At 33.3% G+C, this 72,089-nt stretch overlaps 6 protein-coding genes across 9 annotated transcripts; 1 reads left to right on the top strand and 5 right to left on the bottom strand.

Annotated features, from left to right (window-relative positions):
* Positions 1–21,930: 21,930 nt before the first annotated feature.
* LOC136234940 (probable carboxylesterase 2) lies at positions 21,931–23,165 on the bottom strand. The gene has a single exon (XM_066024430.1). The coding sequence runs from the start codon at positions 22,940–22,942 to the stop codon at positions 21,971–21,973; it is 972 nt and encodes a 323-aa protein (XP_065880502.1). The 5' UTR covers positions 22,943–23,165; the 3' UTR covers positions 21,931–21,970.
* A 1,393-nt stretch (positions 23,166–24,558) lies between these two features.
* Positions 24,559–27,235, top strand: LOC136235443 (succinate dehydrogenase subunit 5, mitochondrial). The gene is made up of 4 exons (XM_066025114.1): positions 24,559–24,801; positions 25,286–25,596; positions 25,686–25,871; positions 27,005–27,235. The coding sequence occupies exons 1-4, from the start codon at positions 24,645–24,647 to the stop codon at positions 27,059–27,061; spliced, it is 711 nt and encodes a 236-aa protein (XP_065881186.1). The 5' UTR covers positions 24,559–24,644; the 3' UTR covers positions 27,062–27,235.
* Positions 27,236–27,478: 243 nt separating this feature from the next.
* Positions 27,479–31,831, bottom strand: LOC136235444 (uncharacterized). Of its 4 annotated transcripts, none has more exons than XM_066025116.1 (4): positions 31,598–31,822; positions 30,981–31,447; positions 28,254–29,092; positions 27,479–28,175 (listed from the first exon to the last, which is right to left on the bottom strand). In XM_066025116.1, the coding sequence occupies exons 3-4, from the start codon at positions 28,416–28,418 to the stop codon at positions 27,687–27,689; spliced, it is 654 nt and encodes a 217-aa protein (XP_065881188.1). In that variant the 5' UTR covers positions 28,419–29,092; positions 30,981–31,447; positions 31,598–31,822; the 3' UTR covers positions 27,479–27,686. The 4 variants fall into 4 exon arrangements, 3 of the variants coding, with proteins under 3 accessions (XP_065881188.1, XP_065881187.1, XP_065881189.1); XM_066025115.1 differs by having other exon boundaries at positions 30,981–31,427; XM_066025117.1 differs by having other exon boundaries at positions 28,254–28,919; positions 30,981–31,427.
* A 6,646-nt stretch (positions 31,832–38,477) lies between these two features.
* LOC136235396 (uncharacterized) lies at positions 38,478–43,794 on the bottom strand. Its single transcript, XM_066025049.1, has 11 exons — positions 43,266–43,794; positions 42,387–42,542; positions 42,217–42,273; positions 42,075–42,137; positions 41,930–41,998; positions 41,703–41,795; positions 40,176–40,280; positions 40,032–40,109; positions 39,525–39,653; positions 38,953–39,058; positions 38,478–38,856 (listed from the first exon to the last, which is right to left on the bottom strand). Exons 2-11 carry the CDS (start codon positions 42,504–42,506, stop codon positions 38,666–38,668), a joined length of 1,011 nt encoding a protein of 336 aa, XP_065881121.1. The 5' UTR covers positions 42,507–42,542; positions 43,266–43,794; the 3' UTR covers positions 38,478–38,665.
* Positions 43,795–44,993: 1,199 nt separating this feature from the next.
* On the bottom strand, positions 44,994–50,063 carry LOC136235397 (uncharacterized). Its single transcript, XM_066025050.1, has 3 exons — positions 49,738–50,063; positions 49,372–49,542; positions 44,994–45,763 (listed from the first exon to the last, which is right to left on the bottom strand). The coding sequence occupies exon 3, from the start codon at positions 45,729–45,731 to the stop codon at positions 45,186–45,188; it is 546 nt and encodes a 181-aa protein (XP_065881122.1). The 5' UTR covers positions 45,732–45,763; positions 49,372–49,542; positions 49,738–50,063; the 3' UTR covers positions 44,994–45,185.
* Positions 50,064–50,424: 361 nt separating this feature from the next.
* On the bottom strand, positions 50,425–55,533 carry LOC136235940 (uncharacterized). Its single transcript, XM_066026041.1, has 7 exons — positions 55,150–55,533; positions 54,976–55,064; positions 54,747–54,885; positions 51,789–51,884; positions 51,550–51,675; positions 51,105–51,367; positions 50,425–51,014 (listed from the first exon to the last, which is right to left on the bottom strand). Exons 1-7 carry the CDS (start codon positions 55,286–55,288, stop codon positions 50,904–50,906), a joined length of 963 nt encoding a protein of 320 aa, XP_065882113.1. The 5' UTR covers positions 55,289–55,533; the 3' UTR covers positions 50,425–50,903.
* Positions 55,534–72,089: the final 16,556 nt, after the last annotated feature.

The following is a 72,089-nucleotide window of genomic DNA, read 5'->3' as shown; positions in this document are numbered from 1 at the left end:
GCCAGAACACAAAGGCTGATGAGTTGGCAAAAGCAGCGGCGAGTAGAGACCCATGGAGTCAAAAAGCATGTAATTTGGAAATAAGGTCGTCACCAGCATTCGAAGCCGATCAGATTATGGTCATTGAAGAGCTAGAAGATGATGAAGATTGGCGGATGCCCATCCGCCAATATCTGGAACATGGAGATTTGCCGGTTGATAAAAGTTTAGCCAGAAAGCTAATCGGGCAGTCAGCGAGATACTTAATTCGGGATGGGACTTTATACAGGAAGTCATATACATGTCCATGGTTAAAATGTATTAGCCGCAATGAAGGAGATTACGTGCTGAGAGAACTCCATGAAGGAATTTATGGTGCGCATGAAGCATCCGCGGCGTTGGCAAGAAAAGTCAAGTTGATGGGATATTATTGGCCGAAGGTGGTGGAAGATTCCCAGAAAATGGTAGCGGAATGTCACAGCTGTCAAATCCATGCTAATGAAAAGCATGTCCCAGGAGCCGAACAAGTAACTATAATGACGGCGTGGCCATTCGCAACATGGGGGGATTGATATAGTGGGGCCATTCCCAGAAACAACAAGGAAGAGGAAGTACTTGGTAGTCGCAGTTGACCACTTCAGCAAATGGGTAGAAGCAGAGGCAATAACCGCTCAAACACCTGAGCGAATGATCGAGTTCTTACGAGAGAACATTATCATGCGGTTTGGAATCCCACAAACGCTTATAACCGATAATGGTACCCAGTTCAACTGTGTCAAATTCAAAGCATATTGCGAAAGCATGGGGATCAAGAATCATTTTTCCTCCGTAAATCATCCCCAATCGAATGGTATGACAGAGGTTACCAACATGGCCATGATTCAGGGAATCAAGAAGCGACTAGGTGATAAGAAAACAGGTTGGGCGGATGAGATACCTCATATGTTATGGGCATACAGAACTTCTGTAAAGGCAGCAACAGGCGAAACACCCTTCTCGCTGGTTTATGGAGCCGAAGCAGTCCTACCTGTTGAAATCCATTCGCCTACAGATCGGGTAATTTATTACTGCGACACCCAAAATCCTATCAACATTAGAGATGCATTGGATTCTGTTGAAGAACGAAGAGAAAAAGCTTACATGTGAATGGCAGTATATCGCAACAGAATCAAGAAGTATCATGACAGAAGGGTGCGAAAGGTGATAATCAATGAGAGCGACTTGGTCTTGAAAAAAGCAGATAAAATACAGTCCAGAGAAGGCAAAGGAAAATTAGGCGTCAACTGGATCGGACCTTACAGGGTATCCAAGAAGTTGGGACCATCAACTTTTGAAATAGAAGAGATGAGCGGCAAAAAGCTCCCGCGCACCTGGAATCTAGAGAATCTACGCCTATATAAACATGCCAAGTAGTTCAGGGAAATGACGAGTACTCTTTTTCCTTTTATGAGTTTTTTCCCACTGGGTTTTCTGATAAAAGGTTTTAATGAGGCTTGGATCCCACACAGTTTATGTATCCATGTAATGAAAAGTCTTTTTTCTTCAATAGCAAAATAAAGACATTACAACGGTTACAATTATTCAATATGTTACAATTGAATGCAGGTCCTTTTGAAACTGATAAACTTAAACACATAAATGTGTTGTCTACAACAGAAAGGCGGATGCATTATGCATCATTCGCAAAAAACCCTATGGTTAATCTTAAACACATAAATGTGTTGCCTACAAATGAAAGGCGGATGCATGATTACGCATCATTCGCAAAACCTTATGGTTAATCTTATGATTATTTGAAAGAAAAATTATAAGGCATAAAATTAAGCGAATAAACGAGTACTCAAAAATTGCAAAAAGGGTCTGGCCACCCTAATAAAAACAAAACTAACTACGAAAAATTACAAGTATGAAGTCGGCAAAAGGCAAGGGTCGCATACGAAAATAACCGGCATTAAGGCAACGAAGAATAAAACAGCAATTGCACATATAGGAAAAGCGGCAGGTGAAGAAAGCAAAGTCGCTCGATTAATATATATACTAGCAGTTTGTTACATACAACAGTTCGGATATAAATAAAATTATACTACAGTTTCTTCTCCTTCGCCTCTATTGCCCCCTTCGCCTTCAGCGGCTCCTTCATCTTCTCCAGTGGGGTGATCTGCTTCAAGCGAATCCCCAACAATCAGATCAGTAACCGCATCAGAGCGAGGTACCACTTGTTCAACGTGAGAAACATCTTGTGGTGCCCCTTCTTCTACATTCTGATTTGGGATCTCACGGTTATTGGAGAGTCATGAAAACTCTGCCAATCTAGGAGAAGTACCTCATCCATATCGGCATCCTCGGCCTCCAACTTGTCCCATTTTTCAGCTAAATCCTTTTCAGGAATGGGAACCTTGGGGCGATTAAGTACACGATCTGGATGTCCATGCTCATAAGCCGCGTGAATCCGCTCTCCATACCAATAGATGCGAGCACCATCTTCAGCTGTGATCTCCTCGGCCCTCCTCTTTTGCATCTCCAAAGCTTCATTGGATGAATTCAGATCGTCAATGGCCTTCTGAAGCTCATCGGACTTAGCCTGGAGGGATTTGAGAGCTTCCTCCTTCTCGCTGATGGCCTTCTGACAAGCGCCTTCAAGGACCTTTACTTTGCCTTGGACATCATCAAAAAGCGACTTCTGAGTCGCCAATTCAGTGCCAAGGCTTTCCAGCTCTCTAGCTCGTTTAGCATCCCTACAGAGGGCACCCTCCGCGAAATTGATAATCTGCATATAGGACGATACGTGTATAAAAAGAGCGAATGGAGACATGCATTTGAGGGATGGAACATGAGTAGAAAGCAATATACCTCTATAGCACGCTTCTCAATCCCCTCCATGGCAGTTGGAAGCGGCACTTGTTCGCGCACGCGAGAAGCAGAGGGGAGTCGCCCAAGGACATTGCATATGGAAGAAACAATGTCCTTACAGGAAAAGCTCACGGCTTTACCAAAGGTCCTAGTCCACCACCCGCTAATGTCAGGAATTGGCTGCGAATACATAAGGAGAGGGATCAGGAGAACAACAAATAACTGATAAAGGAAAATAAACAAAAAGAGTGAGTAAATCGTGATACCTCGTGAAATGGAGTACTGCCCTTTTCTTTGGATGGGGTGGATATGGGTGTACCACCAACAGTCAAGGATACAGAGGTATTTTTCTTCCTGGGGCGAGAAGACTCCGTATCCGCATTACTCTTCCGCTTCCTATTTAAGGGAAGGTCCTCAGAAGCAGAAGCAGGGCCTTGTGAAACGGAAGCAATTGTGGGGGAAGCCGCCTCAACAGAAGGAGTCGCCCCCACAGGAGAATTCGCCCCTGCAACAGAAGTTGTTCCCGCCAATCGCCTCTTCCTCCTCGCCAAGGCTTTCGCTTCCCGATCTGCAGCGAGTTGGGATAAAGGGTCACCCCTGCAAAGGGTTAAGAGAAATCATCAACTAGGAAATAAGCTAATAGTACCTTGTACGAAAACGAGATAAGGGATATAAACAACGCGATCTTCCTCGCGGTAGGCAATCGCTACTCGGCTCCTTAGCATATGGAATGCCTGATCATATGTCCATACAAAAGGAGGAGTACTCTTCAAGAATTTTACAATAGCGGATTCTTCCTTGCTTGGATAACCAAAGTTCAAACTCTTTACATTAGGTCGGCCCCAGCAACGAAGAAAGTTCGGATTCCCTTCATGGAACTTGATGAAGAAATAAGACATGTCCCACTCGCGGATTTTGTTCGACTTCTCATCAAAGCCGTAGTAACCGCTCTGTCGGATGAAAGTAAAATACTCCCCCGAACTTTTGAAATGATGAAGCCTGGAGAAAATCTTGAGCGAGAAGGGAACCTCCAGACAATCCGCCAAAAACTTGTCCAGAGTCAGGTCGGCCCATCCATTGGGGTGCAGTTGCCCGGGTGCGATTCCATAACCTCCAAGGATGGAAGCAATCTCATCTGCCAGCGGATACGTGAAACCGCAGATAATTTGAGCGACAAAAATGGTAAAATATCCCTTCGGGAAGTCGCCGGGTCCTCTATTTTCCCCGGGAATGCTTGTTTCCAGGCCTTGAAGCCAAGGATACTGCTCCCGCAAGTCGCCAATCGTCTCGCGGCAAACTAGGCTTCCTGACCTATCCTTCTTCGGTAATAAACGGGGAGTGGGGACAGGTGGTGGAATCAACTTCTTGGGGTCGAAACCTAGGCCCTCATCAATCGTATTCGCCAGATGGAGAAAATCGACAGGATGAGAATCAGACCTAGGAGAGCTAGTTGAAGCTTCATCAACCATCTCATCAACCTCGTGAGATACCTCGCGATCGTAATTTTCGTCGAAGGGTGCGAAATCAAGTTCAGGGTTCGACATATCGGTGAAGGAAACGAACAGAAATAAAAGAAAAAATGGTTGAACGAGTTACGAGTTACAGAAAGGGAAACTTACATGTGAGAAAGAATGCAGAGAAGAACGAACGCAAAAGGGATGATGCCGGAGAGGAAATGACAGAAAACGAACGAACTACTTTCGAATTTTGAATACCCAGATGAAGATGGAGAGTTGTCTAAGACATATGAAAAGACCCTAAAGGGCTCTTGCTAAACTAGAGGGGAGGCATGTGATGATTCGTGAAACCAACTGAGCTGAATCACAAGCACAGGCCCATCCCAAACTTAAGCCCACAGTTCAAGATTAAATGGGCTCCTAATAAGGGAAAGGGCTAACCGCCCCGAAATCCCAACAAGGCACTAAACCACCCACTCAGAGAAACGGGACCACGTTTGTGACTACATGGAGAACGTGGCACAGAAAGAGTAACCGCCCTCGGCGGTTACCTAGAAAGGCTTATAAAAGAAATAAGAAAGCCAAGGGAGGGGTAAGTTCACATTTTTCCTCAATACGATTATCAATCTACTAGAATTCCACATAAAACTGACTTGATCGTCGGAGAGTTTTCCCGGAGATCCTGTCTCCGGTTTTGTTTTGCAGGTAACTCCGACGAGAATCATCAAATCAAATCCGGCAAGTTATCAAAATTATATAGAAATAATTATAATTATAATAAATAATAATTACTGAAATTAAATTAATTGAACTTAACTTAATTTAACTGAACTGAACTGAATTCTGCTAAACTGAACTTAACTGAACTTACTTATGCTGAAATTAAGTCAAGAACAGGGCCTAACAACAATAACAAATAGCTTACTGAAACTCAGTGGCGAAGCCAGAAATTTAGAATTGGGGGGGCTAATTTTAACGTGCGATTGAGGATGATACATTTTTAAAGTCCAGCCAGTCAGGGCTGAGAATTGTTTTTTTAGCCTCCAACACGTTAAAATGTTATCATTTTTTTAAAAACTAGTATTAAACTAATAGAAAATTAAATATGTTTATTTTTTTTAATGGCAAAGACATAATAAAAATGAATTCAAAAGTATTATCAAAATTAAAGAGTCCATTTAAATTAATTAATAATGGTAACATATTTTTATAATTATTGAAAAATAAAATTAAAATAAATAAAAACTTTCTAAAAAAATGAGATTTGAGGGACTTAAACATATGACCTCTCAATTAAAAGCATGCATCCTTAACCATCTCATCTACCTTTCAACTTTGAAGTAGTGCTACATAGAGTCAATATATAATAATTTTAGGGGGGGCTACACGTGACAAATCAACCAGTATAAAAGGGCGGAGCCGGTGGCCGGGGGTCTCCGACCCCCCGAGCCCTGACCTGGCTCCGCCCCTGCTGAAACTGCAAACAGCTAACAGCAATAACAATAGCTATTAGCTAACATCTGAACCAAACAGCTTTACCAAAAGTGTTGGATCAAATTTAATAGAGAAGTAGTTTACTAGCAATAAGTGTAGAAATTGATGTCAAATTTATTAAAATAAACAGAACAATATCAAATTCATTTTCATGGTTGCATAACAAGTGAGATGTTTATATATATAAAATGGAAAATATATGCGAAGATATATAAATTGTGTCATCAAGAGACTTCTATTCGCTTTATTTTATTAGTGAAAGACTAATAAAGCTTTATGTTGTTTTTAAGAGTTTTTATATTAAATATCTGGTCTTTTATGTCACTCGGAGGATCCCAAATTCATATTTGGATACGTGTATTGTGATCCCATGTAATAATTAAAATAGTGGGATCTCTTATAATATGCGTGGGTTCATATTACACGTGTCAAAATATATATAGTTGACATGGAGAACCGAATGCTTCTAATAATTTATCTGTTTTTAATGTATATTTATTTATGGTGGATCTTCTAGAGGATTGCTATATACTACTTATTGAACTTCTTGTAAGCAAAGCAATGATCCAACATCATTTTGAATTAAGAAATTTTGTTTTATTTTAGAAAAGTAGTTCAATTAATTAATTAATTAATTTAAGAGGTTAAAAAGTTCTCCTAACAACGTTTTACTTCAAGCAGAAGACAATTCTCTAAAACAGAAAGTAGCTTTCATTTATTTTAATCAATAACTTTTCATAAATTAAACTCATCTTGCACAAAATGTAATTTTAGGTATCTCTCATTTTGATTTTCATATATAGAGTATTTAATTTTTGGGTTAAGGTGAAAAAATACCTAACATTTTTGGTAAAGAGCAATTTTACCTCTAATGTCTAAAATGGTATAATTTTATCCATAACGTTGGAAGCAAGAGCAATTTTATTCCTAACATTGATAAATTGGGTCAATTTGAGAAATAATTCATCAAACTGTCTTGTGGATCATGAATCTTGTCATCTACACTTCACACATGCATCGTTTTATTAGTAACAAATCACAAATATATGTTGAAATGCGAAAAAAATAAAATATATATATATATTGTCTTTTGTACGAATTGGATAAAAAATTTACCGAATTTATAAATATTAATCTCAAATTCTATCATTAAATTATAAAAAACATGAAATCTTTTTTTTAGAACTAACTAACTTTCACACCCGACCCTAGACGACCTCAATCGGCATCGGGCGTGAAATAAAAAGATCATAATCAATACTTAAGAGTCTCCAAATTATCCAACGCCATTATATTACAATTGAACTACCAAAGTTCTAACCATAATTCTCACAATAAGCAGCCAACTTCCAAACCCCGCTTAAACGGTCGGTAACCTTCTCTATATCCTGTACTTTCTCACCTAAAAACATTAAAACGTTTAAAAACGTGAGACAAAAATCTCAGTAAGAAACTATCAGCTACAAAAACCAACTTTATTTAACATAGCTACATATATACCTTTATAAAGGGATTTAATCAAAACCTTATAAAATATACTCAAAACTTAAGTTTATAATATAATCACCAAAACCTTATAAAATATACTCAAAACTTAAGTTCATAAAATCAAAGTTGTATATGTATCCATCCTCGAATTCCACCCGTGTAGATCATAACATCAATCATAACAATATCGAGATATCTCATTTATATCTCGTTCCTTGCCTAACAGTTAGGACTACCAGCCGTGCACTCTGACCATACCGCCATTAGGTATGGTCTTAAAATACAACTCATACCCCGGGCAATCCTAGATGGACAAAACCATTAAATCTTTCGAAATACCACAACTCATAAAAATCATATATGGATTTCAATCCAAAATAATAACAACAATAACCGCAATAGATTTCTCAATCCAAAACCAAAACATATATGTATATATATTAAATCAACCAAATGAAGCCTTAAATCAACATAATCAAGTAAAATTTAAAATTCACATAAAAGCATAGTCAATGACTTCATTTGAACCAGAATTTCACAATAAAAAGCAAAATCGTGAAAAACCTCAATTTTACAAAATACCCGTAGAAACCCTGAAATATCAATTTTTGTAAATCCTTTGATTATATATATATTTATATACATCAAACTCAAAATATAGTTGATAGGTACTTACCTTGGCTACTAATTGAAAACCACAAACCCGTTCAATTCGCCTTTAAACTCTGTCTAAGCCATTTTCCTCCAAACACTACCGAAACTCAAAAACTCTTCGGCTAGGACTTAGATCTATGTATAAGGATACTATGGTTCCAATTTCAAATGATTTGGATGGTCGAATCTCCGTAAATCAAAGAAACGGTGGAAAAACGGTTCAGGAACGGCAAAGAACACGAAGAGGCAGAGAATGAAAAAGAAAAAAGAAAAAGAAAATAAAGATGATGAGCATCATCTCTGAATCCGTTTTAACATATATCCAAATTTGGATAAAATCCCGTTTGATCCTCCATCTTTATATAATCTTTTAAAAATTATTCTAAACTTTTAATTTACACCTAAAATCCTCAAATTAACTCCAAACTTTTTCTATAGTACCAAATTAACTTCACACATCCAATAATTATAATATATATTAATATAAATTCTAGAAATTTAGTCACGGACGTGACAATTCTCCCCACCTTAAGAAATTTCGTCCTCGAAATTCACGTTCTCTAATCTAACTTTTCTTCCTCAAATAATCTCCAAGATCACAAAATTATTTCACATGATCAAGATTCCTCATAATCATCATAAGACCACAAATTCTAATGTTTCCTTCCATTAATGTCATCATTTATCAATATCGACATCTTTGTAATAATCATTTAAATATACTCTTAGTAACACTAAACTTCAACCTAGTCAATTCCATCACCAATAAATCCACAATAAAACTTCAAATATCATATATTCCACTTTATATAATATGATATACTTTATATTCATATCTTCCTAACATACACCAAATCCCACTTTAATAAATTTAAATCACAATTGATTTCATCAATTGCATATATATCAATTATATTTCACCTATCTCCAAATTCTACAGACTTCAAAAAAATATCACTTTTGAACCGCTAATATGTATGATATTATATTTTTCCTTAAACTTCAAATAATTCGAATAATGATTTGCCTCCATATATAATCTTACTTCATCATAATAACAATATTTGTATCTATAATTTTTCACTCCAATCATTATTTATATTATAATCTTCAATCATTAGCATCAACATCACTATCACTCTTATAAGAGTCATTTCATAAACACCAACATCAACATCGCCAATATAGACCTCATTATGATGATACAATTTCCTATCAATAAGAGTCATTTCGTAAACTCTTAACATCAACATCACTCTTAGACTTCTCTGTTTAACTCCTCAAAATCAATTAAGCTAACATATTATTTTGTTTCCAAACTCCAAATAATATCTTTACACCCATAAAAGTCAATAAATCTATAATATCATTCGATTTTCTTATTTGACCGATAAACACTCAATTTGATCCTTATATAAACTTAAACCGTAATCACACAAACTTCAACTAAAAATAACTTCTATTAACAATATATGTACTACAAAACTTCAATTCTCAACATATATATCCTCTTATATCATATTTATCACTTAATTTCCTACCTCAAAATGTGCTTAAAATCAGATAAATTTGTCTTCAAAATTCATATCTTAATTATTTCCTCAAACATCAAATATAGTCTCCCACTTTACTTCTCATTGATCACTAACATCGGTATCTCTCTAAACATCATTTATATAACTCTCAATAATTCTAAACCTCAACCCGATAAAGTTCAACAATAGATTTGCAATTTGAATTCGGATATCATTTATTCGAATTAAGATTTCATAACTTATTAAACTCCTATCATAATAATCTCCAATTAATCAACCTTCAAAACAATTAATTGACATCTCCACTTTTCTTCGCTTTCTTAATCACATATATATTATCTTCAAAACTCATCATATCATTTCAAAGTCTCCTAACCTTACTTCACATCTGAGATATATATATTTTTCAGCCAACTATTAAACTCTCAAATATCAATTCCAAGTCACACTAAGGAGAAAAATCAAACAAAAACCAAATTCTGGTTTAAAGCTAAAATGACCAACATATGCCGTTTTCAGCATAACTTTTTCATACGGAGTCCAATTAAGGCGATTCAAAAATCCCTGGAAACGTAAGATAATAATAAATAACTTTCATTTAGGACTCCATGACAGATTCAACCTCTACGTGGTCGAAAAATACATCATAAAATCAAATACGAATCTGATTCTCTCACAGCACCTATATAGACAATTCTTTATTATCTCTAGCTCAAAGTGATAATTTACTCCTATCTCATATATCTATGGTTGTAAGCTAACTATTAAACTCTCACATATCAACTCCAAGTGATACTTAATATCAAGTATGTAACCCATATCACCAAATATCAATAATTTGCAATTTTTCATACACCCAATATTTTACTAACCATCAAATCTCATTTCTATCCCTCATTTTCTCAATCCTCGAAAAATGTCAAAGTATTTCTTAGCTTTCACCATATATCCATATTCCTCAATTACTATTGACTATTTCTTAGCTATCACCAAATATTCATATTCCTCATTTACTAACAATTATTTCTTCGGTATTATCCAATATCGACATGCCTCAATTACTATCAACCTTAGGTCCGAAGAATTTAACCTAGAGCTCTGATACCAAACTTTCACACCCGACCCTAGACGACCTCAATCGGCATCGGGCGTGAAATAAAAAGATCATAATCAATACTTAAGAGTCTCCAAATTATCCAACGCCATTATATTACAATTGAACTACCAAAGTTCTAACCATAATTCTCACAATAAGCAGCCAACTTCCAAACCCCGCTTAAACGGTCGGTAACCTTCTCTATATCCTGTACTTTCTCACCTAAAAACATTAAAACGTTTAAAAACGTGAGACAAAAATCTCAGTAAGAAACTATCAGCTACAAAAACCAACTTTATTTAACATAGCTACATATATACCTTTATAAAGGGATTTAATCAAAACCTTATAAAATATACTCAAAACTTAAGTTTATAATATAATCACCAAAACCTTATAAAATATACTCAAAACTTAAGTTCATAAAATCAAAGTTGTATATGTATCCATCCTCGAATTCCACCCGTGTAGATCATAACATCAATCATAACAATATCGAGATATCTCATTTATATCTCGTTCCTTGCCTAACAGTTAGGACTACCAGCCGTGCACTCTGACCATACCGCCATTAGGTATGGTCTTAAAATACAACTCATACCCCGGGCAATCCTAGATGGACAAAACCATTAAATCTTTCGAAATACCACAACTCATAAAAATCATATATGGATTTCAATCCAAAATAATAACAACAATAACCGCAATAGATTTCTCAATCCAAAACCAAAACATATATGTATATATATTAAATCAACCAAATGAAGCCTTAAATCAACATAATCAAGTAAAATTTAAAATTCACATAAAAGCATAGTCAATGACTTCATTTGAACCAGAATTTCACAATAAAAAGCAAAATCGTGAAAAACCTCAATTTTACAAAATACCCGTAGAAACCCTGAAATATCAATTTTTGTAAATCCTTTGATTATATATATATTTATATACATCAAACTCAAAATATAGTTGATAGGTACTTACCTTGGCTACTAATTGAAAACCACAAACCCGTTCAATTCGCCTCTAAACTCTGTCTAAGCCATTTCCCTCCAAACACTACCGAAACTCAAAAACTCTTCGGCTAGGACTTAGATCTATGTATAAGGATACTATGGTTCCAATTTCAAATGATTTGGATGGTCGAATCTCCGTAAATCAAAGAAACGGTGGAAAAACGGTTCAGGAACGGCAAAGAACACGAAGAGGCAGAGAATGAAAAAGAAAAAAGAAAAAGAAAATAAAGATGATGAGCATCATCTCTGAATCCGTTTTAACATATATCCAAATTTGGATAAAATCCCGTTTGATCCTCCATCTTTATATAATCTTTTAAAAATTATTCTAAACTTTTAATTTACACATAAAATCCTCAAATTAACTTCAAACTTTTTCTATAGTACCAAATTAACTTCACACATCCAATAATTATAATATATATTAATATAAATTCTAGAAATTTAGTCACGGACGTGACACTAATACTAGTACTGTGTCTGCGTGTTACGAGAGGCAATAAATGGTTTATATAGAAATAAAAAAATTGTAATATTTTTTTTTAATTACATATCATTGAATACAATGATGTTAATATTTTATGTTAAACTGATTTAAAATGTTAGGGTGTCATCAATAATAATTGTTTTATAAAATTATATTGTTGGTTTTCAAGATTCATTAACGAAAGATTAGTTTTCTTTCTATATAATATTGTTTAACCAACTTATCTTTCTTTAAAATAAATTTATGATCAGATTTTAATACTTTAAACACACACAAAGAAATCATATCTATTCTATAACATCAAATTACCATTTGAATATCTCGTTATTTTCGTGTTCGTGACTTATGTTTTATTAATATTGATTCTGTCTTGTCATAACTTTCCAAAATGATAAATCAAATTTAGAAACAAGAATGTCAAAGATTTTTTAACAATTATAATTCAAATTTAATAATATTAAAAATAAAAACATATAAAAAAAATATGAAAATGAAAAAAGAAAAAAAATCGTTTGGGAAACTTAGCTTGCAAGATAAGGAGAAAATGGTTTTGTTTCTTCAACTATGAATTGTGATTTTTTTTTCCTTCTCCAAACTTGGTTACATAAAGCAAAATGCATGTACAAACGTGTGAAATATTCTATAACCAGTTGATAATTGAAAAAAAAAAATTAGGATTCATTATAATTTTCTCCATAAATTTTTTAAGCATGCCCTTAATTAATTAGAAAATTGAAGTAATTTATGAATTTAATTAGAAAGAGTATTGAGAAATAATTCTCTTGGAAGAGAACTTTTGATAATCCTATTTATGAATACTTAATTATTAAAACGTCTTTCATGAATTATATTTCATATTTTTCTTTTTCATCTCATTTAATTACTCTAGATAATGTGTTTCTAACTCTTAATAAATTTCTATCATTTTTTTTGGATTCTCTTGTTAGTTTCTAGTTTTTCAACTCTAACACATTTTTATATGTAAAATTTATATAATTAAATATTAGATTTAATTTTCACTAACTGCAATTCTGAATTCATTAAGTTGAACATATGTCCCATAAATTAATCAATTAAAACCAATAATTTTAGAGTTAATGTGCAAAAATACCCCTAACATTTTGGATCATGAGCAATTTTACTCCTAATGTCGAAAATGGTGCAATTTTACCCTTAACGTTTGTAGTCAATAGCAATTTTACCCCTAACGTTAATAAATTAGGTTAATTTCAGACACTATTATAAAACACATATTTTTTTATTCCTTATTTTGCACCAATTGCATATGAATTCGTTCTAAAGAAATGATTTCATATATTTTTTTTGTAATCTAATAATATAGTTGGAGATTAATATTTATAAATTCGATGAATTTTTTGATTTTTTTATCTAATTCGTACGAAAGACAGTATATTTTTTATTTTTTTTTTCACATCCCAACCTATGTTTGTGATTTGTTACTGATAAAATGACGCACATGTGAAGTGTAGATGACAATATTCATGACCGAGAAGACAGTTCAATGAATTATTTCTCAAATTGACCCAATTTATCAACGTTAGAGGTAAAATTGCTTTTGGCTAGAAACGTTACAGGTAAAATTACACTATTTTAGATATTAGGGGTAAAATTGCTCCTGACCCAAAACATTAGGGTATTTTTGCACCTTAACTCATTTTCTAAGATTAATTGTTTTTATCCGAAGCATAACGAGGGGGTACCTTCTAGTAAACTTTAAACGCTTAGCTCTATCGAACTCTGAATAAAACCCATGGTAAAAGCTTTCTGTCACTCACATCCATCTAGAGGTGGAAAAATTACAGACCATCCAATATCATGAAATTAATACACAATTTTAGTATTTATGGTTAACTTAATAGATAATGTGTCATTTTTGCATTGACATGAAATTGACACATATATTTTTAGGTTGAATTAGGACTGAGCTGCTAATTCAAAAATAACACGAAATAACAAAAATATTTAAAATTATTATCATATTCTCTAATGTTCATACATGTCATCTTAAATAATTAAGAAATGTAATAAAATTTCAGTTATTACATGCAAACGGTACTTGAACCTCTCATATTTTTACATGTAATTCAGAATAGAGATAGTAAAATTTGTGTGAGTTGGCCCCATTTGTTTGTTGGAAAATATTGTGTTTTGGAAAATATCGAGTAAAGAAAAAAATGTTGTTGGAAAATAAAATACTTTACGGTGTTTGGCAACAACACTAAACGCCATCAGAAAACGACCAGAAGTGGTGGGTATCTCATCTTTCAGAAGGGTAAGAAAAAATTGGGTAGCGTTCCAAAAAGTTTAAAAAAATGCTTTACTTTTTTTAAAAGGGTAAAACATTATTTTCACTTTCTTTATTTTGTTTGGTTGACTAGTTAAAATTTTCCGTTGAATTATTTTCCTAAGGAAATAAACACTGAAACATTAGAAAAATATTCTAACGCACAATAATTTCAAGCAAAAAAAAACGAAGCCTTATAAACACATTATATGAACCTAGAATGATATTAGTAGTTAAACTTTTGATGGTTAATGACTAAAACTATTTAGAAATATTATCATATTTTCATATATTTTAAATGTTATTATTAACATATAGATAAATTAGAAAAATTATATGTGATCAAATCGAATTAACTCCATCAGATCTATATGATCGTGGTACAATTTCTTTTTAATTAGATTAGGATTAACTTATTTAATACTAATTTAATAATTGACATGGCACTAATACAAACACGATAATTGTCAACCCATCATACATCTATTCATATTTAATGTATCTTTAAATATGTACTTACAACAACCAACCGGTTGGTTACCATGTGGGTTGCCACACCTTTTCCCAACGGGTTGACCCGTTGGTTATTGTTGTTGTTCGGTTAGTTAGGCAAATTAATAAAAGTAATTGACTTAAAACCATCTAACTTTATATGCGATTTTTATGTAATCTTTGAACCAAATTCCGATAATAATCACCGAAATTGATTCATAGATCATATGATCAACCAAAATTTTTAAGTGAATTAAAAATTAAAAAAAAAATAACATGTCACCAAATCCTTAACACCTTTATGTCAAAAAAAAAAAAAAAAAAAAGAGGCCTCTTCCCTTTTCAATCCAGATCAGATCGATTTAATTGGATTAAATTTGGTGACATGTGATTAAAAAAAAAATCCATTTGGCAAATTTATTTAGCAGTTTAGAATCATCTGCTATTTATAGAATTAATCCATTATTATCGGCAGAATTCAGTTAAAAAGACTACAACAGAAAGAGAAATTAGATATAAATTGGATGAGTTAAATGTTCAAAAATAAAGTTTCGTAACATTGTCGTTACATTTCTAATATTTAAAGGACCATAAATACAATTACCTCCGTAAAAATTATTGGCATCATGTTAGAAGACTTGGTTCGCGCAAGGATAATCAAAAGTAATATAGAAAGTGAAATAAGCAGAAAGAAAATGAATGACCATAAATTTTCACGTCTGTTTATTTCAGTTTCAGAAAGTGAATGATATACAACAGATTCTCTTTGTGTCTGTTTACTTCAAAAAAAATTAACGAGAGTCATGAATTCTTTCTAACAATACTTTTTTTTTTGTAGGATAGGAAAGGAAAAACAAAACACCATAAAAATAAAGACTTAGCCCGGGATCAGTCTAGGAAAACCGACCCCCACCATATCATCCATCAGAAGAGAAGAAAGGAAGTTAGGAGGATAAGAGAAGGTAGAAACTTTCAGAATCCTCATGTGGCCTTCTTCTGCAAGACGGTCCGCCACCCTGTTTTGCTCCCTGAAGATGTGACAGAAATTGATGGTCTCGAAGGACGAACAAAACCTTCTAATCCCTTTGATTAAGTTTTTGCTACTTAGACAAGTAGTATTCAAATCAGAGATCATTCTGATAGCTTCCATCAGTCTTGATCACATGCACCTTAATGAGCATGTAGAATTTACTCATTTACCGTTAGATCTAAGCTTATTAGAATCCTAATGTGGAGATTCAAAGCATCCTGAGGCTTAGATTTAATAAGCCTGGATCTAACAGTGAATGAGCAAATTCACTTGCACATTAAGGTGCATGTGAAAATTCCTGTAGCTTCCATATTGTCATATTCAACGATCAGCTTTTTCAAACCCAGATTAATAGCTAATCTGAGACCAGAATAATTCTCCCAGAGCTCCGCCGAAAAGGAAGACCCTTTTACCCAAATTTTGAGTAAACCCATACACTCAGTCACCTCCTGCATTTCTTAACACCCCTCCAGCAGAAATTTTACTATCTTTCAGGCAAGAGCCGTCAGTATTCAATTTCACTAATCCTTCACTAGGCCTACTCCAGCCAAAGAGATGGACCTCCCTCCTCTGAATAGACCCAGCTAAAGTGTCCTCTTTGAAGCTATCCACAATAGTCCAAATCTTTCTGGAGAAAAAATTAAACAGATTGGGAGTGACAACAGTTCCTCCTCCAAAAATCTCTTCATTTCTCCATTTCCATATCTGGTGACAAACTACTGCAAAAATGGTAACACCATGTTCAAGATCAGCCAGCAGCTTCCCACAAACACCATCAACAAACCAGTCGAGATCCGAATGGGATAAGAATGCAGGCAACAACACTACTTTTTATGAATTCCTAAATTAATTACATGCAAATGTATGAATTAAAATTAATTATTTCAACTTTAATAACGGTGGATTAAAGGAAATTGAAACAAAATTAATAAAAAAATGCGTTAAAATCATATTTTAAAATAAGTATTATACCTTAAATAATATGATAAAATAAAAAATTTGGTAAAAACTAATTTTCTGGGTAAAATAAATACTGATAAATGATTGAAATTTCCTTTTTCATTTACATTTTCTCGAAATTTCAAAACAAACAGCGCCCTAAATTTATAGTTCAAATGGATAACAGTTAACCAACTAAAATTGAGCAACGTTTCTAACAGGTTACTAAGCCAAATCTGACTACTAAAATATTTTCTTCCCTTTCTTATTATTCCTTTTATCTTTTGATTTTTTCTCGTCTTCCATTTCTATCTTTGTGAATCTCATGCCTTCCTTCCACCATCCATGGACTAAACCAAGGCCAAGAAGCCCAATTCTAGGCCCATAGTCAAAATCCCCTCCAACCGGTGTTAATGAGAAGTTCGGTCAAAGCTCGGTTCAATAAAATTGGATTAAAATTTGATCAAGATCGGCACGAGCACCAATGAGTCTAAACCTGGACTTCATATATTTTCTAAATTTCAAATTACATATCAAATCAATATAAAATGTGCAAATTCACAAAAATTTATGAAAACACCAAAATTCAACAGGAATTTTTTTTAGGAAAAATTCTAACAAGGTTTTCAACAAATACAATTGCGACCCGCTTCCAAAACTTGGTTAAATACATCATTTACCCCTTAATTTATTCAAAAAAGTTTTATTAGCTTTCCGAACTTTCAAAATGTTCTAATAGTCTCAATTTTGCTTAAAATATTTGATATTTTCTCAACTTCCTTAAAACGTAATCAAGTAATCAATCAGTTGTAAAAAAGTAAATTACACACGGAATATGTGTTGCACGCGTCTTGAAAAAATCAAACGATTATGGTCGGAGCATGATGTTTAATATTAGAGAGGATAGCTTTTCCATAACTATATATTTACATTCCAAGGCATGTGTAATATATCTTCTGCATACAACTTACTTCTTTGCAACCAAGCGATTAATTGATCATGTTTTAAACAAATTGAAGGGCTATCAGAATATTCTGCATTAATAATACATTCATTGTCATTAATCCTGCATTAATTTTCATTAGTCCTACATTAGTTACCATTAATCCTTCTTCTAGAAGGAATAACGGTTTGTCATTATTCCTCATTCTATAAAGAATTACGGTTGATGACATCATTTATAATCCGGATGTTATCAGGTCTTTTCCGCCTATTGGTTTTCGCCCTCCCATGGGCTTATAAGGGGTGGGGAACAACTCTGAACTAGTTTAGTGCCCAGATTGACACTCTAAGGCTGCAACTAAATAACGCATATTGTTAGTTAAAGTCGTTCCGCATTCCACATTCAAGTTTAACCATTAAGCATTCGCCTTATATGCGTATCACGACATTTGGACCATGACATTCTCCCCCACTTAATTCATGCAATGTCCTCGTGCATAAGGGTGAAGCCAGGAAGAGTCATGTACTGACCGACCCTCCAGGACACTAGAAAACTCTTGAGAAGAGTTGGCCACCGGACATTGCCCATATGTTGCCGAGAGCACCCATTTGTGATGTCACACCTTATCCCCCAACTGGGGCATATGTCGGGTCGCTCTACCTTTTGTTTCAATTTTGAGTCGCCACCAATGATTTCTTGGAATTGTGTGTGGGCATGATTGATCGTCTATTTATTCGGATTCACTCTGTATGATTTAATTTTGGTAAGGATAGTATGCAAAGAGATTTGAGTTTGTTTTCTGATTACGTGTAGAGAAGAAATGTAGTCTCATCTATCCCACCTTATAAATTTGTACTATCATAATATCACATGTTTGTTGTTTGTTATGCTTTTAAATTGTAGTTGTAAGCTGGATACTCGTGCGTTTTAGAATTCTAGGTTTAACTTTGCTTTAATTTGGGATTATCGTGTATAAAATACACGTAATCGTATTTATCGAATTAAAACTCACTTTTATTTTACGTATATCATATACAATAAATAAAATATGAATTTTAATAAAGAATATTTTTGATATATTATAAGTATGAATGACATTTTCTTGTTGATTCGAACTAGTTTGGTTAATTTTACTGACTCAAAATAACTTCTCGAATCGATTTATTTTGGTCTAAAACTCCGCGTATTACATTCACGTAATTATATTTTATTGAATTAAAACACAATCATGTCTCACATATATCACATATGCGATAAACAAGTATGAATTCTAATAAATAATATTTTTATGCATTTTATTAAATTCGAATGAAATTTTCACATCAATCTAAATTAATCTGACTGGTTTTATTTTCTCGAGTTGATTATTTTCATTGGGAATTACGTGTATAACATACACGTAATTATGTTTTATTAAATTAAAATCCAATTTTATTTTACATATATCACATATATGTTAAATAAAATATAATTTATAATGAAGAATATTTTAAATATTGTTAAATTCAAATGACATTTTCCTCTCAATTTGAATTAATTTGATTAATTTTATTGATTTGAAATAACATTTCGAATTGATTTGAAATTACATCTATAACATACACGTAATCATATTTTTATCAAATTAAAATTCCAACTTTTTTCTACATATATCACATATACGTTAAATAAAATTATGAATCTTAATAGAAAATATTTTGTTAAATTCAAATGATATTTTAATATCAATTTGAATTGACTTTCGTTAATTTGACAAGTTCATAATAACATCCCAAATTAATGGTGTTTTCCCTCTCATAGACTCATTAGGGGAAACACCTTCCAAACCAAGTTAGTGATTAGATGCACGTCCTAAGGCGAAATCTAAATAACACGTACAATTAATGATAGTCGTCTCGCATTCCACACTCAAGCTCAACCACCAAGCATTCGCCTTGTCTGTGTGTAAGGACATTTGGACCATGACATAGTCAAATGGCACAATTAAAAGCCCCATTAACAGAAATTGACAATAAGATGACACAACATTGTCAATTAGTAATATTGAAAGAGGAATGTGATATTGGAACTGAAATATGTGACGCCTATGTGTAGATGGGTTAATAGTATAGTCAAATTTTGTGCTAATTTATGTAGTAAGGACTTAAATTGTACTTTTAACAAACATTGGTAATGAAATTATGTTGTTTTGTACGTGAGGGATAAATTGGTTCTTTCCAAAAATCTTAAAGCCTATTTTTATATATTATCCCTTTAATAAATAGTTGATATCTAACCAATAAAGGACACGACAACAACCAAATGAGCATAACTCAATTGATACCTCTATTTTCAAAGGGGCAAGTTGCAAGTCCAAATCTATTCTCTTTTAAAAAAAACTATAACTAGAAAGAACTAAACAACATAATGAAGGATTTTGCATCTAAGTCGGGGACAATAACATGGGTGGACGAACAAGTCCACATCTCCACCCCAATCCATTTGCAACCTTATTTGTAAAGGTTGGATAAGACTTTTCTTATCCTAACTCATAACAAAATGTCTAGCTCGTTGATATCACACTAAGTCATGTCACACGTGTGACCTTATCACCATCCTCATTGCGGTCCAAGTCCAAATGTAATAAGGGCTCAAACAACGTTTGAGAGGGTCCATGACCCACTTCAATAGGGATGGCAACAGGTAGGGCACCCGCGGGTAGTGTCAATCACAAACCCTTACCCGTTTATTTTTTAATTACCCGTACCCGTCTCATTACCCTAACAGATATATTTTTGCATCACATACCCTTCCCATTTAATTCGCGGGTACCCACGGATACCCTTACCCGTTAAAAATCAATAAATAAAATAAAAAATATTACAAATTTAACAAAGTATAAATTTAATAAATCATTTATCTAAAAATTGAACCTTAATCAATAAGAATAAGTAGCTTAGTGGTATCACTCAATGATTGAAAAACAAAAGGTTGGGGTTTAAAATCTCAAATATTACACTTAAAAAACAATAATTTTTTTAATATATAAAAGAATTATGACAGGTAACGGGTACCCTGGGGGGTATTCCCATACCCGTCTCATTACCCTAACGGGTAATTATTTTGATTTCATACCCTTCCCATACCCTTTTATACAGGGAACGGGTAGTCCCATTAGGGTCGGGTAGTGCTAGGTACCCGCGGGTACACTACCTGTTGCCATCCCTACACTTCAACAACCTAGATATATCCGTCACGGTCCAAGCCCAACGAACGGTAGCCTATCGCAACTTACGAGGTTCTAACCTCCGGACATCAAAGGATCTTCTAGAATCCTATGAGACAAATGATTCCTCCTAGGGTTCAAACTTCTTAAGGGATTAGAAATCCTAGCTCTGTAAGGATTTCCAAGAAAGTAATAACTTTAAACCTAATCGAACACTATAAATAGACAAATATAGACACAAAGTTCAGTACGTTAACTACTACCTCAAAGTAGTTTATACCCTTCCATTCGATCCTAAATCAGAAACTGACTTAGGCGTCAGATCGGGTTTGCCGGACTCCGGCTCAATCTGACATGTATAATGTTTTGTAGGCTCATTACAACGTCGGATCATCAACACGACTTGAACACGTAATCAAGATCAGGTAACAAGTTATCACTCGTTAAGGCTGAACATTTCTTTTCTTTATTAGGGTGTATTCCTAACAGTGTCTTCCAATCTAAAATTGTAACGGAACACCACAATGATTCAAAATGATTCTCCATCCCCATCTTTAAATATTTAAAAAAATACTTATCTATGTCCCATATATAAATTAGAGGAAAAATCTCTCCTCATCCCTGCCCGTTTGAGTCCCTCGAAATCGAAATCCCTACGAGAATTTTATCCTTTTATTTTACTCCCTGTTTTAATTTTGGGGATAAAAAATTCTCAATTCCCAACTTATGGAAAATATTTTCCGAAGATCCATGTAAGCATGGATCCTCAGCAGGATTGGAGAATCCTTACTCGGTTGACAAACCTATCTACCATCCACCGTTAGCAGAAAGGATTGAACCAACTCTGCCGCCGGAACACCTTCGTCGTAACTAAATTAAGATCGGCAAAGAGCTCAAATGACTAAAAACAAATTCATCATTTCAGAGGGAGAAACTATAATTGCAAAATAAGCTTTACAAGAAACAAAAAGTTTTGAGGTCTCCATTGAATGAATTTTTTTTAAAAGGAAGGCATATCTCTATTAAAGAAAAAACACAAACTTTCAATTAAGTCCTTAGCTTTCTCACTCTCCAAATCATTCAAATGAAACCCATGTTCTTCTCCTTCTGTCTCACATATTTCAGCCACACCCATCCATCCACACCTACTTAACACATTATAATAAATCCACCCTCTATCTTTCAATATATCCTTTTCACTCACCGCAACAAACACTCTCTTGCATCCAAGTCCTACCAAACCCGCCCCACCCTCTACCACCGGGTTCACCCGCGGGTCATCATTATCCGGGTTTGACGGGCAAATCATTGGCCACAATCCATCTACTGCTGCTTTCCTATCCGGATCCATCCACTCGGATCCTACGCTTTCGGACCCCCAAAAAAACGGGTGCACTAAAGCAACCCCCAGAATCTCAATCCCGAGCCCGGAATCGGAAGCTCCAGCACTTATAGCCAAGTTATGAGCAATGTTACCGCCGGAAATTTCACCGGCCAAAAACAGTCTACCGAAATCTGCGTGGTCGTTTAGCCATGGCTCGGGTCCATTATTGTTACGATGGGAAGCTATCCACTGTAGTGCAGCCCATGAATCTTCAAAAGCAGCTGGAATTGGATGCTCCGGGGCTTTTCTGTAATTCACAGAAACTGCAACGATGTTAGCTTCAGCTACTAGTTTGGCTATGTAGTTGTGGTATTTGTTATTGAACGGCGATGAGAGGCAAAAGGCGCCGCCGTGGAAGTAAAGGAGGAGAGGGAATTTCTGGTTAGGATAATCGATTTTTGGAAGGTAGAGACGAGCTGTAATGTTGGGATCCGAGATTATAGTGACGTCTTTGGAAGAAAGGGAAGGAGGTAGATTGAAGGATGGGGGAACGAAATCAGTGTCGAGGAATCGTTCAACGGTGCCGTTTTTGTATACTCGGAGAGCGCCTTTGATCTCGTAGACTAGTTCGGTGGTGGTGGAGTCCATCGGAATGAGAAACAGAACAGTTGTGGAAGAAGAAGATGAGAAGATGGGTGATTTATGTTGTTAGAGAGAGTTTATTTCCTCCTCTCGTTCTAGATGACTTGGAATTTTGAATTGGCCCAATATGTTCTTCTATTCATCATTTTGGATTTTACTTTCTGCTTGTTTCATTTTGATTTTCAACATTGGGTCAGAAATAATTTTCAATGTTGAATTTCAACTATGTACATAAGGGTGCTAATGTAATCAGAAATAAAAATATAAAATCTATTTTTTTTTTTTTTTTTTTTTTGGAAGAATAATAAGTCTATACAAAAAGATTGATTTTACTTCTATATAACGTTTTTTTTTAATCATACTTCTATATAACGTTTGATCGTGATTAGATTGTCTTATCAAGCATTTCAAATAAATTTATCAATAAATTAGAGCATATACTTATATTAATAATATATTAAATATTTTAGATAATTTTTTTAGGATTAAAATATATATGTCAAACCTAATTATTGATATACTATCGAGTAATATTTTAGATATATTTGACGTTTGAAATTTCTGATGTGACAGTTAAATAATAGATCAAATAACGATAAATCAATTCCTTCAAAAATTCTATTAGGGATAAAATTGATTTTACTTAAAAACTTATGAATAAATTTTTAGTATTTTATATGTTAAAGGTAAATATGCACTTTCTAAAAAACAATAGGGAGAAATTTGGACATTATTCCTTAAAAAATCAAAATATGAAAAATATAATTTTGGTTAGTTAGGCCCCCGGAAGCGGCTTCCGTTTTTTCAGTAAATTCGATGATGAAATCAGGTGCATGGGCTTTTATTGCGTTTCTGGCTTCGAATCAAATATCGAACTGGGAAAGTTTGATGGACCAATCGGTGTACCTCCTGGATACCTCGGGCTTTTGTAGTGTCTTTTTGAGCGCATAGTTTGTTTTCACAACCACAGTGTGAGCTTGAAAATAGGATCACAAATGCTCTGTTGCAACCAAACACTCCCTTAGTGTTTAGGAATTCCCTTTACACTTTGAAGAGATACGAAAATTATACTAAGTTTATAGTCTTTATGCGAGCGAGCGAGCAAGAAAGCGAGCAGCAAGCTGAAAAAGCCTTTTTCTCCTTTCATAATAAAAATAATCTTCATAGCTTCCACTGAATTTTACTCATTTTAATATTGTGGCCACTTAACTTTAATTCTTAACGGTATCACCACTGAACTTTACACTTTTTAACACTAATGGCTACTCAAATTTAACTAATTCCTCAAAATAACCGTTAACGGCTTCAAAATGAAAATATTCAAGAATTAAAGTTCTTTAGAATATCATTTATTCTTCGAATTTTTTATTTTGAGGTCGTCAATGGACGTTTTAAGGCGTTAAGTGACCACCCGTGTGAAAAAGTGTAAAGTTTAATGTCCAAACCGTTAAGAATTGGAGTTAAGTAGCCACAATGTTAAAATGGATAATTTTAGTGGTCATGAGTGTAATTTACCCTATAAAAATGGGGAATTGGATGGAAATTGGAATAATTTAGGGACTAGGGAATGATCATTTGGCTTTTCTTTTTTTAATATAAAAATATTCTAAGCTTCCCATTAAGCTTCGGTGGATGCCTTTTGTTTATTTTGTGTTAGGTCTATTTTGCTATATAGACAGCAGTTACTGATCGAACAAGCAGAAATAAGATGGAAAAGATGGTATTACTTAGATCCGTGTGCCGAGCTGCGTCTTTCCGTTATTCGCGTTCCGCAGCTATTACCGGTCACCATCTCCGCCACCACTTGGCTTCCCGATCAATATTTACTCTCTCTGCTCCTGCCCCTCTCAATCGCATCACTTCTGGTACTTTTTCTCTCTCTCTCTATATCCTCTTGCATCTTTAGTTGCACTTAATGATTCCGATGCCGTTATTTCAATCCAATTCTATGATGTTACAATTTTTCTATAAAAGAATTAGGTTTTTGTTTTATTGTTGTTAGCATACGCTTCAGTAAAACTCAATTGAATTCCTTCCTGTCCTGTTAGCCGACAACTTTCAGCGACTTCGGAACTCCTGATACGCTTAAGTGTGCTAATTGTTAATGGTTGATTTTGGCAATGATTACTTTGTTCATCCTTTTGGCTGTTTAATTATCACGGTCTACACTTGCAAGGGGAAATAATTCTGCGGCTTATCAATGTGAATATTTATGTGTATTTGAAAATGAATGGTAACATACAAGTCTACAAGAACATCCAAAGATGTACTGAATCAGTTCGGTATACTGGTGGATATGGATGCTTTTTCATGTTCTTAGTATACTTCTTGTGGGGAATTCTTGCACAGGTTATGATTCTCGTTTCGTAATTGGGATTGGCAACAGACGGTATTTTAGTGAAGATGCAACGCACTTGCCTGCCATACAGGATTCTGACATTCATAATGTTTTCAAGGACTTGATGGCTGCAAGTTGGGATGAGATTTATGACACTGTCATCCATGATGTGAAGAAGGCATTGTCCAAAAGTACTGATGACAAAGCTGCTCAAGAAATCTTGAAGAATGTTTTCCGGGCAGCTGAAGCTGTTGAGGAATTTAGCGGCATGCTGATGTCTCTAAAAATGGAACTAGATGACAGCATTGGATTGAGTGGTGAGGTATCATTATTACTTTGGAGTTCATGGCCTGGTTCTCTGCTTGTTATTATGGCAATTCTTGCAATTTGATGGTTGCGGTTTTTCTGTAGGATGTAAAACCTTTGTCAGATGAATTTGCCAATGCGCTACGCACTGTTTTTCAACGATATTCTGCATATTTGGATGCATTTGGGCCTGATGAGACTTATTTGAGGAAGAAAGTAGAGACAGAGTTGGGTTCAAAGATGATATACTTGAAGATGAGATGCAGCGGGCTTGGTTCAGAGTGGGGAAAGGTACTACATTTTTATTTTTCTATTACAGCATCCACTACTTCATCTAGCTTATAGGTTATACTACTAAGATCTAGCTCTTGTTACGTTTGAAGAAGAAACACCATGTTAGGACCATGTACATTTTTATGGTAAACAAATTTCAGACAAGCAAAAAAGAGGTAGATATCTACTCTATTGTCAAAACAAATTTCAATACTAACTTATGTGAAAAGAAATTAGTTATCTGAAAACATATAACCAACAATATAGAGCAAAATCAAATAGAATATGAAATGCAAGGAGATTTAACCTGACTCCTTCCCTATCATGGCACCGAAGTTCCTCAAAGCATTAATAAAAGGATTATGATGTGCTAGATCAGTCTGTAAAAGCATTACGTTAGCAATTCTGGTTTCCTCAATGTAGTATATGCAAACATAACTTGTATATGCATCTAGATATACTCATTTAATTATAGTTTTGACCGAGTCTTATGCAAGCTTCCATCAGTTACATGATTCTCAATTTCTCGTCCAGTTTAATAAAATTACCTATGCACAAAAGAGCGGGTTTCTTGTTTCTAAAGTTTGGCTAAAACAATTTCATCAAGAATTTTTGACAATAGAGTAGATATTCTGACATTTAATGCTTCAACTTCGAGCGTTTTATTTCTTCATTAGGATAAAGACCGAATTTAACCCTAAAGTTTTAAGGGAAGTGCATATTTAGTCTTAACTTATGAAATGGTGCAGATTTAACCCTGACGTTTTCAAACAAGATCAATTTTAGCCTTATGTTATCGAAAATTAGAAAAAACTTGTTTGATTGGTATTTAACTATCACTGAAAACCTTCCAAATATCAATTATGTATAAGATATTTAGTGTATTACTAACTTGTTTTGAATGTTCAATGTGACAGTTAAATAACAATTAAACCAGTTTTTTCAAATTTTCAATAGCGTATGGTTAAAATTGATCTTGCTTGGAAACATTAGGGTTAAATTTACACAATTTCTTACGTTAGAGCTAAATCTGCGCTTCGCTTAAAACATTAGGGTTAAATTTGGCAATTATCCCTTCTTCATTTCACGTGATCCTGCTTTTGCGTATGATGGTAGTCATTCAGTTTTGATATTATTTGGTGTTTTTGCAGGTTACTGTGCTTGGCACCTCTGGACTTGCAGGTTCTTATGTGGAACACAGAGCTTAATGGAAGAGTATGATGTACCTGTTCATATCTTGTGTTCTGAATCATGTTCTTAATAGTTGGAGAGAGGTTGTATTCTCCCCAAGGAAAACTTTAAATTTCTACCCTGTAATAAAATTTAATTGTTCATCCAAAATAATGTGAAAGGAGCATGAAAAGTTTTCTCCATTATCAATTTTTTTTGGTTGATATTGAAATTAAGTTATTATTCATAAGATTATACTCTAATCCATTTTATATAAAAGAAGAGAAAGTAATGTTACATACAAGAAAACTTAAAGAAGCTTTAAGAAAGACAAAATTAAATAATGTGAGGGAGTTGTGGTGGTGGAGCCAGAAATAAATAATCGAGGGATCAATGGACAAAATTTTATTAAATATTACAAAAAAAAAAAAAAAAAAAACAAATAGGACTAAGCATTAGAAAAAAAATGATTTTTGTTCCGTATCACTAATGCCAAATCCGTTACAGAGATTTCGAATAAAGTGAAATTGCATAGCGAAATAAAGTGAAATTGCATACTGAAATTATACATTTAGGGGTGGAAATTTCAGTCTGCAATTCCTTTTTTTTCTCTCTCTAGAGTTGGGGTGGACGGACCATCCATGACCCCTTGTTCCTCTGCCCCTAACTGACTCCATTGTGGAGGGCAGTGTCAAATGAAGTGTGTAAAACTCTAGGCATTTTGACACTTCTAGTGCCTTTACGCCATGACCAAGATTCCGAAGGAGATTTAGGCAAAGGTGGAAGCAAAACACCCTTCCGGCAAAGACCAAATGGCCATCCTTCGCAGTGGCACAATTGCTGAAATATGGAAAGCCTTGAAAAATCCTGTAACTCTAAAACTTCACTGAAGCTTGAGCAACGAGATAAGTTTGTTTCCACAGAAATAAAACCACTTGAACAACACGAGAAACAACTTCCAACTGAAACAAATTCTTCTATCTCAATCTCCTCCTTTTCATCATCATTGTAATCCTTTTCTCGTGCAATTTTCGGAGCCAAGAACACTTCCCCAGTTCTTGGAGAGAACATCCATGAAAAGTTATCTGTTAGAACAAAGGATCTCTGCCTAGACCTCTCCATGGCACGGCTTCGAATCGTTGAAACAATGACCTGGAGAAAGAAAATCAAACAAATTCATATGCAACATTAGAACATAGGATATCAAAATCAAACATGTATGTAACTTACTTCTTGTTCATCATCAAAGTCACTTGTTGGTTTCTCCTCCTCTGGGCTGGAAGTAGAAACTTGCCTACAAGAACGGCAACTGGAAAATGCATCCTTCAAAGTGGATTTCAGGAACTTGCATTTCTTTGAAGAATTTGGCAGCTCTTCCTGATAAAAAACACCCATGTCCCAGAAAGAACAAATGTTTGATTTACAGATAAAAATACAAAATATATATGCTAAGTCACAGTTTGAGTTTATATGTAAATTGACCTTGTTTTTGTGACAGTGGCCTCACAGCTTATCGAATGAACTTTGGGGTCAAGACAAAGTTAAAATGGGGAACTTGGACAAGACACATAACCTAACAATGAATTTTAAGAAAAACACAACCGTGCACCGCCTTCTCATTTATTAAGGGTAAGAGAACAGTCCTATCAAATTGAAAGCAATCCCTAAATATGTAATTTAACCATCAAGCAATAATGGAAATTCTATTACACATATGATAAATCTGTTATCTCAAGACAACATGACAACAACTTTATGACAGAAAGCTACAACTCTCAGAAATTGACAAAAAAAGTCTGTTCACGACTTTTAAAGAAGATTTTTACAAATTAGTACTTCATTCAACTACTTCCATGTTTGGATCAGTATCCCATCCTCATGATCTTGATGCCCCAACTACCAAACCAAAAAAGCTAGTCAAAATCTGCACAGTAATGATTGCTCACAAGTCACAACTTTTGCTCTACCACCCATTTTTTTCCCTTTTAGGAACTCCCCATTAAAAGCCAAGTATAACAAACCATGGCATTAGGGCAAATAATAGGACAGCAAACTCTCAACTGCTGCAACTGCCAAATTCACAACGAAAAATGCAGTATTATAACCTAAACACATTCAATAAACCAGAGAAAGGAAATTACTTTTCATATTCAACAATTTACCCTTTAATCAAAAGTTAACATTTTTCACATGCTAATGAAAATATTTTCTTTTGCTACTGCTTTCCCATGTGTTTCAAGGGTAAGTTACACTCATGGCCCCTCAACTTAGGGCTTACTTTCTTTGTGATACCTTACCTTCAAAACTAGACATAAAAGTTTTTGAACTTTGCTATTTACAAACATAAAAGTCTCTTAACCTTTGACCAGTCCAATAGTAGATAAAGCTGATGGAAATGATATCCTAAGCAATTTTAATTCTTAAACTCTTTGGTTTTGAGATGTTTAGATGTTTGGTTAGGAGAGAAGAAGCTCGGAAAATGGTGATTTGGGAAATTGAAAAAAGTGGTTCCATTGGAAATGTGATTCTAAACAACTTTAATTCTTGGACTATTTTATTTTGAGGTCGTTAGCGGTCATTTTGATGTCGTTTACTTTTATAAGAGACTTATGTTAGTAAAAGGCAAAGTTCAAGAATTTTTATGTCTGTTTTGAAGTTAAGGGACTATAAAGGAAGTAGGGCCTAAGTTGAGGGAATTTACCCTGCATTTCAACTATAATTGAGGTTTTTTTCTTGTTATTACAATGTTCCACTCTTTTATCCATCATGCTGTTTTACTCTTTGCCTAAAATGCATTCCTACTGCCTTTGTATTTCTAATTTTCTACACTTTTGGAACCCTGCACTAAAAGGAGCCAGGATGGCTAGAGAAAAAGTGTTTGCACCATCTTCTCATTACATATGCATCTATATGTAAGAAGCTCAAAATGGCTTTTATTTTAGTTTTTCAAACACTGTATGAAATTACAGAAGTAAAATTCTAGCAAGCCTCAACCAGAATGGCTTCTCTATTTTCATTCAGAAAAAAACAAGATAGCAAACAAAAGGCATGTGAATACATTAGTTTGACATGCACATATCAACAGAACACACTCTTGAAATATAAATTGAGCAAGAGGATGACAAGAATGATGCCCATTAATCTAAAAGGAAAAACAAACAGTTGAAGAAAGAAAATATGAAGAAAGTAACCATATAGCAACAGCTAAGCAAGAGACTTCTTTTACCAGATTCTATTTGGTAAGGAACAGATGTGAAGATTGCCTTATCTAGTTTTCTTGGTGCTTTTTTTTCTCAAGAAACCGTTCATATTGACCAAGTCTGAAATTTTCTGAGCTAGATGTAACATTCACAACAATTTCTCAACATGTTTACTGTCAAGAAACCATTTGACCCAAAAGCTTAAGATGATAGGTAAGGCTCGAGAATAACTTTTATTATTATCTCTAACATTTACTCCTCCGAAAAGATAATTGGGAGGTTCTCAAAAAAATTCGCTAACTTATTTATCAATAATGCATGAACAACTAGTTCAGAACTTCAAGAAACCTATTAAACAAGGAGACATAAAGGGTAAATTGAATGTTCTTCTAGGGTAAACCTATAGTTAGTTTGCATTGCATCTATGGGCATTCTATTTTCTTTTTGATGGACATGTAAGGGCATTCTTAGTTCATAATGAATTTAATCCAATAAAACCTAGTTAGATTCGTTTCATGTGATTCTGGACCCTACACATTGGAAGATCAGATGAATTAGCACTCAGCTGAAGTAGGAAAAAATTGTGTTAATACCATTAAGGTTAGCATGATGATCGATAAATCTCCTACAACAAACTGAAGTATTAGAAACACATGTTATTAATTTCTTTGGTGTATATGGCTCAAAAAAGCACCTAAACTGATTAGGTAAACATCAATTAAAACAAAAAGATAAACAAGTGAAGGAAAGAGCATACCAAAATTAACTCTTGTGGAGTTGGTGTGATGTAAGAGAAATTAGAGAGTGGAGTTTTGCAACAGCAGAGGTCTTATCAGGAGGACATTTTGCGAGAGAAATATTCAAATAATGAAGAGCCTCATCAAGCTTCCCAGCAGCTAATGCAGCACATCCAGCCCTATAAGCCTCATCTGCCATTCGAACATCATACTGATGAGGAAGTGAACCCAAATTGGGGCTCTTAACATTTAATTGGGTTGGAGATGGAGTTGGAGGTTGCAGCATTGAAGTTGCACGAGCGTATTCTAATTTAGTAATGGCTGAGTCAATATCTGCCATTAGAGCTTCTGGATTTGATGGGATAGTTTTGATTTCATCATAAACACTCCAGATGCTACTTCTTTTTTCAGAGGCAGAACTCATCTTCCTCCCAAGTATATCGCTACCGTGATTATGAAATTAAGTTCTGTGGCATCAATGATTTTACTGTATAATAAGTGCCAGGTTCAATTCCAACAAAAAATCATTGGAAACACACTCTAAGACCATTGAAATCAAACGCGAGCAATAAAAAGAAAGAACGAAAAAGCATTTTAATAGCGCCTATATCTGGATTCTAATGGAAGAAAGGCATACCTGCAAGTAAAATCTTGATGTCATAGCCCAAGCTTTGTAGAAGGTCACTGATATTACGTGAATCGGAGTGATTCTAGAATTTCATGGATTTCAAGCTTCCCTCTCTGTCTCTGTTGACTAGATTGTGGCATTACCGCAGTTTCTTTGCAGCAATTTCTTTGGCGAAAAGCATCATCAGTCCTTCGTAATTCTGTTTTTTTTTTTAGCAACTAATCTTTCATTTTAACATATTGAACTCTTAATTATTTTTTTTTATCACATTAAATTCTCAATGATTAGAATAATCAATTTTAAAAATAGAATTAGAAGATGGTTAAAATTTTATGTAATAATTTTTTTATATATATTTAACTATAACTTTTTTTTTCGATAGTAAAAAAATGGCAAAAAAACATACTGAGATCCCTGATCTTTCATTGCTTGGTGCATTAAGCTCTCGATCTTTCATTTATACACATTGAGCCTCTGACCTTTTATTATTTGGTGTATTAAGCTTTCGATCTTTCATTTAGACACATTGAACCCTTGATCTTTCATATATGAGTATATTAGGTCATTCTATAAATCAATTCATATATGAGTGTATTAAGGGGTTGTTTGGTTCAACTGTTGATGTTGTTGGTTCATATATGAGTGTTTCTAATATGAACATGTTTTAAATTAATCTACAAATAAATTATAAAATAAAAAATATATTATACAAATTAATAAAGATAAATTATATAAAAAAATTATTGAACGCAACAAAACTTTGTTTTTCGATAATTTTGTTCTAGAAATAAAAATAATGTTAAAAAGGAAACGGATTTTATGGAAATAAGAAGGATAATTTTGTCAATAATAACGTAACTACAAACAACTGTCTATGAAAAGCTCTAAAAAAGAGCTTTTTGTGAAAAGCTCCAATATGCTGCAGTGTCCAGAGAAAATACTAAACGCTGCGGTTATATAAACCTAACCAAACGATATATTTCCCGCGGTTTGGAGTGAAACGCTAATAATTAAACAACTAATAACAAACAGCTTACTACAGCCGCAAATAGCTAACAGCAACATCAACATCTATTAGCTAACAGTTGAACCAAACAGACCCTTAATACACTCATATATGAATTGATTTACAAAAGGACCTAATACACCCATATATGAAAGATCAATGGCTCAATGTGTGTAAATGAAAGATCGATGGCTTAATGCACCAAACAATGAAAGATCAGTGGCTCAATGTGTCTAAATGAAAGATCGAGGGCTTAATGCACCAAAAAATAAAAGATAAGGGGCCTCAGGATACCTTTTGCCTAAAAAAATCTAGTGGGTTATTAATTGAAGGAAAACGTACAAAAATAAAGTTTGTGATTTAGTCGATTTGTAAAGACGGTTTTCGTGGTTTAAAAGTTCGTGAACATCGGTCACGACAATCATTTTTAAAGAAATGACTGAATTTATAAACGGTAAAAAAACAAAGATCTATATTTATAAACTTTTAAACCACAAAAATTGATCAAACCATAAAAGTTATTTTTATACTTTTCTCTTAATTAAACCAGATAAACTAGTTAGTCAAATAAGAGTATTGATACATTCACTAATAGATAGTTCAATATGTTAAAATAAGAATTAGAATGATTAGCAACATGACAGTGCTTTTTGGCAAGGGAAATTTATAAAACTAGATCTTTGAAAACTCATTTGTATTTCAATACATGCTACTAAATTATAAATTAGATATTTTCAATCTTATAATCAAAATATCTTACACTCTTCAACTTTCTTTTTCCTCAACTTTCCAAATCATTGAATACTATCATCAATTCCCAATTTAAATTGGACTCTTCAACTTCTTTATCTCCCCAACTTCTCCTTCTTTACTTATATCGTTACTTGAGGAATTACCAAGTTATGAACTTCTTTACTTATAACAATCGAATAAGAGAAGACGACAATATACGTGATAAATCAAATCTCAATAAGGGAAAAGGACAATAGATGTGAGAATCGAATCTCAATTTCTTTTTTTTTTCAGAATCTCAATTTCTTCTCTTTTTTCATATATTATTTATTCACAAATTATCATTTAGCTTCACAAATCACTAAATGTGTACGTAATTTATATGTGATAATAGTTTTACAAATCATAAAATATGAACCCATATAATAAAATGAGAAATAAATATAGTTTCACAAATCATAAAATATGAAGCAAAATCATAAAACAAGAAGTATCGCACATCAACTCAGAAACAAATACTTAGACTTCTAAAGCAATAAATCATACAAATACAACCCAAAAGAGTTCGAAATCATCGTTAGATCCATTAACATTAACTCTAACTAAACATAATACAATCAATCCATACTAAATCACTATAAAATCAAACGGAAATAGGAATGTGAAAGGTTTATGTAAATAAGGATATTCTTAGAAAAATGTATTGAAAGAATCTAATTTGGTAGTACAATGGTTAAATGAGTATAAAATAAATAAATGGCTCCATTGTACCAATTTTGTAAACTTCCCTTTTACCCATTCTCTAACATGTCCTAATCTTTTTCCGGTGATTGTTTAGTTAAACTACTCAATGATTTAAATGATTTTTAAACCAAAGTTAAAAAAATATGACCGTTATATTATAAAAATAAATATAATGATAGGTTAATGTTGGTAGATAATAAAAAACAATGAAGACTTAAATTTAGCCGTTAAGAAACTCTCTTCTTTTTCACTCAGGTTTTGGTGTTTTCTTTCGGCTTTTAGCCAGAAGATAAGCATTTTATTTACTTTATTTTGTTTTTTCTTTATTGAATAATTGTTTAATTGATCTATTATGGTAAATTTGTGGTATATTTCTCTATATGAATGTTTTTATGTTTTTCTCCATAGAAAAACAGAAGAGTTTTGTATATTATTATATAGATCTGACTCATTAAAAGATCGTGATTCATAAAGTCATTATTGGAGAAAAAGACTATGAAGTCGATTTTAAATGGAGTATATTTCTCGTCGTTGTGCCAAAAATATTTCAAGTATTGTCCACTATTATGATATGGAAAAATTACAAAACTAGGTCAAATTGGAGGCCCATTTACATATTTAACCCATTTGCTCAACCTACTACATATCTAGACTGGTTTTGTGTGACTTTCCCATAATACCCCTAACCTTCCCACTTCCCACCACTCGCGAACGGCCGCTCCCCCTATCTTCTTGGTTACGCGAAAAGTTGCTCCTGCATTAATGATTTGAAGACTTTTGATCTTCATTTCTTCCTTTAAATTGCACGAAATCTGCACCATTTTGCCAAAATCACAATGAATTTCTCTTTTTCCTCTCTTCGTCTCTTGATTCTGCAACTTCCTAACCCTAGAAAACGAAGCCATGGTTCTTCATCTTCCTGTTCGTTACTTGGTTTCTTTCTTCTTGTTACCATGTTAGAAATGGTTATTCTACGTTATTTCCTTCGTTTTTCCCATGTTATCATATTGTTATTGTCGCTTTTGGGGGTCAAAGGGGTGAAAAATGTAAGTATCTGTTGTTTTTTCTACATTTTTTCATGAATTCACTTCGCAATCGATGGTTTCGCGAAGCTTTGCGAAGAGAAATAGTCTGGAAATTGACGATCTACTTCGTGAATCGATGATTTCGTAAAGATCTGCGAAGAGAAAGAGTCTGAAACGTTTGGATCTACCTCACGAATCGATTAGTTCGCGAAGTCTGCAAATAGATCCTGACGTTTCAGTCCTCGCAGACTTCGCGAAAGCATCGATTCACGAAGTAGATCGTCACGTTTCAGACCTCGCATACCTTGCGAAAAAATCGATTAGCGAAGTAAAATCAACTCTTTTCCTGCACATTTACATTCGCATGCTTTGCTAATCTTCATTTCGCGAAGCCAAAATCGTCTTTTTTCTGCTTAACACGATTAATTTTTTCTGAAGGTGGTTGAATACGTAACATCCCTTTCTGGAAGGCGGCGTACTGGGCTTCAGGGGGGATGATTTTCCTTCCTGTATAGGGATGAACTTCCCTCAAGATTGACACATTCACTCCTGAAATGGTTCGTTAGGAGAGATTGTGCCAATCTTGGATGCACCATGGGACACGTCCATCCCATGGTACCAATCTTCAAAGTGAACCTAACTAATCCGGTACCAGTCCGGACCTTTTGGGATGGACGTGTCTCACGGTGCACACCAAGATTACTCATCCGATTCAAAATTGGTACCGGATTAGTTAGGTTCACTTTGAAGTGATTTGTTAGGAGTTTATTGTGGCAATCTTGTTGTAAATTTTGATAATGTTATGATTTTAATGTTGTTATTGTGGCAATCTTGTTGTAAATTTTGATAATGTTATGATTTTAATGTTAGAATCCGTTGTTGCTTGCCATTTTTTTTGTTATATACCACTTCGTGAATTAGCTTCAAAACATATCCAGGCTTCGCATATGCGAACAAAATTCATCAAGTAAACCGAACTTTAGCTTCACAAGCTTCGCATGCTTCGTATATAAACCCAAACATTAGCTTCGCAGGCTTCGCATAATATGGAATCTGCGAAGTCAGACGGGAAGGGCGCGAGACGCGCGTAAATATTGAGGGTATTATGGGAAAGTCACACAAAATCAGTCTAGATATGTAGTAGGTTGAGTAAATGAGTTAAATATGTAAATGGGCCTCCAATTTGACCTAGTTTTGTAATTTTCTCTTATGATATTGAAGATGCACATTCAAGCTTCTCTTACGTATTTCTGAATTGTATTTTTAATTACTTATATCGAGATGTACTATTTTTCCTATGGATGAAACAATTCTTCTTCTTCTAAAAATATGACCGTTGGAGATTCTATATAGCAATACTTTCGTATAGCAATTTAATATTTATTTCAATAATAAATAGTATTAATAAAAAAAATAGATTAAAGTAAAAATATGTTATTATGTGTGAGACTCATTCAAATAAAATAAAAGTATCTAACCACCGGAAAAGATTTTTTAAGATAAGTGTTTTAATGTAAGAGTTTTATAGTGTAGATTGGTGAGGTGGCAATGGTTGGAGTATCCAACTATTAGAGATGCTCTTAATAGAGATGTTCTTAAGCGATTTCTTGCCAATTTAAGTTATTAATATATAGTTCAGTTAAAAATATGTTATACATCTCATATGTGTTGGAAACGATATTTTTATACTTTGAAATAAGTTTTTTTAATTTTTCTATTGCTACATTGCACATATTAAAAATTATTTTCAAACTGTAAAAATATAAATTTGAATTAGGGGTGAGCAAAACCGAACCAAAAACCGAAAACCGAAAAAACCGAATCGAAAAAACCGAACCAAATTGCAATTTGGTTTGGTTCGGTTCTCATTTTTGTGCAACTTCGGTTTTTGGTTCGGTTCGGTTTGGTTCGGGTATAAACCGAAAAAACCTAAAAAACCGAATTAGAGTATTATTTGGATATTAAAATAACGTAACAAATATAAAAGTCGAGAAAGAGGAATTAAAATATTATTAGAATTGGAATGATATTATATTATTTGGTTATTAAAAAGAATATATTAAATTAATTTAGAATTATTATTTGAGATGTATAATTTATAAGCACAACAAACAAAAAGTTCCAGAACACTATAAAAAAGAAAGAAAGAAAGAAAGGAACATCAATGTTTGATATAAGTTTTATAATTTATACAATATTATTTAATTCCATTCCAGAGAACATTATAAGTTTATATTGGAATTAGACAAAGGCCGGGCAAACACATAATAGGCAGGCAAAGCTTCTTACCATTCCGGGGGAAGATCCTATTCTTTTCTTTGAGTTGAAATAACTTCTGTTGATCAGATATTAAATGTAAAACATTATAAAATTAAGAAAAAAAAAATTCAGAGAACATTATTTAATTATCTATAATTTGGTTTGAAATAGAACCAAACCGAACCAAACCGAAATAGTTTGCTTCGGTTTGAACCGAACCGAATTACAATTTGGTTTGGTTCGGTTTACAAAAATTGCTCCTATTTGGTTCGGTTTTTGAACCGAACCGGACCATGCTCACCCCTAATTTGAATGTATGTGAATTGAATAACACTCTTAATCGAATTTTATATTCAAAGTTGATTTTCTTTTTTGTTATCAAGGGCTAATAAAAAAAAGGGACTTAAGTGTATCTAAATAAAAGATAAATAATGAACACACAAAAATGAAAGATCATGATGTTTTTTGTTTGTGAAGTTCAAATATCAGTCCAAAAAGTTTAACTGGCTCCTAAACTTTCGAAATGTCTTAAAAGCTCTCTCAACTTGTGTAAAATGTAGTTAATCAATCACTCCATTGAAAAAAAAAAATTGCATGCGGAAGGTATATTGCACGCCCATTGAAAAAGTAAAACGACCAATGTCGGATATAGGGTTCTAATATCAAAGATGACAAGTTTTATATTCCTTTTTAATATATTTTAATCTATTATATAAATTATGTAATAATATTTCAAGATGCGTTCAACATATCTTCCATATATAACTTACTTTTTTTTTCAACTGAGTGATTAACTGATTACATTTTAAGCAAATTGAATGGGTTATCAAAACAGTTTAAACAAATTGAGAAGGCAATTCAAGATATTTTGAAAATTCAAAGGACGCAATCAAGTTTTTTTTCGACAAGTTCAAGTAAGGAGCATTAAGCCATATATATACTTATATAATCGATATTTGTAACTTTATGTTATTATCATCTTTACAACAAAATTTTATACTATGTCCATTGTTATAGGTATTTTGTCATATTGAATACTTTCAATCAACAAACTGTTTGGTATATTTTCTCAAATTTTCTCGGCAAAAGTTTCAATGGTTTGGATAGCAAAGACGGTGGAGGAAGAGAATACCATTAATTTTCAAGGGGAAACTATGAATTATAATTGGAGAAAGATTCTAAATCTCCCAAACAACCTTTGTTTTTGTTTTGAAATTCTGTGGAGCAAAAGCTAAATGATGAACTTGAACTTTTTGTTTTTGAAACTAAAATACTAATTTGAACTATTATTCAAGGGAAAGATAAATATAATTATGTCCACGATTTCCATGCCTTGCTCACTTTACTAGCTAGATATCTAGTGGCGTTAATACCTCCAGCAACCATCAATCCAGATACAGCCTGTCTTGCACTCGAAACCATCACACTTCGCTGTACAACCTTCTGCATGCATCTCGCTGCATCTTCTCTCGAACCGATTATTACTTCATTTACAACTTTCCCTGTACCAAGATCAAAGATGAAAACTTTTGCTGTTGAGTTTACAACAATGTTTGGTCAGGTGCTGTGATACAAGAAATTAAAACAGAAATTCATACCGGAATCACTCAGCACTTTTTCCTCACCCAGCTTCACCTTCATTTTGCTTCTCACCAATGGAGGAAGAGCGCGAACAAGAGAATGAGTCATAGGCAAACTATAATCCTGTTTTTCACAGAGTTGAATGCATAAGGATTTCTAGACCATAGCTGCTACATTTACGATTTAAGCATGGAAATGCGATTGTTTCTGCTTATATCGCCGAAGGCCAATGTAAATATGTTATAAACAAGAAACAGAAAGTTGACTGAAGTTGTCTCAAAAAGCTTTGAAATTTTGGAGCCCTAAGTTTAATTGAAGCAGTTTCTCAGTTATTTATTTGTGGAAGACCTACTGCTTCCATGAACACTATAGTAAATAAATGCAATAGATTCTGGAAACACAAGCTTTCTGATTAAGTAGTGCAAAACACTAATCTTGAAAGCATTAAAAAAATCTATGGTTTTATTTGATGCAGTAAATATTTCGTTATCTAACTAGCAGCTGTTTTAAACTGAGCACTCCGGGTAAATGGAAGTCTAATTTGAAGTTGAACAATGTTCAAGTTTAGTACTTGAAAATTTAATTATACCTGGGAGAGATTTTCCTGGTGACCGCTGAACGATGAGCATCTCAGCAAATCTTTAGCCTCATACTCTTGAAGGAACGGCTTATACATGGATTGGAATAGACCAAATTGCCCTTGTACGATCTTCTTTACCTGTGGAACATTGAAGTACAGAGAAGAATGTTAGCATTTATCTTGTTGAGCCATGCCACTTGTAAACTTAAAAAGATGCAAATGTCCATAAATAAATCATGCAGTTAATAACTTACAATTTGAAAAACAAAAATGTAAATAATAAGGGAGGAGAAACCTGCAAATAAATAACACACTAGGACTAATAATTTATATTCCGAGCATCTTCGGTCTCTAATTTATGATTAAAGCTTGGGAAAGCATAATATTTATTGCAAGAAGGCAATCAAATATGTTAAAAGCAGTTCTCTTAATTTATGGCATACGCAAAGCAAAAAGCAAAGCATGTAAAGTCAAAACTATCCAAAGATATGAAAGGCAAAGACTATTAAGCTTAACCTTATTTTTGTCCTCTGCGAAAAGCATCCTCAAGTCACCTGTATATGAGAGACTACATATTTTGGAATACAAATCCTCCTGCATAACAACAAACTATTACATGATTTTATAATTTCTAACAGGAAATGATGAAAAGAAGCAAACCTCTGAGAATTTGGCTGGCAAAAGAAGCAGAGCAGCAGAAAGTGCAGCCCTTAGATTGACAGAGTTCAAATTACCAATATCCACATCATCCACAAGTATGTGAACCTGTGTGGAGAAAAATTTAAAACAACAAGGAAATTTGCTAATAATGAAAGATAATTAACTGTAATTAGAATGGACACTACAGCAAGCCAACTTGAGACCAGAGAATTTATTTACTCAACTTCCATTCCATGCTTATAGAGTGAAGGCTCCATTCAATATAAGAAAACTTTGACTAAGTTGCAATTGTAAAGTGATGTATAAGCAGTGTAATCAGAGATGCAAAACATGAATTTCTATATATTCCATTCAAGAAGAAAGTATAGGCACATATATCCATAAGGTTTACTGCTACAGTGCAATCTCCAATACTGCAAATTTATTGTCAATCTAATAACAAAAGGCATGAGAATTTATCTAAGCATGCACTAATAAACTCATAGTAAGTTTTATGTGCCACCAGCAGCCTATATGTCATTAATTTGTCTTCCTATGCATCCAATTTTTCCCAAGGCATAAAATTGTTTGTCCCTCTTGATAAAATAGACTGTACGAAAGCCAGTTATGCAGTAGTTACAAGCAAGTCCTGATACAGGTCTGTATGTACTATATATGTCAGAATGAATAAGGAAGGGATAGAGAATTTCAGTCAGTCTATTTTTAAGAGATCTAAGGGTTCTCACTAAGTGAACTCTTGTTTCTAGTTACTATAGACTATCAGGGGAGAAGAACAACAAACAAATCAAATAATTCTCACCGTCCCATGACAAGATCCCATGCCTATAATGGCAAGTCATTGCAAAAACATATATTCAGTCAATGATCATTATGCATATACAATGCAAGTTGAAAAACATGGAACAAGTAGAGCAACAAGCACGGAAAGCGTAAAATACCAATAAAAAGTTGGACTTTTCTGATTCATTCATCTGTCCGTACATGCATTATTTATTTCCACAATGACTGGAAGCACTTCTCCAACCCTCAGAAAGAGAAGTCATGTGCAGTACAAATGTAATTTTGAGGGCAAGTGAAACTTAAAAAGGAAAAAGATGCAAAATGTTTTTATAAAAGATAGAATACCATGAGAGAGAGTGAATTACCATATACTATCATCCAACTTGTCCAACCAATTCTGGATGCACTTTCCACTTATGACAGTTGTCAGTAACACCGCTTGAATTAACATAGGATAATTTATTTGACCAAAACTGTTCAATTTGAATTCATTCAACCTACTTGATGCAGGCAATTTGATATACAAGTGGAGCACCATGCAATTCAATTAAATTGATATCTACAAAAATTAAAATTTTATTCTATGCACTAAGAATCTATTTTCCAATGCAATCTGTAATATATCTAATAAAAAGCATCCAAACAATCTGAAACCGGTCACAAATTGGTTCCAAACAAAGTTACAAGAAAAAAAACAGAAAAAAAAGCTATAGTTCGCAGTAAGATATGAAAAACAAGCAAACATACTGGCTTTTGTAGACGACCACTCAAGTAGTATCTTTCCCAGTTCAGTATGTCCTGGACCAAATCATGCATTCCAACAACTCCATATTTGAGCAACTGTGAACAATTTAATGAGCATCAAATTAAAAGATTGGCAATATGGCAAAACAATTATATGATAAGAAGTTCAATAAATGACAACCAAGTTTGAATGTAGACAAATTTCTTTTATCTTTTTGGAAAGTGAATACCTTGTTATTCCATGTTACAAATGGATTGAAGTGTACTCCAACACCAATCTTATTTGCAACTTGAGTTACCTAATATGAATGACCAAATTGTAGTCTCATAAATAAGATCACATAAAGCGAAAGACAAACAGAGAGAGACAAGTACCAGTTTTGCCCCGCCAAAATGCACCATCCATGAGGCGTAATGATCTCCATTCAATTTCAAATTCTTAGCAGTGTGGTAAAAGGATGTATTAAACTCTTACTAAACAAAAATGAAATAAATAAGTCAAAACCTTGATCTTTACCTCAGAATGCCACTGTAGGGGATCTGATACACCAAGAATAAAATCTACCATGGCTGACTAAAAATTTATGTTCCATAATAATTACATTATATGCACAATACATACTTCCTAATATAGAAAAAAGAAAGTAAACAAGGAGATCTCTAAAAAGGAAGTGCAGGGAAAATAACCTTGTCCTGATTATTTGGATGGAGTGCGGAGCCATAAACACAGCAAAAATCCACTGAGGGAACAACTTCCAGAAAACTCTTAAGCTCAGCTTTTCTCTCATCTTCCATAATTGACGGCATTAATAAGGAGTCTTACCAAGAAGAAGAAAAAAAAATCTGCAGAAAATAATTAAAGATACAACTTGAGAGATTTCCATGGTAATGACAAATAACTTCATTTCTGTATTATGTAAATGAGATAAAACAAGTTACATAAACCCATCTTCTCAATTAAACTATGATTAGGGTTGTAAATGGGACGGGGCGGGGACGGAGAACGTTCTCCGAACTAACGGGACTTCCCCGTCCCCATCCCCGAAAATGAAACTGGAAAAATTTAATCCCCATCCGGTTCCCCGATTTGTTTCCCCAATCATGTCATTAAATTAGCTTCCTACTACATGAGATAGTTTCATCAGAAAACAAATTATCCACGGAACACAAATATATTATTGAAATTAACTCACAAGAACATCTAACTCTCATTTTAGTGAACCTTTTATTGATAAAAGTCCCATCTTTTAGTATTGAATTTTATCCACATTTAGAAAAGGAAAATGATCAAAGATACATGAAGTTTTGTATGTTGCTGTTCAGAGAAGAAAATGAACGGAGCCAAAGCAACTTGCCAGTGTTTTATGTTAACAAGTAGTCAACAATTAACGAAAAAACCCTCCAAATATTGAAATCCCATCCAATAATTAAAAAACAACAATTAATCGATTTTTATTGAAACAAGTAGAAGATGAAGATGCTTTATACGGAAAAACTAACATCAAAACTAAGCAGATAGAACTTTAAAGAATTAGTATTCAATTAACCACTAACTAGATTTCTTACTAAAAAATAAAGATGGGGGTGAGTCAGATTGAAAGGTCTTCTCTTTCAAGCAGCTCAGTTTCTCTACAATAGTCAAACTGGTACTTTGTGTCGAGAAGAGGAGAACCGACGGCGAGAGGTAGAGGACGAGGAGAGGCAGAAACGAAGAGACACTGGTGGCGGCGTAAAAATGGAGAGGGGTAGGAAAAAATTAGAATGAGGTATGAAAAAACCTGAGATGTTTTAACCTAAATTGCCTAACAATCGGGGATACATCTTGAAACCATTTCTGCAATACCGATATATCTAATCCAAATTATAGTGTTACGTCTGTTGAACATATTGTCCAACTTCACATTACATACTATTTTTCCAACTTTGCATAAGCTCACATAACATCTTGCATCCACTCAATATTTCTGTTACATGTTTTGAATGAATCTATTTGAATTCAACATCATCCACTAAAGTCTCACTGCTAATGAACCCAAAACTAAAACTAAATTACATCATCTTACAAATTTTCCAATTCTATTTCCACTATTTCAATTCATCTTGTAATGCATTTTCTCCCAATAGTGTAACCAAAATTTGATAAGCTACCAAGGGAAGTATTTTGGTGGGCCTTGACAAGGAAAGGCATTTCGCGGAAATATATTGACATCATAAAGGACATATATGAGGGAGTATGCACGAGTGTACGTACTAGTGTTGGGAAGACTGAAGAGTTTCCTATTACGATTGGAGTGCATCAAGGTTCCGCACTAAGCCCATTTCTTTTTGCCATCGTTATGGATGAACTAACAAGTTCACTTCAAGATGGTATACCATGGTGCATGCTGTTTGCAGATGATATTGTGTTGGTTGATGAGACGAAAGAAGGAGTGGAGATGAAGTTGGAACTATGGAGGCAAACTCTAGAATCTAGAGGCTTTAAGTTGAGTCGAAGTAAGACAGAATATTTGGAGTGTAAGTTTAGCGGCCGTAGGAGTAGGGAGGTAGGGACAATCACCCTAGATGGGAGAGTTGTTCAGGCCTCGGATTGCTTCCGGTATTTAGGATCTATTATCCAAACGGATGGAGAAGTAGATGGAGATGTTGCTCATAGGATTAAAGCTGGTTGGTCGAAGTGGAAGAGTGCTACGGGTTTCCTTTGTGATCCCGGCATGCCTAATAGATTGAAGGGAAAATTCTACCGGACGGCAATTAGACCAGCATTGTTATATGGTACGGAGTGTTGGGCAGTGAAACACTGCCACATCCATAAGATGTCGGTGGCGGAGATGCGTATGTTGAGATGGATGTGTGGTCACACGAGAAAGGACCGGGTGCGTAATGAAATAATTAGGACAAAAGTAGGGGTCACATCTATTGAGAATAAAATGAGAGAAAACCGACTAAGGTGGTTTGGCCATGTGAGACGTAGAGCGCTTGATGCGCCGGTTAGGAGAACCGAAGAGTGGCAAAGGGATGTAGTGGTGAGGGGTAGGGGAAGACCTAAGCAAACTTGGAGGAGGGTGATCGAGAGTGATATGAGTTTATTGGGAATTGAGGAAAATATGGTAGTGGATAGGACGGAGTGGAGGGAGCGAATCTATGTCGCTGACACGACTTGATTTTCACGGTTTTATATGATGGTTTATGTTAGCCGACCCCGAATCATTTCGGGACTAAGGCTTTGTTGTTGTTGTTGTAGTGTAACCAAAATTTATTAAATTAAAACAATAATATTCTCCTACAACATGAATTACAGGAACTTGAGAAGCTAACATTAAAGTGAACAAGGAAAAGCATTGTACTCAGGTCTCAGCCATAACATTGCAAAAGCACCGAGAGCGAGGAGCCGAGAGATAACAAATTAGATCCTTAAAACGAAAACCCTATTATGATTGAAAATATAACTATTGAATTAACTAACCTCAATTAAGATTATAACGAAAATTACACAACAACATTGATTGAAATCTTATTGTCTGTATCAATTAGTAGACGAATTTGTAATGAACAAGTACCACAAGGAAGAATAACTGATGATGATAGAGCATCTTCTGTTTTAAAAAATATCTTATTTTCATGCTTCAACAATTTATATCCCATTTTCTCCAACTCCAAACAATCAACAGAGAAATAATCACCACAACGGCATTGGTAATAGAGTTCCAAGACTTCTCCATCTTCTATCATCATGTCTTCCAAATGGATATCTTCTGCTACTTCTGTATCATTTTTATATGATCGTAGGTCACTATCGTAAACAGCCCGTGACCTTGAGTTGCCAAGGACTTCCCAAGCCTTCTGTATCTTCAAAAATTTATCTCCTAGTTCAATTTGATCACCAGATGTCTCATCTTTGTTTTGCAATTTATCGGGATGATAATTGAGTATGGCCATTCTATAGCTCTTTCGGATTTCTTCATAGGTTGCATCTTCTTTTACAGATAGAATGTCATAGTGAGTTTCCGCGACAGAATTCTGGCAATGAAGCATGATTGGGCGTCCTTATTAGGAGACTGGCTACCCTGCAAAATGCAAGGATTAAGTTAGACGTTGACAGAGGTCACTCAGACACAACAAACTTCAATAAGGATTTGATATTCTTCATAAAGTTCTAAGCTATTCCACAAAACCAATTGCTTGAGGATGGATCCTGATAGAAACTCTTAAGAATGATTCACAGATAAAAGAAACAATAGTAGAAAATAGATAGAGAAGAGAACAGGAGCTATTATTCAATGATCCGGAAATGAAAACAGAGAAACAAGAGAGGCTAAAGCCGCACAGGGAGAACCTTCCCTCTCCAGACTAGGTAGAGCCCTGCATTTTCAGCAGATGAGAATACAAAAACAGCCTAACTACTTTCACCAACAAACCTTACTCATCTACCAAAAATACTTCCCCTACCGGCCAGCTCACCAGTAGATTGTAGACTTCCTTACTCTCAGAGCCCTTTCAAGTTCACTGAATTCTAGACTTCCTACATTCTTGGGGACAAAGAATGTTCTAAAGGTATTATTTAAGTGGTTAATTGTCTTAGATTAACTTGTTAATTAATTTTGGTTGACTGAGTTAATATCAGTAATTAATGTGGTAGACTTAATGCGGTTGACCGAGTTAAAAGTAATTAATATGGTTGAATTATGTAATACTAGAATTGTCTTTTCTGCAACCGAGTTGCCACCTCATAGCCGGTACAGCTATTTATAAGAGGTCTATACTACCATTGTACCCATCATTATGAAATCAGTGAATATTCTATTTCTTTTTTCCCCTCTCTTCTCAATGAATATTCTATTTCTTCCTTTTCCTCTCCTCTCTTTTCTCTCTCTAATACTTGACATTTATGTACATGTTCCTGCAGCTCGGATGAGTATTCTTAAATTGCTAGCTGAACTGCATTTCGTTCTTTAACACAAAGATGCACCACCTCCTTTTCCGTTCCAAGGGCTCTGAGTCTTTGAGAATGGGGTTGAGGTGGAAAGTCTTCCCGACCTTTGAAAAGTCCAAAAAGCGCAGACTAGCCATCTTCTCCTTGCAGGGCATTCTTCTTTTTGTTAGTTCATATTCATAGTCCATTCTGACAGCAAAAATTCCTACTCACAAAGAAACTTAGCCTCGGCTATATCATATCAGCGACTAAGCAGCTAAACAGGGTAGAATTTAGGGTTCAAGAGAGAGAGAATAAAATCAGAGAGAAAAGAGAGGGAAGAGATGGAAAGGAAGAAATATAGAATATTCATTGTTTTCATAATGATTATTACAATGGTAGGATAGACCTCTATTTATAAATAGTTCGTACCAGCTATGAGGTGGCAACAGTCACTGAAAGGACAATTCTAGTATTACATAAGTCAACCACATTAATTATTGATATTAACTCAATCAACCATATTAATTACTGGCTTTAACTCAGTCAACCACATTAACACATTAATTACTGATATTAACTCAGTCAACAACAACCACAGCTAATTAACAACTTAATCTAAGACAATTAACCACCTAAATAATACCTAACTGCTTCCCCTTAATTACTCTAATAATCGTGACAGATAATCATGGGAGTTCAAAGAGGGGAACAATCCCATTCTCACTTACTTCTATTTACCAATTTTCACGATCACAATTTCCAGATACAAATAACTTTTGAACAGAAGAATTTCAACCTAAAAAACTATTATCTAATTCGCAAAATCCAAGTGTTATGAGATAATAACTTTCAGTGGCCTTAATTGCCAAGATGTGACCGAAAATATATCTTTTGCTGCCTGGATGCAGAAAGAAGTGAATTAAGCCCTTAATGGCAGCTAGGGTTATTGGGTTTTATAAAGAAATTCGCCAGCAATAGCAAATTAAATAAACTTCAAATGAAAAACTATAAATAAATTCACTTAAAACTGGAACTAATAACTATAAACTAAACAAAAAATGATAATTACAAATCATTACCGAACAACATATTATACATGTTTAAGCTTACTTAGCATTGTCAACAATAACATATATTGCTAAAGAAAATGGACAATTCTTCAAACTATGATAAAAGCAATTCTAAGAGCAAAACAATATAGAAGCAGAAACAGAGAATAGAACAGAGAAATGAGGAAAGGCTTTATTAATCCAATTCTAGAAAGGAATAGGCACATAACCAGGAAGGAATCCTTCCGTCTCTCAAAATACTACCAAATTATCACACCTTAGCTAATGAAAGAAAGTAGAGACAAGATTGTTTCTTATTTTACGGAGGGAGGCCTTTATCTGAATGATCTGCAGAATAGCTAAAGCATCATCGATCTTTGCAATTTTGGAAAAAAAAATGCCCAAATCACCTTCTTTGAATAAGAAAGAAATGCCCACTTAAAGACTACTTTCTAGTTTCCATAGCCTTTATAAAACCAAGAATTGGCCATTTGAGTTTTGATCACGGATTCAAGGTGGACAAGATCAAACAAAAGAGATAAACTATTATCTCAATTGAAATGATATCAACTTTGTAAAAGATCAAATATGCTTCTTACTCTTCATACTACCAGTCTAAGCTTTATATTAGGGAATAGCCATACAACAACAACAACAAAGCCTTAGTCCCGAAATGATTCGGGGTCGGCTAACATGAACCATCATATAAAACCGTGAAATCAAGTCGTGTCAGCGACACAAATTCGCTCCCTCCACTCCGTCCTATCCACTACCATATTTTCCTCAATTCCCAGTAAACTCATATCACTCTCGATCACCCTCCTCCAAGTTTGCTTAGGTCTTCCCCTACCCCTCATCACTACATCCCTTTGCCACTCTTTGGTTCTCCTAACCGGCGCATCAAGCACTCTACGTCTCACATGGCCAAACCACCTTAGTCGGTTTTCTCTCATTTTATTCTCAATAGATGTGACCCCTACTTTTGTCCTAATTATTTCATTACTCACCCGATCCTTTCTCGTATGGCCACACATCCATCTCAACATACGCATCTCCGCCGCCGACATCTTATGGAATAGCCATCCAAAGGGAATAGCCATCCAAAGGGAAAATGTATATTTCTTTCTTCCTCCTTTGATTAAGGACATTATTCCCTCTATACATCTTGAACCCTATCATGAACCATTTCTTCAATATATCTACTTTAAATTTATAGTGTTACGTTTGCTGAATAAACGTATTTTCCAACTTCAGATAAGCTAAATCCGTACCATTTTTTCAACTTTGCATAAGCTCACTTAACATCTTGCATCCACTCAATTTTCTGACATATTTAGTGAACGAAGCTATTTGAATTCAACAACATCCACTAAAGTCTCACAGAAAATGAGCCCAAGACTAAACTAAATTACATCATCTTCCAAATTTTCCGCTTCCTACTTTCCACTATTTGAATTCAACATCATCTTATAATGCATTTACTCCCATACCGAAATTTGATAAATTAAAATAACAGTGTTCTCCTACAACATGAATTACAGAAACTTGAGAATCCAACATTAAAGTGAACAAGTAAAAGCATTGTACACTCAAGTCTCGGCCATAACATTGCAAAAGGCATTGAGAGTGAAGAGCCGAGAGATGATAAATTAGATCCTTCAATTGAAAACCCTAAATTAAGATTGAGAATATAACAATTGAATTAACTAACCTCAATTAGATTGCTGAATGTGATACGCTATTACTGTGAGCTGGGAAAGGAGAGTGTAGGGAGAGATGGGCTTCTCTATTTGCTTCCAAGATGAGGAGAGTGAGATCGTGAAAGAGATGAGAAGAGAGACATGGACCGCTTCCGGCGACGTTGGGGATGAGGAGTCAAGTACTGTGATTTTTGTTGGAATAAATGTTCAATGGTTAAGGAAATAATAATTATGTCTAATAATATCTAAAATGTTTATGCTAACACAATTACAAAAACCACATCCAATTACTAACAACTAAATATTTTACATATAAGTTAATCATAAGATGACAAAAAATATTATGTTGTATCTATCAACAAATTTATTTGTAATACCTGTACCTAGGATCCGCAGACACCGAAAAGCCAGCCACTCGATGATTTCCTGTAAGAATCAATCGATCAGCAGTGACCGGTCCGACTTGTAGCTTGATAAAGGGCGGATGGAAGGATAGCTGGGATCCCACTTACAAGGAAAAAGTCTTTCTCAGTATCTAATGAACTGAAGGCTTCAGCCGTTGAACTCTTAAACTCTGTAGGAATATATATCTAATAGGGTTCAAAACCTATATTTTCTCGTTCGATTAAATTAAAGAGTTGAGTTTTCTGGTCCCCCTGGGCCTGGGGTGCTTGTTGCACGAGCATTCTTTTTTTCCTAAAACCCAATCAACACATTGGCTAACGTGCTAATTTTCCTATAAATTTTTAACAGATATGTGACCATTTGACCATTGACAAGTATCAGCCCAAGAACTGAAGCAGTTTGATTACCAAATTAAGTAATTATAATTACCATCAGTGTTTATTACACCACTTTTAAAAAACCAAATATTTAATTTTAAATTAAACAATAATGTTAACTAATATTTTTTAATTCATTATTTATTTTTTCAACAATTAATTTTCACTTTTATCAAAAAATAAAAAAATCTAAAACATTACTGTTTATTAATTAATCTCTACCTTCTACAATATAAACCTGGGCAATTGGAATTTATCAATTCCTTAATGAGAAGTGAATGATAGGCTGCACTCTTTCATGAAATTTTATAAAAGTATAATCACATTCACCCTAGGTATCAAACTTGGTATAAACTAGAATCATAATAACCCTTTACAAACCAAAAAAAAGATAAAGAGGAAAATCAATCTCAATTAGAGAGAAAATGAATTTGTACTAGTTAACTTAATTCATTACAAGAATTCAATTTCCACGTGTCACCGACTACCAATCAGTCTTCTCAGTTCAATCCATAATGAAAAATTGTTCCGGTTAACCGAACTTGCCTGGGCATTAGTTTTTCCATCTTCAGAAATCACCATTGCCAAGACTACCAGTCCGCATGTCAGAAAAAATGTAACTATACTCTTTCCCTCAACACAAAAAGGAGAAAAGGAAACCCGGGACCCAAAAGCTGCCATTTCAAGATATAGGCAATGCGGTATCAGCAGGCCGAGCTTCGTATATTGGCTGCAACTCAAAAACTGCTTGTAAAATCGAATCATGTGCGAATAACGCCAGATACCCAGGGAACAATGAGTGGTGCATTCGGGTGGGCGTTTCTATATGATTCAGAATACTTGTCCTTAAAATTCAGTCTCGGCTTCTCAGCCTGCATGTCAACCAATTAATATGTCAGTTTCAGTCTGAAAAGTAAGTTTATTACAGGGAGAAAAGAGGCATAGATTAATCATGTTCTTACATATTTTAGCCAGCATTCTTGATTTTTGTGTTCATAGATATCCGGCGAGTAGCATCCCATCTCATCGGGGCAATAAACCCATATGTTGCACTTCTTTTCACCTGGCTTAGCATTTTTCGCTTGATCGAAACAAGCCTGGCAGCAGTCAGCAGCACTGTCTTTATGGTGAGTAAGCCCCCATCTCACAGCAGCTCCATCATAATCAGTATGAAGCTCAGCGTGACATTCAGGTGGAACCGGCCGACCAGGCAAAATATCTTCTTCTGCAAAGAAAAAACAGCTAAACAGGTCAATGAATTGATGAATTTGCACTCTTTACACAAATGAAAGGTGGGGATCAGATCAAGCGCACTAGCAAAGGTAAGGCGCAAGATAATATAATCTTGCTCCTACTCACAGAATACAAGAATCAGATATTTCACCAGCAGAAAGTTGCTCGAATTACCAGACTCTTCTTCTACGCCTGCTGGCTTATCATCATGCACCTGGTTAATATATTCAGTAGGTATCCAAAGGCCTATGTTTTCTGACAGCACGGCCCAATCAGATTCCAAGGCTCTTAATAGCACCCCTACAAACAGTCAGCCATGGACTAAGTATCCACATTTCCAAATTCTACCACAGATCGAGATCAAATATAGAGTGAATTCCACATAACCAAAAGTTTCAAAGAAAAACTCAAACCAGCTTCTTGTAGAGTGGATGAATTTAGCCCCCCTTTTTCACGGGTTAATTGTCTGAGTTCTTGCAATTTTTCTCTTCGCCAGCTATCAACAGCTTCTGCTTATCAAAACAACAATGTAACGAGATAACTAGCAAGACGGGAAAAGAAACATCAACAAACTAAAATTATTGCCATAGTTACATCACAAAACATTTATCATAGCTAAAATATGAAAATAGCCAAACAACTACATGTATCCATGATAAATTTCGGATATATTTTCCACTATAAAACTATAAGAAGAATGTGGTTATGGATACATATAGACTCAGCAGATGTTGGTAACTTTCCACTTTAAAACAAAATATTCCCATTTTTTCCAATTTCAAAATTCTCATGTGATTCGACTTTCCCTAACTGATCATTTTGCTCACAAATTTCAACTATGGGAACCTTGATCAGAGAGTGAGCTTCAGGATGATGTTGAACACTAGTCTGAAAATCTTTAAACATATTTGAATTTATTTCAGGGACAAAAGCTCAAATTCTCACATCGAAGCTGTTCCTTTTCTCTTGGCTCAAATGAACTAGTAGAACAATGAGAACCGAAAAGGCAGCAAATCCTAGATAGCATAAGATGAAGTGTAGTTGTAAAGCAAATGGTCAAGAGCCAGTCTCAATTTAACACTTGACACAGATGAAATTGAAATCCATATAAAGAGAGAGAAATAGCTAAAAGGAAGCAACATGCAAAGGTGGCTGGTCGGTAAGGTGTAAAACAATTGTCATTGACCATGGTACACAGTCAACACACCAGAAGTAGAGCTAGATGCAACAGCAAAAAAGTTACAAATACGACATCAGTGTTGTTATAATTCAGTTGCCCACAAATAGCTTGTCAAAGAGCAGATCAAGTCTATGCCAGTACATTTCTTCTTTTTTCATGGAACTTGTACAATTTCCACAATATGTTTAATGGTCAGATGGACTTTCGAGATTATTTTTTTTCTCTTTTGGTTTTTGTTCGCCTCTAGCAAATTCTTAGTGTGAATTGATGCATAATGAATTCTTTTTCAAATTGACAGCTTTATTATGTTAGTTTTTGAGCCCTCCACATGTAGCCAAGTTTCACTGTTTGTTCCAAATGATATCTAGAACATCTTTAGTCATTTGATCCTACTTCACCGTTGTAAAAACCAACCTAGATTTAATATACAGTGTATAATTTACATTTGGTGTGATCTATGTTATGATGCAACTTCAACAAGATCAGAGCAATTGTTGAGATTGAGTGGCTCAGATTATGAAGTCTATCCTCAAGCAGTTGATCTCAAATTATTGGAACAGCAAAGAACTTTGTGAAATAGCAATCCAACTGTGATCTTATCTTTTTAAGTTTAGATGTCAGACTTGGCATAAATGCAATCTTTGGTCATTTTCCCTCCTGGGTTAACTTGGTAATGCAAGTTATCATTTAGGTTGACACCAATCGTTGATATTGAAAAGGTAAACTGCCAAACAATAGATTCTTACAATAATGAAAGGAGACCCCATATAACATGGCAACTAAAGCACTATCGAGTTCAGTTCTACAGAATTTCACCCTCCAAAACCACATATATTCCTAAACAGAAAAAGACTGTAATTTGCATTTGTGTAACAACCAAAGAAACAAATGTTTGGAGGACAGATGGGTGGGTAGTGGCATGGGGCGTCATGGGTCAAAAGACAACCAACCAACTAATTTGTTCTTCAATGGATCAAAAGATTGTGTTCAGTCCATTGGTGATATAAATATAAAAGGGGCACAAAGCAAATTGAAATGTAGTTGATAGCTTGTTGCGGCTTGAGGGACTATGAAAAAGTATTATTTTCAGTTTGATTCAAAGTTCTGTTTTTCGGTCTGTAGAGCTCCAAAATTGAATTTGAACCAACAACCCTACTGCTTCTGATATAACTATAATAATACTAAGCCAAGGGTCACGGGTTTTGCTTTGCATTGAAAATTGAGGGCAAACAAAACGTTCTCCAGGTCGATGATGCTCCAATAGTCACAAAAAGTTCATAATCTCTCATTAGTGTAAAAGCATCAATAAAAATAGCTGCAGCCAAAAGATCAAGCTAAATCTATGTCTTCATGGAACAAAGGATTGGAAATTTTATACCAAATTGCAAGAACTAAAAATTTCAAACCCGCAAGAAACATGCAAAAAAAAAAAAAAAAAAAAAAAAAAAAATCATAAAAATCAAGTCGCCAATAAAGAACTCTCTCTTTCCTTTTCTTTTTTTTTTCCCCTCATGATAAGCAGAAGGAAAATACAGAAAACAAAAGAAATACCTCTTCTGTACAACATTATGAAAACATAATGTAAAATGGATATCTATTAGGCTTCAGGATCTCCTGGCTGTTTTGACAAATCTATATTGTTTTAGCAAGAAAACAACTTGGAAAGAAGAGAAAGCACAATACCAATAAAACAGATTGCAAAATTGATCCATTTTACATCTATGTTGCAATACTATGACCAAAATTTTCCATATGCACTCTAATTCTTTGGTGACTAAAAGTTTAGGCAAGAGTAGGTCTACTCATTCCCAAGGACAGGGAAAATCATATACCTCAACGAGGCTTGCACTCTAATTCTCATAGTTAACAAAGATGAATAAGGCCATCACTGATAATTAAAGCTGTAGACTTTTTAATTGGCTGAAAATAATGGTTGCCCTCCTATAAATTTTTTGCCTATAACATAATTTCATTACCTATAATTGTGGCAATTGTTCTAGAATTAAGCCTTCAGAAACCCATCCACCTTAACCTTACCGTACAATCAATGAAACCAAACGACTTACTAAGAAATTAGTACCATTTACTTTTAAAGTCCAAGAATGCTATATCATTAATTAGCAGTTATTATCCAATAATTTGCTTTACATAAATAGCAAAAAAGGAAAGAGGCAATTGAAGGAAAACCAACCTCGCTGTTGTGTGATATTGCCAATCTTATCCATGCTTTTCAACCTCCGCAATATCTCATCAGATATCTTCCGTTTAACCTCCACAGGCAAATCAAACGCCTTTTCATCTCTCTTAAGCCCCTTACTAAGTTCCTTCACCTATTAATAATAAAAAAAAACCAACATCCTTCACATATTACGGATAATTTTTTTTAAAGTAAAATCACAAAACAACACGAGATTTTTTACCAATTGCATAAGCTGTTTAGGTTGATTAGCTTTCCGAATTCGAATTGATTCCTCCATCTTACTAATCTGATCCGGTGTATACTTCACGACTGCAACAACAATTTCCCAAATCAAATTTCACCCCCAAACAAAAAAAAGGAAACATTAAAAAAAAAAAAGTTACAAAAACATCACCCTTCTGTAAATCATTGGAATAAATGTAGAGGGATCCGTAAAGAGAGCGAAGAACATAAAGAGCAACAAAAATGTTGATAGAGCAGACGATAAGAGTGGTTCTCTTATACGAGCATCCCCATTTTACTCCCCTCGCCATCACCACCACCTCAGGTCTCTCATCCACCTCATCCCACCATATTTCCCTCTCTATCTCCTTGAATTCAATGAAATAATTTCCAGATCCAATGAATGGATAATGGTTGAATCGGTTGGTTGGGCGTCTTCTTCAGCTGGGCATCAGAGCAGAGAGAATAAGAAGGCTTCGAAGTGCAGCTTATTAATCGTGTGAAACAAACCCAGTGCACCAGTGAGTGACTTTCATTTTCATCCTTTTTTTATTTTTTTGTTCATTTTTGTTTATTTAATTTGATTATTAAGCTTTGCTAACATGCACTAAACCCATAATTATACATCTAATCGCTTTATTTAAAGTTCGTTTATTTTTGCGGTTGGAAGGAAATTAGGTGCCTTGGGTTGGGTTTGATTGCGTGTTATATGAAATAAAATTATTAGAAAGGTTGGTCTTTATCCTGTCCTGTGTGTATAAAAGGTTCAATTCTACCTCGTTCTAAGGTACGCCAGTGGGGCGTAGCATACCATAGTGCATTATTTAACTCTTTGAGTGAAATAGGTCTAGATAAATAGGGGGTTAAATGATTATCATAATCATAAACTCAACGTCATAATTTGATGGTGAAAATGAAATTGGGTATTAATGCACCCTCTAAACAATATCAAATAGTATGTTAGAGGTGCTTATTTATTTTGGGAGTGAAAGTTAAAGAAGTTAATGGAATGGGAAGGGAAGTGATTGAAATGAAAGTTAAAAATTAATTTTGTTTGAGAGTTTATAGAATATAAATAAGAGTTAATAACTTCGTTTGGAAGTTCAAATATACAAGGGAATCAGGTTAAATTTACTATGCAGAGATAAACTTTGCGTTACTTCCATTAACCTTCAATTTGGAGGTTAAAGGAAGTAAACATTTCACTTCCATTAATCTTTATTCACTTTCCAAAAAAAATTCTCAAATAATGTTAATGTGATATTTAACCTTTCATTACTTTCATTTACCTCTGTTAACTCCCTCCCAAAATATGGGTTGGGTTGGATGGGTTATAATAGAGTTTTTATCCAACCAGTATACAGTAAAACCTCGATAAATAAATATTCGATAAATTAATAACCTCGATTTCTTTTATCCTGACTTGGACCAATGACATAAAATTAGGGTAAATTACATTTATGGTCACTGAATTTTATCTATTTTAATATTGTTACTACTGAACTTCAATTTTTAACGGTATGATCATTGAACTTTACACTTTTTAACACCGGTGGCCACTAAACCTTAACTAACTCCTTAAAATGACCGTTAACGACCTCAAACTGAAAATATTCAAGAATTAAAGTTATTCAGAATGATATTTACCATGAAATCACGTTTTTATTTTCCAAAATCACCTTTTTGGAGCTTTTTCTCTCCAAAACTTCACTTTCTCCTAACCAAACAACACCTGAATGACCTCAAAATGAAAATTTTCAAGAATTAAAGTTTCTTAGATATCATTAATTCTTCGAATTTTTTATTTTGAGACCGTCAACAGTCGTTTTGAGGCGTTGAGTGGCCACCGGTGTTAAAAAGTGTAAAGTTTAGTAGTCATATTGTTAAGAATTGAAGTTCAGTGACCACAATGTTAAAATGAGTAAAGTTTAGTGGCCATGAGTGTAATTTACCCGATAAAATAATAACCTCGCTAAATGCATAAGATAATAAGTTAAAAAAAATCAATGAGGTCTACTGAAAATATAAAATAATAATTCATTCAATGTATATGAAAATTACATATATAATTCATAAAATAAAGCACTTTCTAAACAACTTTTATTTCAAATTTTATGTTTTCCTAAAATATTTATCTATAGTCAATTGGTTCTTTTTTCATGCGAACTGAATTCAATTCAATCTTTAACTTTTTGGATGGTGTAAACTATGTTTGGCATATTCTTCTTATTTTAAAGTGTCTTCAGCAAGAAAAACTTCTTTTGGAAAAACATGTGGTACATCGTTACTATCATCTCGATCTTGATTGTCATCACCTTCCATACCCATTACTCCTTGAATAATTTCTTCGTCCGTAGACAATTCCATTAAAACTTCATGTTCACTAGAATAATTCAGAACCTGCTCTACGTTCATGAAATTTCTATAATGTAGATTAGAAATAATTTCCTCTAATCCTTGAATGCCTTCAACATCACCAGTTTCTTCTTCTAGAATCATACCTTCCTCGAATCGAATTTTGCAACGTCGAAAACAAATTAGTTACCGAAAATAAATTAATGGTTTAATTTAAGAAATATAATATACAAAATAAAAATTATGCTATAAATTAATATTTATTAATTTATTGATAAATTAATGAAATATTCATTCGTCGATAAACTAATAACCTCGTATAAGATACTAATTTTTCAAGTCCCAATGATATTCATTTATAGATGTTTTACTGTATATATATTAGCTAATAGCTTATATGGGTTAGAATAATAATTTCTTTTAGATGACCCGGATTACATGAATTGGATGCATTATTGCAGGTTGAAACGTATTTTGTTTCCTTTTACTATTGTTCTTCTTTTTTTCACTTTATATATATATATATATATATATGAGTTGTTCTCAATGGTGAGCACTAAATTATCTCCATATATGGTGACTGTTTAATAGCCATTGGATCAAGATCTAGTAGTCCATAATTTAAGTTGACATTTAATATTAAAAAGGTTTTTACCTGCTGACATGTAGGTTGTAATTTGGAACCTTGTGCCTCTTAAAACACGATTTCTCTTTCATCAATTAATATCATCTTCTCTTTCTCTTTCCAAATTAATGCATAACGTTTAATTGTGTAAAGAAGGAACACGACTTCTCCCTTATGGTAGCCATTGACAAGGGTAAATCAACCTCAGGCAGACTTTTTTCGACTGGAATCAATCTCAGACAGGCTCAAAGTGATCGGAATTAATCTCAGGCAGTCTCTATTCGACCAAAATTAATCTTAGTATTAGATTAATCGTTTACCACTCTATTTTAATCCTCATTGATAAATAAATGGATTGAAAATGTAATGTAAAAATATTGTTTCGATGTCATATTAAAGAAACATTATGGTTCTTTTATGGTTCAAGTGTTAGATTTTGATCAAAGAAGCATATTTTAATGTTAGAATATACATAAGAGGTTGTCTTATTATCAATCAAATATGAAGCATAACCAAAATTCCAATCATCTGTGTCATTTTGATATGAGTAAATATTTGTGATAAGTAAACAATATAAAACACAAACATGATGTATTCTAATTTGGTATTACATTCAAGCTTATAGAATATATTCTCCAATTCAAAACCTAGCTTAAAGAAGATGTCGTCTTATGTGTTACTTACTACATATGATTCTCCAATTCAAAAACTAGCTTAAAGAAGATGTCTTCTTATGTGTTACTTACTACATATGATTTATTCTCCACATTCATTATATTAAAATAGAATTTGCAGAAGAGGTCGTCTTAATCTATGGAAGAATTCATACATACAAACTGTTATAAACTTGTGTTTAACACATCTTGTCGAAATTGAAACAACTAAATGATAATTAAACAAACATAAATTTGCAACACAGATTGATTGCCAAAACAATTGTTTTCACACAGTTTGTCAAAATATCTATTTACAGTTTGTCTAAGTATTTTTTACACAAAATGTACCAACAGTTCACAAAATGTACTTAAAAATGTACAAACAGTACACCAAAAGACTTGGTTATACAATCATCTTCCATATCTCATAGCATAATCTATAGCTTGCTGGAGTTTAGCCATTCGCCAATCATCCTTTAGAATGGGATCTTGACCGAATCGTTTCCTCTGGATGAATTTTGCAACGTTATGTGCACTTGATAGTCTTTCCAAATAGTTTACAAAACCTCCATTTAGGTCTACAAATTGAATTATTTTAGTTAGATGAACATTTTGGTAAATAAAGTACATAGATATTGACACAAAGCTTTACCTAGATAATTGTCCCATTTGTTGCTTGAATCAAATGTTGTGGGGAAGATGAAATTGTTTGCCTACAGAATCCAACAAAATAAATTATAATGCATCATAATACTATAATAAAGATGGTACACTTACAGAATTCAGCAGTGACTTGTACGGTGTATCATCTATTAACACAGTATTTGAAGCATTGAATTGTGGATAGGTATCCCAAACTTGCTTCAAATCTTTAAACATTATAAATTTTTGATCATAGGCGCCAAATCTGACTTTTGTTACAACACAATGCTCTTGACCCTGAAAATCAAACAGTGTAGTAAACATTAATATAACAAAACTGAATAATTGATTATGGAACGAAAAAGAATCCTAAGAGTTGGAAACAATTGTCTAACCCAAACAAACAACATTTCAACTTCATCAGCTAATTATCTTCTAATATTCGGAAGAATCCTGTCAATGTTTTTCCTGGAAAACAAATAAGAAGACACTAAAATTATCAAAAATTCAATGAACTTAAGAGAATGTAAAAAGAGAATCATGTGTGAAGAATTCAATGAACTTAAGAAGAATGTGAAAAGTACCTCATCTTTGATGACCAAATCGCAACAGTAAAATTATCAAAATAGAATTTCATAAATGGAATGATATGTGGGCGACAGAGACGGGTTCGCGAGCATATAAGTACCCTATTCAAGTCCAAAATCAGAAGATTCTTCATTGGACAAGAGGATGTCGGTAGTTCAGCTCCAACGTAAACTACCATCGTCCCAACATTGCTGTCATCATCAATTTCTTCCTCCATTGTTTTCTCCTTTTCTGGCTGCTCCACCTTTCGAAACACAATTTCATACTCATCCCCCTCTTCTTCGTCAGACTCTTTGGGTCTTGGCTCATCAGCCTCAACCTCAACCTCTGCACCCTCCATCTTAACACCATCCATCCCAACATCTTCATCATCAAAATCAAAACCATCCATCCCAACATCTACACTTTCTATTTCATCATCCACAGGCCCATCACCTTCTAGCTCAACCTCAACATCCTCTTCGTCATTCCCCAAGTTCCTTAAATATGTTTTTTTTAAATAATATCATCTTCAGCTTTGACAAATTTTGAAAGGATCCAACCTCTATTACTCGTCATAGTTTCCATACTTAACAAGTATGGAGCATCCATGACATTTGTATTGACTGGCCGGTTATCCCTCCTAGTCACAGGAACATTGAAATGTTTAAACACTACCGTCAAAAGATTACCATAAGGTAGATGGATTTTTCTTTGATGCTCTTTCTTAACCGCTCTAAACCTATTTAAGATGTGATAGATAATCAGTTGGGCAAAATTCTTCCGTTTCCCCTTTAACAGATGCCATAAAATAATCCTCTCAGCTAATGAGCATTTTTCCCTGCTACCATACTTAGGTAGCAGTGTCTTTATAATCACCTGATGGAAAAATCGGGCATGAGCCGTCATGTTTGTTGTGGCAAAGGGTAAACCAAACTCCTGTAGGACTTCATTTGTGAAATGTGTATCATTATACCCCTCCCATTCTATTTTTTTATCAGTAGAGTTTTTAATGCAAACCCCATCCTCATCAGAAGACATCTCAAAAAGTTGATCTAACAAAGCACTGTCTACCTTGATCTTAACATTTTTTACAGTAGAAGATATCTCTGTGCCCCTAGCATTCCTATGAAGGTTTCTGTAAAATTCCTTCACTAATTCATCATATGTGTTGACTTTAAGAGTCAACATTTTTCTGAATTTTAAATCCTCAATGTAAGGAGACACATCAAAATCGATTTTTTTTAGGGATTCGATATCAATGGGCATACCTTTGAGCATAGGCATACTATATAGCTTCGCCACTCTATCCCTGGTACTAGAGGTTTCGGCATTGCAAGTGTTACGCCTTTTTACAGCTTTGTTCTTCTTCTTAGGTTGCAATGTCTGCTTCCCCTTGCTTCGTGAATAAGTTGTACTCGACTGTCTTGTTATAGCCATTGGAGCTTGAAATTTGAAGCTTTCGAAAGTAAGGATGAAAAAAATCTATAGAGTGGAAAGGAACAATCGACGCGAATCGCCGGTAAAAGTTAGGTTTCAATCGTGGAAGAGGGGAAATTTCTCCTGAAATTCAATCAGAAAGTATGGCGATTGATTTGCAAAGACGATGATTTCAATTTAGCTTTGGGAACACGTGTTATAATTTCATTCGAATAGCGTATCACTAAATTGGTCTAGATAAATGGTTAGTGCGCTGCTTTAAATGAGCCAACCCGTGTTTAACTGGTTAGCAACTATCCTAAAAGTCATTTGGTCCTGTGTCCTAACAAATCTGTAGAGTGGAAAGGAACAATCGACACGAATCCCCGATAAAAGTTAGGTTTCAGTCATGGAAGAGGGGAAATTTCTCCTACAATTCAATCGGAAAGTATGGCGATTGATTTGCAAAGAAGATAATTTCAATTTAGCTTTGGAAACATGTGTTATAATTTCATTCGAATAGTGTATCACTAAATTGGTCTAGATAAATGGTCAGTGTGCTGCTCTAAACGAGCCAACCTGTGTTCGACCCCAACACTGCTCTCTTTTTCATAATAGTCTTACATTTTTTACAAATTATTTTACAAACACGATAATACACATTAATTATGTTCTTAGATCAACTAGTTAGCAACTATCCTAAAAGTCATTTGGTCTTGTGTCCTAAAAAATCTGTAGAGTGGAAAGGAACAATCGACGTGAATCACTGGTAAAAGTTAGGTTTCAGTCGTGGAAGAGGGGAAATTTCTCCTGAAATTCAATCGGAAAGTATGGCGATTGATTTGCAAAGAAGATGATTCCAATTTAGCTTTGGGAGCACGTGTTATAATTTCATTCGAATAGCGTATCACTAAATTGGTTTAGATAAATGGTCACTGCGCTGCTCTAAATGAGCCAACTTGTGTTCGACCCCAACACTGCTCTCTTTTTCGTAATAGTCTTACATTTTTTACTAATTATTTTACAAACACGATAATACATATTAATTATCAATTACATCAGTAATTGTTCTTAGACCAACTGGTTAGCAACTATCCTAAAAGTCATTTGGTTATGCATTTTTTTATGCATTCAAATTACATATTATTTCGGGATTAGCATTTGATATTAAAAATTAATAATTCAAATAAAATTGAGACAAAAAATGGTTAATTATCTTGTTATAATTAGCATTTGCTAATTTAATATGTTAATCGTACGCCAATTAGAAGACGTCTTCTTATGTTTATATTTCTCACTTTATAAATTGTTATTATAATTATCACGTTACGATACGTCGGGTGGCGTTATGTTACATTAAGGTAACATGAGCTCAACGAAAAAATATTATTAAATAAATGATTGATTAAATAAATATAGAACATAATCGTTCAAATAACGAGTTGAGAAACCCTATGGACTTATATATTGAAATTATATTTATTACGTAACCGAAATATATACTTAATTTTTTTTTAAATGCACCAAGCATATTCATTTATTTTTTTTTCGATTTCAATTTATTTTGAATGCATTCATTTAGAATGCATCCAAATTAGGTACTACTTGTAAATTATCACTTTTAATCGTTCAAATTGAGTATTTACATACAAATTATTTTTTTAATTAATTAAACATCTTATTTATATGTAATTTATTTTAATGCATTAATTTATAATTCATTCAACTCAGATATTACTTGCAAATTATAATTTAATATTAAATGTATTTATTTTTTATGAATTAATCTTCGGTATTACATGGACATTATTATTTTTTTGTAAATAAACTTAAAAAATTATAAATGTTTGAGAACAGGAATGGTTAAATTTTTTTATAAAAATTAGCAATTGTTTTCATTTCAATACAAATTGAAATATCTGTAACTTATGTATTACTTGAAAATTAAGTTATCATCCAATAATGAAACTAAAAAATAAATATTGAAAAACACTGTTCCATATATATTATTTAAATTGAATGTCTTACACTAAGTAAAGACAAACAATGCTTCAAAAAAAAGAAAAGACAAACATTGGTTCAAAAAGAAAAGAAAAGACAAACATAACTTGGAATATGAAACTTATTAAAGCATTTTCCACGATCAAATGCTTTTGTGGATCTTCATCTCCTTCTTGTCTTTCTCTTTCTTCAACTTCTCATCATTACGTTCCATCTCCTCAGATTCCGACTCCAAACAAACACACATTGATTCATGCAAAATAGTAAAGGATGAGGCAATAGGCTTGATGCATTTTAAGAAATCACCTGCTTGTTGACGCGTACATTTCTTGACACGCCTTTGAACAACATCTTCAATTTCATTTATTGGAAATGGAGTAGCACCCAATAGATTAACACCATCATCAGTCTTCCCAAGCATAAGCTTCCTGGACGTATTCCCTTCCTTCACCTCTAACTTTTACTGAGCCTTTCTTTTCTTTACTGATGAAGGCCCCACTGATTCTTTTTTAGACTTTTCTACTTTGATTTTTCTGAGTGGAGAAATAACTTCATTAGGACCATCCTCAAGTAGGTAGGGAGAGAAATTATCTTCATCTTTGGAAGGCTCTTTGGAAGGATCTACTGAATCGGAAAGTAATACGACATCCATATTTGAAGAGCGAGTAGAACACTTCAAGAGCATTTCTTACTCCTATTTATATAGAAAAATTCGGAATTAATTTATTTAATCTGTAAAGTCTCTTAATAATTATACTTAAATACAGAGACGTCTTTTCATTCAATGTATTAATATTTTAATTGCCATTATATTGGTATGATAAATGTAACTGAATATAAATCGTATTGGATTCAATGTATTTGTGAAAGCCATGCAGTTTTCAATTACATGTAGTGTGCAGTTGAAAAGGTGTGTTAATCTATATAAATAGTCTCTTACCATACATACCATTTCACATACTACTATCAAAGTGTTATAATCATTCATAAATATGTCTGGAGAACTCTTGGAAACGTGACAGGTGAGTCCTCAGGAAAAAGAGAAAGACATGCCAAGATAGCGAAGGTAATGATGCTCCTCCACTGGGAGTTCAATTTGAAAGTGTGCTCAATGGAATACAAGTTGTATTCAAACGTGGAGACAAGGATGAAATCCTAAAATTCATGAAAAGTGTTTCAGATGCCTTACGATTTCTCTCTGATTCAATGGTTGGATATTTTGAGTAAAAAATGGATGAGAATGAGGAATTGGAGAAGAATCTCAAAACTACAAATGCCTTAATTGTTGATGCATGGCAGGAACATGTGGATTTAACCATTGATAAAATGTGATGTTTTTGTTTTTTGCTTTATTTTGTTGTTTTAATTATGTTAACACAGTACTTTTTTAATTTTCAATAATACTATGGTTTTCTCCAATTTATCTATCATCACAATCTCATTATTAGTGAAATATTATGTTTTTTGATATTTAGCAATTTTAAATTATTCATGTCAAAATTAAGGATTATAGTATGTCAAAAAAATAATAATTTAACATACTATAATCCTTAATTTTGACATGAATAATTTAAAATTGCTAAATATCAAAAAAACATAATATTTCACTAATAATGAGTTGTGATCATAGATAAATTGGAGAAAACCATAGTATTATTGAAAATTAAAAAAGTACTGTGTTAACATAATTAAAACAACAAAATAAAGCAAAAAATAAAAACATCACATTTTATCAATGGTTAAATCCACATGTTCCTGCCATGCATCAGCAATTAAGGCATTTGTAGTTTTGAAATTCTTCTCTAATTCCTCCTTCTCATCCATTTTTTACTCAATCCAACCATTGAATCAGAGAGAAATCGTAAGGCATCTGAAACACTTTTCATGAATTTTAGGATTTCATCCTTGTCTCCACGTTTGAATACAACTTGTATTCCATTGAGCACACTTTCAAATTGAACTCCCAGTGGAGGAGCATCATTACCTTCGCTATCTTTGCATGTCTTTCTCTTTTTCCTGAGGACTCACGTGCCATGTTTCCAAGAGTCTCTCCAGACATATTTATGAATGATTATAACACTTTGATAGTAGTATGTGAAATGGTATGCTTGGTAAGAGACTATTTATATAGGTTAACACACATTTTCAACTGCACACTACATGTAATTGAAAACTGCTTGGCTTTCACAAATACATTGAATCCAATAGGATTTGTATTCAGTTACATTTATCATACCAACATAATGGCAATTAAAATATTAATACATTGAATACAAAATAGATACATTGAATGAAAAGACGTCTCTGTATTTAAGTGCGATTATCAAGAGACTTTACAGATTAAATAAATTAATTCCGAATTTTTCTATATAAATAGGAGTAAGAAATGCTCTCAAAGTGTTCTGCTCGCTCTTCAAATATGGATGTCGTATTACTTTCTGATTCAGTAGATCCTTCCAAAGATGAAGACAATTTCTCTCCCTACCTATTTGAGGATGATCCTAATGAAGTTATTTCTCCACTCAGAAAAATCAAAGTAGAAAAGTCTAAAAAGAATCAGTGGGGCCTTCATCAGTAAAGAAAAGAAAGGCTCAGCAAAAGTTGGAGGTGAAGGAAGGGAATACATCCAGGAAGCTTATGCTTGGGAAGACTGATGATGGTGTTAATCTATTAGGTGCTACTCCATTTCCAATAAATGAAATTGAAGATGTTGTTCAAAGGCATGTCAAGAAATGTATGCTTCAAGAAGCAGGTGATTTCTGAAGATGCATCAAGCCTATTGCCTCATCCTTTACTATTTTGCATGAATCAATGTGTGTTTGTTTGGAGTCGGACTCTGAGGAGATGGAACGTAATGATGAGAAGCTGAAGAAAGAGAAAGACAAGAAGGAGATGAAGATCCACAAAAACATTTGATTGTGGAAAATGCTTTAATAAGTTTCATATTCAAAGTTATGTCTATCTTTTTTTTTCTGAACCAATGTTTGTCTTTTCTTTTTTCTGAACCATTGTTTGTCTTTTCTTAGTGTAAGACATTCAATTTAAATAATATATATGGAACAATGCTTTTCAATATTTAAATTTTAGTTTCATTATTGGATGATAACTTAATTTTCAAGTAATACCTAAGTTACAGATATTTCAATTCGTATTGAAATGAAAACAATTGCTAATTTTTACAAAAAAAATTAATCACTCCTGTTCTCAAACATTTATAATTTTTTAAGTTTATTTTAAAAAAAATAATGTCCATGTAATACCGAAGATTAATGCATAAAAAATAAATACATTTAATATCAAATTATAATTTGCAAGTAACACCTGAGTTGAATGAATTATAAATTAATGCATTAAAATAAATTACATATAAATAATATGTTTAATTAATTAAAAAATAATTTGTATGTAAATACCCAATTTGAACGATTAAAAGTGATAATTTGCAAGTAGTACCTAATTTGGATGAATTCTAAATGAATGCATTCAAAATAAATTGAAATCGAAAAAAAAAATGAATATTCTTGGTGCATTTAAAAAAAAATTAGTATATATTTCGATTACGTAATAAATATAATTTCAATATATAAGTCCATACGGTTTCTCAACTCGTTATTTGAACGATTATGTTCTATATTTATTTAGTCAATCATTTATTTAATAATATTTTTTCGTTGAGCTCATGTTACCTTAATGTAACATAACGTCACCCGACGTATCATAATGTAATAATTATAATAACAATTTATAAAGTGAGAAATATAAACATAAGAAGACGTTTTCTAATTGGCGTATGATTAACATATTAAATTAGCAAATGCTAATTATAACAAGATAATTAACCATTTTTTGTCTCAATTTTATATTTTTTCAATTTTATTTGAATTGTTATTTTTTAATATCAAATGCTAATCCTGAAATAATATGTAATTTGAATGCATTAAAGATAAAGTTATGTTCTATTAAAAAAATCTACGAAACTTCAATTATGCCTAATGTGTTTTCTAATACAATTAGAAAAAAAAAACCGTTGTTAGAATGTTAATAACTAACAAAATTAATCACAAAATTTTGTTAAAGTGTCTAAAATGTTTAATGTGTAACCGATATAAATATAAATAATCAACCATAAATGTACAAAACTGTTTTAACTTTTCTTAAAAAAAATTCAACTCTTTTTTTCTCCGTTTTTACAATTTTAAATTTAAAAATATAAAAAAAATAGCAAATTATGAATAAAAACATTTTTAAAAAATCAAAATGGATAAATAAAAAATAAAGTGAGTATATATCAATTTGGATGGGTTGAATGGAACTATTGGTTAATTTTAATCTTTTATATAATTTCTCACATGGCGTTTAAATGGCTTATGAAGGAAAATAGACAAACAGAGGCGTTGCGGAAATATAATTTTTTTACCTATTTTATCTATTTCCCTTTTTCCAAGATTCGTTAATCGTTATTTCATATAAAGAGGGATAGAACGAAATACCTTTATTGACGATCTATCTACAGTTGCAAACGAAGTGCCCACAACTCTTAGTCTCGGGTTCCATGAACACAAACAATCAAATGATTAGAATCTCAACCAAAAGGACAGCAATCAATAAAGATTGCATCTAATAAATCAACACAAGATCAAAGAGAAAAAGGAAGAGATAGAATTAATCGGATGGAAGCAAGCGGGGCAATTTCTTCCTTTACGGTAGGGGGTCGAAATTCTCTCTCTCCGGTGGATTAGAGTTGGCCGAAATTCTCCTATAAGGGGAGATATAAATAGCCTCTTGTATCTAAACCCTAGTTAGATAGAATTAGGTTACTTCTTTAGAGTTTTATTCTAAATAAATACACCATAAATATTATCTACAGTTATATCTAAATATAAAGATAACATTAAGTTGTTTGATAGAATAATATTTAGAAGCAATTTAACCACTTTAAACCTTCTAACTTAATTATCTCATAATTAATTTAACCACAATTATAATCTAACAATAATTGTCTAAAATAAATTAATTTTCACATGTATTTAATACATGTATTTCACCTACCTCATTATTTGGGCCTTAATGGATTATATTGGGCTTCCATCTATTAATTACTATCAATTTCTCTTTTTGGTTCTAAGTCTTATGTGTGACCCATTAGGTTCTTATTGCTACTAGCCGTATACAACCATTAAATTAATTTCCCAAAATTACATTTAATTTTTGTATAACGGAATGATTGCATGGACTGTGAATAGTAGAATCGTAAAAATTCCCCTAGAACTATAAGAAGACAGGTTGATTCCGTCGTTGACCTTTCCGTATTAGTTACAGTATAATTCGATCCTTTATCAACTACATCATTGGACTGAATCTTATGGTTATGGATTATGTCAAGTCACATATAGCGAGACGCTCGTTTTACTTGTACAGGCCGAGTTAACTCCGAATAAATAGGTTAAGTGAAATCTCTATTTCAATTCTTAAGCGATCACCTTGCAAGAATGTAGAGTCAAGTCTTCCACAAGCGATCCTTGGACATATCTCCCATTTATCAGGAGTGACAAATGCTCAATCCAATGTTAACTATTCTGCAATTACTTTCTATGATACCCAATGCCTGCCCGTATACACCCTAGAGTCATCTCTGTTATGGATAGTGTTTGAACAGAGTCAAAGTATCATCTATATCTATATATAATATAAAACAGTAACGATGGAGCTGAGGTGTCACTTCCTCCTTTTTTACTGATAAAAAAAATAATATAATATATAATATTTTAATTTTAGTTATATTATTATATTTATCTATAAAAAGATTATTTTATCCGTACTATATCTAAGAGTTCTACAAAATTTAAATTAATCCATAAAATCTCTCTAATTCTCTGCATATCTATATCTAAAAGTTCTACAGAATCTAAATTAATCCCTAAAATCTCTCTAATTCTCTGCATATCTATCTATATATAATATAAAACAGTAACGATGGAGCTGAGGTGTCACTTCCTCCTTTTTTACTGATAAAAAACATAATATAATATATAATATTTTAATTTTAATTACATTATTATATTTATCTATAAAAAGATTATTTTATCCGTACTATATCTAAGAGTTCTACATAATTTAAATTAATCCATAAAATCTCTCTAATTCTCTGCATATCTATATCTAAAAGTTCTACAGAATCTAAATTAATCCCTAAAATCTCTCTAATTCTCTGCATATCTATATATAATATAAAACAGTAACGATGGAACTGAGGTTGTCACTTCCTCCTTTGTTACTGATAAAAAACCTAATAAAATATATAATATTTTAATTTTAATTATATTATTATATTTATCTATAAAAAGATTATTTTATCTGTACTATATCTAAGAGTTCTACAGAATTTAAATTAATCCCTAAAATCTCTCTAATTCTCTACATATTTATATCTAAAAGTTCTACAGAATTTAAATTAATCCCTAAAATCTCTCTAATTCTCTGCATATCTATATATAATATAAAACAGTAACGATTGAGCTGAGGTGTCACTTCCTCCTTTTTTACTGATAAAATATATAATATAATATATAATATCTTAATTTTAATTATATTATTATATTTATCTATAAAAAGATTATTTTATCCGTACTATATCTATGAGTTCTACAGAATTTAAATTAATCCCTAAAATCTCTCTAATTCTCTGCATATCTATATCTAAAAGTTCTACAGAATCTAAATTAATCCCTAAAATCTCTCTAATTCTCTACATATCTATCTATATATAATATAAAACAGTAACGATGGAGTTGAGGTGTCACTTCCTCCTTTTTTACCGATAAAATATATAATATAATATAATATACTCCATCCGTTTCATATTACATGTCTTTTTGGAGAGTTGTATAGAAATTAAGAATATTGAAAAAAGACATTGTTGCCCTTTATTTATTGATTCTAATATTTTTTATTCTATAATAAGTCCATTATTCTAATTAATTTTCGTAAACCCGCATTTTATAGTGGAGAAAAAGATGACTTAGCGTGTACTAATCATATAAAATGACATGTAATATGAAACAAAAAAGAATCTCTAAAAAGACATGTAATATGAAACGGAGGTAGTATAATATATTAATTTTAATTATATTATTATATTTATCTATAAAAAGATTATTTTATCTATACTATATCTAAGAGTTCTACAAAATTTAAATTAATCCCTAAAATCTCTCTAATTCTCTGCATATCTATATATATAATATAAAACAGTAACGGTGGAGCTGGGGTGTCACTTCCTCCTTTTTTACTGATAAAAAATAAAAAATAATATATTAATTTTAATTATATTATTATATTTATCTATAAAAAGATTATTTAAATTAAATGTGAAAATAAAATAATAATATTTAATTGATATAACACCTTTATATCATTAATTGTAATTATTAGATTATATTTTTGTTAATATAAGATGAATCCGTGCATCGCACTAGTCAAAAACTAGTATTCCATAATCCAGAATCACTAATTAACATTCCTTTGAGTCTGAGGATTACTTATACCTATTAATACCAATGTGATGAACAGGTAACATAGGATAAATCCATCCATCCTGTTATTCAAGTCGGGTCCCCAATCCTAATGAACTCCTTCACTGGATTCATGTAACAGTCCACATATCCACATATCTGAAGCTTGTGAGATAAGCTCTCTGTCTAGACAGAAAACATTGTTACATGCAAGTCTCTACAGTATTATGTCAATCCCTATTCAAAACATATTACTCGGCTTGGGGTGGTTTTAAGTTTATTAGTTTATTATAATGTTTTGTCTCACTTCATGCTTGTATGAACACTTTATAATCACTTTAAATAAACTTAGGGATTTCCTTTTATTTAGTTCTTAAAAGTAATTGCCTTTATACAGTTGAAAACCATATCTTATTAAAACAAATGATATAAAAGAACAATTCATTTACAGCTGGTTTATATCCTAGAACAATTAACTATATGACACTAAACCCCAATAGCTTAGTACAGAGGCAAGCTTAGGAGTGAGAGGCAAGTTCAGTTTACTGAGTTAGTCAATCTACTGAGCTTGATTCCACTTTTGATGAATGCGCTCAGAGGACAACTCATTTAGTGCAGCTTTTGACTTCTTAAGCTTTGTCTAATATGCGCTTGACAATCAGGGCTTATATGTGAGATAACAATCTTAGAGCAAGCAATATAATTAGAGGTGATAAAGATAGAGTTAACAGATACATTACTCAGCAGATTTATACTGGTTCAGCCTCTTGCCTACGTCCAGTCCTCAGAATACCTTCTTTTGAGCTTTAATCCACTAAAGCACTCTTTAACGGGTAGAGCACAAATAGATATGGATTCTATAAAGTATCTTCCTTTACACTCACGCTCTATCTATCTCTCTAGTTATTTGCCTATAACCAAAGCAAACAACAGAGCTTCTGATTTACAAATAGAAAATGGGTTCTAATATAGAACTTGGTTGAAGAACTATGGACTTACACAAATATTGAAATGGTTGTGTATTACAAATATTGCTCTAGTTTCACTTGGAAGCTTTTATCTCTTTTCAGCATTTGATAATTCGTCAATTGTGAATGAGCTTGGCATTAGTATTTATAGTAGAAGCTTTGGGGAAAATCCGTTTGAATTTCAAACTAGTCATTTGGAGGGAAAACCACTTCTGTCACCATCAGTTTCTAACTTCTGTGCCAGCAGTCTAAAACGAAGCATGGCTTATGTCTCTTGAGCCGCACGTTTTTCTGTCTTTTGGAATGGCAGACTTGCAGTCTGCAATCTTTCCATTTTCGTTAACAAACGAGAGACGTAGGGGGATAAG

The sequence above is a fragment of the Euphorbia lathyris genome, chromosome 7 (genome assembly GCF_963576675.1).
Source record: "Euphorbia lathyris chromosome 7, ddEupLath1.1, whole genome shotgun sequence".
Classification (NCBI taxonomy): Eukaryota; Viridiplantae; Streptophyta; class Magnoliopsida; order Malpighiales; family Euphorbiaceae; genus Euphorbia; species Euphorbia lathyris.
Note: the sequence above shows the minus strand (reverse complement) of the source record. Positions and strands in the feature narration are given on the sequence as shown.

Coding starts and splice junctions, on each gene's coding strand:
- LOC136234940 (XM_066024430.1), bottom strand. CDS start 22,942: ATGGACTCCACCACCACCGAACTAGTCTACGAGATCAAAGGCGCTCTC.
- LOC136235443 (XM_066025114.1), top strand. CDS start 24,645: ATGGAAAAGATGGTATTACTTAGATCCGTGTGCCGAGCTGCGTCTTTC. Junction 25,597..25,685: donor GCATTGGATTGAGTGGTGAG/GTATCATTATTA, acceptor GTTTTTCTGTAG/GATGTAAAACCTTTGTCAGA. Junction 25,872..27,004: donor TTGGTTCAGAGTGGGGAAAG/GTACTACATTTT, acceptor GTGTTTTTGCAG/GTTACTGTGCTTGGCACCTC.
- LOC136235444 (XM_066025116.1), bottom strand. CDS start 28,418: ATGGGTGTTTTTTATCAGGAAGAGCTGCCAAATTCTTCAAAGAAATGC. Junction 28,176..28,253: donor ACTTTGATGATGAACAAGAA/GTAAGTTACATA, acceptor TTCTTTCTCCAG/GTCATTGTTTCAACGATTCG.
- LOC136235396 (XM_066025049.1), bottom strand. CDS start 42,506: ATGCCGTCAATTATGGAAGATGAGAGAAAAGCTGAGCTTAAGAGTTTT. Junction 42,274..42,386: donor ATCCAAATAATCAGGACAAG/GTTATTTTCCCT, acceptor ATAAATTTTTAG/TCAGCCATGGTAGATTTTAT. Junction 39,059..39,524: donor ACCAGGAAAATCTCTCCCAG/GTATAATTAAAT, acceptor TGTGAAAAACAG/GATTATAGTTTGCCTATGAC.
- LOC136235397 (XM_066025050.1), bottom strand. CDS start 45,731: ATGCTTCATTGCCAGAATTCTGTCGCGGAAACTCACTATGACATTCTA.
- LOC136235940 (XM_066026041.1), bottom strand. CDS start 55,288: ATGGCGAGGGGAGTAAAATGGGGATGCTCGTATAAGAGAACCACTCTT. Junction 55,065..55,149: donor TTCCAATGATTTACAGAAGG/GTGATGTTTTTG, acceptor TTGTTGTTGCAG/TCGTGAAGTATACACCGGAT. Junction 51,368..51,549: donor AGGCGTAGAAGAAGAGTCTG/GTAATTCGAGCA, acceptor TTTTCTTTGCAG/AAGAAGATATTTTGCCTGGT.